General features: G+C 42.3%; 4 protein-coding genes and 9 non-coding genes across 13 annotated transcripts; all 13 read left to right on the top strand.

Moving 5' to 3' along the window:
- The first annotated feature begins 16056 nt into the window (after window positions 1-16056).
- trnaf-gaa lies at window positions 16057-16129 on the top strand. The gene has a single exon. It is a non-coding gene; the product is annotated as a tRNA-Phe (tRNA).
- Window positions 16130-18603: 2474 nt separating this feature from the next.
- trnai-aau lies at window positions 18604-18677 on the top strand. Its single transcript has one exon. It is a non-coding gene; the product is annotated as a tRNA-Ile (tRNA).
- A 1751-nt stretch (window positions 18678-20428) lies between these two features.
- LOC118216085 (extensin-like) lies at window positions 20429-22851 on the top strand. The gene is made up of 8 exons (XM_035397102.1): window positions 20429-20646; window positions 20726-20797; window positions 21165-21212; window positions 21777-21848; window positions 21937-22038; window positions 22185-22256; window positions 22355-22423; window positions 22527-22851. Exons 1-8 carry the CDS (start codon window positions 20514-20516, stop codon window positions 22823-22825), a joined length of 867 nt encoding a protein of 288 aa, XP_035252993.1. The 5' UTR covers window positions 20429-20513; the 3' UTR covers window positions 22826-22851.
- Window positions 22852-22859: 8 nt separating this feature from the next.
- Window positions 22860-26912, top strand: LOC118216082. The gene is made up of 4 exons (XM_035397100.1): window positions 22860-23679; window positions 23940-25032; window positions 25154-25310; window positions 25506-26912. Exons 1-4 carry the CDS (start codon window positions 22874-22876, stop codon window positions 26132-26134), a joined length of 2685 nt encoding a protein of 894 aa, XP_035252991.1. The 5' UTR covers window positions 22860-22873; the 3' UTR covers window positions 26135-26912.
- Window positions 26913-27459: 547 nt separating this feature from the next.
- On the top strand, window positions 27460-27532 carry trnaf-gaa. The gene has a single exon. It is a non-coding gene; the product is annotated as a tRNA-Phe (tRNA).
- Window positions 27533-30021: 2489 nt separating this feature from the next.
- On the top strand, window positions 30022-30095 carry trnai-aau. The gene has a single exon. It is a non-coding gene; the product is annotated as a tRNA-Ile (tRNA).
- Window positions 30096-32983: 2888 nt separating this feature from the next.
- On the top strand, window positions 32984-33056 carry trnaf-gaa. Its single transcript has one exon. It is a non-coding gene; the product is annotated as a tRNA-Phe (tRNA).
- A 2489-nt stretch (window positions 33057-35545) lies between these two features.
- Window positions 35546-35619, top strand: trnai-aau. Its single transcript has one exon. It is a non-coding gene; the product is annotated as a tRNA-Ile (tRNA).
- A 331-nt stretch (window positions 35620-35950) lies between these two features.
- On the top strand, window positions 35951-38088 carry LOC118216083. The gene is made up of 3 exons (XM_035397101.1): window positions 35951-36077; window positions 36851-37589; window positions 37669-38088. Exons 2-3 carry the CDS (start codon window positions 36860-36862, stop codon window positions 37812-37814), a joined length of 876 nt encoding a protein of 291 aa, XP_035252992.1. The 5' UTR covers window positions 35951-36077; window positions 36851-36859; the 3' UTR covers window positions 37815-38088.
- Window positions 38089-38117: 29 nt separating this feature from the next.
- Window positions 38118-43540, top strand: LOC118216081. The gene is made up of 10 exons (XM_035397099.1): window positions 38118-38159; window positions 38308-38323; window positions 38724-38795; window positions 38884-38985; window positions 39132-39203; window positions 39302-39370; window positions 39474-40632; window positions 40893-41985; window positions 42107-42263; window positions 42451-43540. The coding sequence occupies exons 7-10, from the start codon at window positions 39635-39637 to the stop codon at window positions 43503-43505; spliced, it is 3303 nt and encodes a 1100-aa protein (XP_035252990.1). The 5' UTR covers window positions 38118-38159; window positions 38308-38323; window positions 38724-38795; window positions 38884-38985; window positions 39132-39203; window positions 39302-39370; window positions 39474-39634; the 3' UTR covers window positions 43506-43540.
- A 2087-nt stretch (window positions 43541-45627) lies between these two features.
- On the top strand, window positions 45628-45700 carry trnaf-gaa. Its single transcript has one exon. It is a non-coding gene; the product is annotated as a tRNA-Phe (tRNA).
- A 2489-nt stretch (window positions 45701-48189) lies between these two features.
- On the top strand, window positions 48190-48263 carry trnai-aau. Its single transcript has one exon. It is a non-coding gene; the product is annotated as a tRNA-Ile (tRNA).
- Window positions 48264-52704: 4441 nt separating this feature from the next.
- On the top strand, window positions 52705-52777 carry trnaf-gaa. Its single transcript has one exon. It is a non-coding gene; the product is annotated as a tRNA-Phe (tRNA).
- The last annotated feature ends 18317 nt before the right edge of the window (window positions 52778-71094 follow it).

Consider the following 71094-nt stretch of genomic DNA (forward strand, 5'->3'; position numbering starts at 1 on the left):
TTGTCACCTGGCCAATATTAAAACTCTGGGTTTTAGGTCAGGCCTCACAGCATGCTTGTTATCCCGGCTAGCTAGCCAACTAACTATTGAATTGTATTCAAAACAGCGGTTACTACACAGGGAATCGTTCACAAAGATACGGATGAAAATGCGTCCCGTAGCCATGAGTTAAATACGGAACGCCTATTCTGCTGTCCAAATAAGGAAAGATTCCGGAATTTGCATGATGGTTGACATCCCTAAATGTAGGCAGTAACTAGAACCGTGATTCAATGTTGCCATCCAGCGAAATTGGACATTGAAAAGGGGAGGGGACGTAACAACAATTCAAAACCGAAAGAATAATGTTGCTGTTTTAACTACTTTAGAATGCTGGATTTTGTAGTGCATTGATTTTAGAACTGTTAAAATGCCGAGGTGTCCCTTTACTGAGACATAATGCCCACCCTTGGACCAATCAGAATCGAGTATTCAGCCAAGCCGTTGTATAAGTCTAGTTAGCCAACGTTAGCCCTGCTTGTAATAGTCAATTAAAATGCTTTTCCTTTTACATCCCCTTTTGTAATTAATAGTTGTAAGCCTTTGCATTTTCATTATTGATTAGTCTTATATGTATATGTGGAATTGGCTGCGATGCAGGGGGCACCAGCTAAGATCTTGCCTAGGGCACCAAATTGGTCAGGGTAGTCTATTACTTAAAATATTACTTTATTTAACAAAATACAAAAATTCATGTTTGGAAATCTACAATTTTCTCTTTTCTACTGACACACTAATGCAGAAAACTGAAAATAAACAGACAAAATATATACTATATATTATTTTTAAAAATCTAGGGTGCCTAAGACTTTTGCACAGTACTGTGTGTATGTATATATATGTATATATATATATATATATATATATATATGTAATATTTATTTAATCTGGGTACATTTAGTTCTCCATACGTCATTTTTGTCCAGAGGCACTTGTCAACAGTGCTTTGTGAATATGAATAAATCAGGCTTTAAGTGAATCACAAGCATCCACAGGCAAGTCACAAGTATTCACAAGCGAGTCACAAGCATCCACAAGCGAGTCAAAAACGTCCACAAGCGAGTCACAAGCAAGTCAAAAGCGTCCAAAAGTGAGTTACAAGCGTCCACAAGCGAGCCACAAGCAAGTCACAAGCGTCCACAAGGGAGTCACAAGCGTCCACAAGCAAGTCAAAAGCGAATCACAAGCGTCCACAAGTGAGTCACAAGCGAGATACAAGCATCCACAAGCGAGTCACAAGTGTTTCACAAGGAAGTCACAATCGTCCACAAGCGAGCCACAAGCATCCAAAAGCGAGCCACAAGCATCCACAAGCGAGTCACAAGCATCCACAAGCGAGCCACAAGCATCCACAAGTGAATCACAAGCATATCACAAGCGTCCACAAGCAAGTCACAAGCATCCACAAGTGAGTCACAAGCAAGTCACAAGCATCCACAAGTGAGTCACAAGCAAGTCACAAGCGTTTCACAAGCAAGTCACAAGCATCCACAAGTGAGTCACAAGCATATCACAAGCGTCCACAAGCAAGTCACAAGCATCCACAAGTGAGTCACAAGCAAGTCACAAGCGTTTCACAAGCAAGTCACAAGCGTCCACAAGTGGGTCACAAGCGTTTCACAAGCATCCACAAGTGAGTCACAAGCAAGTCACAAGCGTTTCACAAGCAAGTCACAAACGTCCACAGGCGAGTCACAAGCATCCACAAGCCAGCAGCTCTGTCTTTGGTGGAATCAGAGTGCTTTCAGACAGATGCCTGTTCAATCACCACTTGTTTATCAGACTGTATTCTGCAGTTTACCGTTGGGGCTTCCCTAATTTTCTCTTATGTATATCCTGCAGTAAATGTATTTCTAAAGATATAAACAGGTACAAATCATAAGGTTTGTGAAAAGAATTTTTGTCCCCAGCAAGGAAGTTCTTGCCACAACAGAGAAGGTCTGTGAGGACAAGAGGAGCTCCCTGGCAGGTGCAGAACAGCTATGCTACTTCTTTCATAATGTCACTAAATGACAGGTAGCATTGATGGTCAATGTTAGATGTAAAATTGGTTGACAATGTTAATAATGTTAATAACAAAATATTCTTTAATAGTAATTTGTATAAGAAAACATCCTTAAACAAAGCTTGTTGTTGGGCTCTGAGTCATCACTTAACAAAGCAGGGAAAAGGTTCTTCCCAGTAATCAGTAGCAATGCTGATGCCACAGAGAGCCAAAAAGCTGTGTATTTGGTGATCAGGATTTCTCGACCAGTTGATATTAAGAAGGCTTAGATTGTTGCTCCAAATTCAGCAAACTGCCTGTTGTTGCGAAGTGGTGTGAGTAAGAGGAGAGTACAGTTTAGTAACAAAACTGAAAAGAATGGCAGATGCATAAATTATATGGATCGGTTGGCTGTCCATGTTAAAGCCCAGGGAGCTCCATAGGCATTGAGATTAGCTCTAAGTTGTAAATAAAAGAAGAAGGTACCAGGAGTCTTTTAGATACTGTAACGCTTGGAGTATATTATCTTGTATAACATCCAATAAGACTTTAATACTTTTTTCTGACCAGTGGGGAAGGATAAGGGCTTACCCCCACATGTAATTGAGTAATTATTAAACAGCGGAATATGAAGATGATGTTTCCGATGAGAGTCAGAAATTTTCTCAGTGGAGTGCCAGACCATAATTAGCTGAGAAATAATGCAGCCAAGTTTAGACAAACAGCTTGAATGGGATATTAGAAGAGACGTTTTGTCTATTCTTGCAGTTCTAACTTAAAGATTGAGCCATGTGTTCAAGGCTCATTTGGACCAGAAATTGAGTTTAAAATTTGGTAATTTTTGACCACCTGTGTTTCTTGAGTGTTGGAGAATAGAAAACTTAATTTGAGGGGGGGGGGTTTATTATTCCAGATGAATTTAGTGAGCGCAGAGTGGATTTTATTCCAGTAGCCAGCTGGAGAAGAAGGAGGTATCATTGAACTAACTAAGTCATTCCCTGGCACAATGTTCATCTTGACTACAAAGAAGTGTGCCTGGATGGACTGAGGGATTGACAACCACCTTGTTAGGTCAGTTAATATTGTGTTTAGTGGACTACAATAGGTATTGGTGGTAATTTTTTGGACAGAAGAATAAATGTTCAAGCCAAGACAGTGGAATTGTTTGTCCATAGGAATATCGAAAGAACGGTTTAAAAAAATCACTGCATCATTCAGAGAAAGCAAAGCAGACATATGGGTTGCTTGCAAGCCTGGAGATTGGGAATACTAGTTTGGGAACACTAGTTTGCTGCTTTTTTCTTTGGGGGAACAAACAAGGCAAGTTTTACACATGGTTTGACGCCACACAAGTTCAGGGAGTGAATGTCACGTCAGTGTGGGTTTGTTTACTTCATTTCACACATCTTGTTTGATGCAAGGCGTGCAGAGCCCATATTGCAAGGTGGCGATTAATAGGATATCCAGGTTTCCCCAATGGTGTAGTGACAACAGTGCAACAAACAACTTCCAAAAAGTTTCTCGGGTCAGCACCACCGTTGCCCCCGGTGCCGGACCGTCAGCGGAGAGTAACTGATCAACCTGAGGCAATCAGGCTGATCAGTGATCAGCTCTGCCCTGCACTCTCTGAGTGGCACGAGTTTATGTGCTTTTATGTGTGCAGGCATACTCCATTTTAAACACCCATTTTATTGCACTTTTTACTGCATTTCCTTTTCTAAATGTTTTTTTATTTGAGTTTCTGTTGTGTATGACATCATGTTATTGCGTATGCTAGGTCCTGTCTGCTTTTTATACTGATTGATAATATGCCCAGTAACTAACTGCCCATTGGGGATAAATAAAGTTTATTGAATTGAATTGAATTTAATAGTTTGTTACTTAAAACATACAAAATAAGCAATTAAAGTAATGGAAACTGTTACAATGAAAATTAGTATATATTACAGTTAAACAAACACCCCTCTCCAGTTTGTCAGCCTCTTAAAATGACTAGATTGTAGAAAAGGCTCCTGCCAAAATTACTTTCTCCATAATTTATTTTCAGTCATATTTCATTGTTCTGAGAAGAAGTAATATCATTAATGATCACCATTTTGTTTGTGATGGATCTAAGTGGTGAATAAAATAAACGTTATTTGACAACACAGTTGCTTGAGTTGCTTTAGAGCAGTGGTAACCAACCCTGTCCCTGGAGATCTACCATCCTGTAGGTTTCCATTTCACCCCTAATTTGGCTCAACCTGACTCTGCTAATTAGCAGTTCGACAAAGATCTCAAGCTGATGAATGTGACCTCCTGTGTTAGGATTGGAGTGAAATCCTACAGGATGGTAGATCTCTAGCTGCTAAATGAGGTGTGCTTTGTTAGGGTTGGAGTGAAATCCTACAGGATGGTAGATCTCGAGCTGTTGAATGAGGTGTGCTTTGTCAGGGTTGGAGTGAAATCCTACAGGATGGCAGATCGTCAGGAACGGGGTTGGTTACCACTGCTTTGTCACATGACTCTTCTTTGAGACTCAAGTTTTGAAACTGGGTTAAAATTCCACTCCTGGGCACATGCGCCTCATTCACAAAACTTTTCTTAAATTATTCTTTCTTTTGTTTTAAAAATGTTCCTACGAAAAATCAATATGGGATTCATGACACATGGGCAGACCTTTTTGTGCATATCCCAGGTGTGTTAGATGATGAATGCTGACTGCTTGTAAATTTAATGTGCAATCCTGTTCATGTGATTTGCAAAAGTAAACAGCCCAGAACAAATACAAATAAGAAAAAAATGTTCCTGGAAATGTTCTTACACACAGTTAACGATGAAATGTGATTGAACACGTTTCTTGAATGAGGCCCATTGTGTTAAACATTCATATCACATTCTGATATCGATTCTAGACGGATTCAATCAGCACAAGCTCTAAATAATTTTGAAGGCATTTTCCAAGATGCTTATTCACATTTCTGAGTGTTTTGTTGATACTTAGAGAAGGTACTCTCAAACTAATATCTCTCAACATCTGGAGGAAAACTGGTGGTGAGACTAATATTATCAATTTCTTCAAAAAGGGGGGGGGGGGGTATTGCAATGGATGACTGCCGATTACCTTGCCCAGGCGGTTAGGGCAGCGGTTCTCAATTTCGGTCCTGTCCCTTTTCATTCCAAGCACAATTGCAATCCCAGAATTTTAACAAGCTGTTAATTTTTCTTAATTATGCTTTTAATGTTTTGAGGGATTATTTACCCTCTTAAGCCACATTATGTCAGAAATAGTGATGCATGCCATGAAAAATAAATATCCCATATCACATTATGCTATATTGAAAATAACTTAATAAAGAGAGCTGTATTTTTTTAACTGATCAAATTAGACTGAACTGAAGCAATAGGCTCCTAATTGGTGAAATTGTGGACACATGGCCACTAAAATGAACCATCTGGAAGATGATGAAAAATTCAAAGACAAAGCAAATGATAACGAGCCAAACCAGCATTGTGTTAAATTAATGATTGTGGGCTTGGAGTTGTGGTTGAATGAAAACCAGCACACAGGACTGAGTTTGAGAACAAGTGGTTAGGGGTTTGTTTCATCACTCTCCAGCTCTCCAGTGACCCCTGCCTGAGGTCTGCCTGTAGGGTTGACCCCTGCCTGAGGTCTGCTTATAGGGCTGCCAGCACTCATGCTTTTGGTGTGAGACAAACATTCAGGCTCTGCCTCAGGCTCTCACAACTCAAACACATCCCACGGCAAATAAAAAGACCGCAACTAAAGCAAAGCTGCTGATTAAACAAATTATGTATCCATTCACAGGTTCATAAACATTACAGAGGCTGTCGATTGGCTACCCCACCCCCCCCCCCCCCAGTGCTAAACATAAGGCTCCACATTACTTCAAACAAACAGGCTGGGGACTTCACCTGCTTTGTTGGAGAACAGTGGACGTATAACAAATGGGCTGAGGGGATCGCAGCATGAACACTACATAACTAATTGGACGTTCAAAATTAGGAAGGGAATTGGGCGAGCCAATTTATTTTAAAAAGGATCCTCTTAAAGGGCCAATGGCACTAATACAAAAAAACACAAGGACAAATGTAGGCCTGAAAAAATGTCTTAAGTTCACCCTCTGCACACAGCACCCACAGCACATTTCGACAAAAATCACACAATCCAGAAGTGAAAGTAAAGTATACAAACACAAATACACACAGGGCTGCTGGGTGGTTCATCCTTAGCAATAGGCCAGGCATGGGGGGGGGGGGTCTGTCAGCCATGTTGATAGTAGTGCTGTCACAATTCATTGATTAACTGAAATTACTTGACAACAAAAAAATCATCAATTCAAATGTTTTTGCATTGAAGCTTCCATTTCGGTCTCATTGCAATCTGCTGGAAGTTCACTCATCATGGTGATGCAGGCCAGGAGTTCTGATGTCGGCCCTGGGAAAAAAAGGCAAATCCTTTACAAGGTCTAGGAACATTTCCTGCTCAAAGTGGGAGAAAATATAGTTGCCTTCTGCTACTGTGAAGCTGAGTTTTCTTTCCACAACATCACAACATCAAGGCTAGAGCATCTAAAGGGGAAGCATCCATTCACAGAGGCAACAGACTCGGATATCGAGAGGCGAGTTTTCTGTTTACATTAGCCCACTAGCATTAGCTAACTACTGAAGTAGGCTAAGTGAAATGTTAAGAGAATATCTGCACTGATGTTACACACCCCAGGATTTGAGGTGGGAGTCAGAAGATGTGTTTGATTCCTGGACTGGACTGGAATTTTAAACGGAAAGAGAGAAAGAGACGTTGAGACTTTTGCTGTTGTTAAAGCTCTTCACCAGGAAATTACATTTTTTCTAATAATGAATAATTTAAAAGTAAACATACAGTATTCTTATAGAGCTCTCCTATTCAGATATGAAAAAAACACCTGGTGGCATTACATGAACACAGGCCTATGGGTATTACATAGGAAACAAATACAATAACTTTATAAAGTTCAAATATTAAAACTAAACACCTCAATATACTTTTACAATACACCATAATGATTACCCTTTTATACTGAATTCATATTACATGTGCTTTCTCTCTTGTGTTGCTAAGTTGGAGTGTTACAGTTTCTAGTCCTAAAACCCAGAAGTTTGTTCGCAGTTTTGAGCCATGGGTTCCCTTGATTTTCAATGCTTTTTTACCATAGGGATTTCGTTTTCTGCCCAAAATAAGGTCTGTGGTGAAAGTAAGCTTAAGAGAGTTTCACGTTTTGTTCTACGAGATAACTTATACCCATTAATATCAACCGTGGATTTCGAAGCTGTTATACACTTTAAAAAAGTGAGTTGCTAACAAGTACTTATATTGAAACTACACACACATACAGACACAAGAATTTATTGCTATACTTGTGAGGACTTTCCATTGACTACATTCATTCCATAACCTCTAACCCTAACCCCAACCACTACATGCCAACCCTTAACCCTAACCGTAACCTAATTTTGACCCTAACCCTAAGTCTTAACCCTAAAACAGCCTCTTGAACTTGTGGGGACCAGCGAAAGGTCCCCACCTTACGTAATTTTCCTCATCTTTCTATCCTTGTGGTCACATTTGGTTCTCACAAAGATAGTAATACATGTCCAGACACACACACACACACACACACACACAAACGATTCAGCCTTTGACAACTTACCGGTCATGTTACAAGAGCATAGACATCAAAACTATCCGTGTTTCCCTGGTACAGTAGATTGGTTGTTCCAGAACCCAATGCTAACATTTTATGTTATGTATGTTATAACCTTGAACTTGGATGACGCCAATTGCGTCCTAAAGCTCTCCTTTTAATATCTGAATACCTCTCATTTTTATAAAGTTTGTTTTCTTTTTATTGTTTTGCAACTCTCAAACTCTCAAATATGTTGTTTTGAGCGACAGTAAAACGAGAGTCGCATTTGGAACCCGTGGCAACATTTACCAAAATTTAGACTGTTTCATCACCCGCAGTTGTACCTGCTGAAAACGCACAAAGAGCAACACTAAGATGCTGCACTGGAGGTGTAATACTGCAAAAACATGCCAGGGTAGTATAATGGGTAAGGAGCTGCTTTTGTAACCTACAGGTCACAGGTTTGATTCCCTGGAAGGACACTGCCATTGTACCCTTGAGCAAGGTACTTAACCTGTCTTGCTTCAGTATATATCCAGCTGTACAAATGGATGCAATGTAAATGCTAAGTAAAATGCTGCGTAAGTCGCTCTGGATAAGAGTGTCTGCTAAATGCCTTTAACCCCTTAGCGCACAAGCCAAATCTTGCCAATCCTTGCCCGTTTAGGGGGTACCCTATTTAAAGCTTTATAACTCCAGATGTGAACACCACAGAGACTTGAAAAATGGCTTAAACGAAGCAAAACATTTGTACCATTTACAATACTAATGCAGATTAGTTTATATTCATAATTTTGGAAGAAATAAAGTGCCACAAATGCAATTGTTTTGACAAAGTTTGCAATGAAATACTGAGAGATTGCATATATACAAGAGGTTACACTATACATGTGCTAGATCAAAAACTTCTTGACCACAAGTTCATAAAATCTAAGGGTGGATATGTAGAACTACTATAGATTTATGAAGCAAAAACTAAGCAGTGTACCCAGCGTCTCCAAATCTATCCAAAATGTCTAAATTGCTAAAATGCATTGCTGTAAATCACAACATATTCACATATTTCACTGCAAATCAACTGTTTTGTCTCTAGAAACTCGCTGTTGCATCATTTTTAAGTGGGAATTACAAGCACATCAGTACAGTGGTCTAAAATATCTAGGGGTCCAGAAACATATTCAGAATCACTGCAAAAATGAATAAAATACTTTTTGTCCATTATAAAGCATATAAATGAGCCCCTTGTGAAGTTCTAAGATGGAACATTGCTATCAGGATAAAAAATAATGCAAAAATATTGTCACACAATGCGGTACAGTGCCTAAATGTGTAATAATTAACTCCTGTATGTATTTCTATACTCTGTACTCTCGTATATTTTCTTGTATGGGGATGGGACGACATTAAAACCATTTTCAACCGTCCACCACGTTTTGGCAATGCTCCAACTCTCACGTCATCACTGTTGCTTGCTTCACAAAAACTATTACACTACTAACTAACGCTTACATTACAGTGTGAAATATCCACATTATGTAATACCACTAACCTATTTAATGATGCTCAATTTAAAAAATAACGTAAATAACCGAAGTATTTTGAGCAGTAATAATTACATAGCAATGATGAAATCTTATCTGTTTCCAGTAGATAGAGGCAGAAACAGGAAATCAATGATAAAGTTCTATCCGATCCTGTCTTACACCAGAAAACGATGTCAGCTAGTTCTGTCAGCAAACATATGGCTTAGCTATGCTCAGAAGTCCTCAATAATAATAGTATTTTCCAAGAAATTCTGAAAAATAGTTGACGTTTCGTTAGCAGCGTCTTTGTTTTACTGCTACCACAGAGTGAATGCGTAATTGAATGCGATGATAAGAAAATGTCCGGTTACGCTGACCTATAAAACGCTATTCCAAAAGCAAAATTAGACATGTTATAGCCTACATCGTTAGAAAGCTTATACTCTCACCTACTATATAAATGAATTGTTAATCAAGCCAGACTGTACTAAAAAGGGCGACAACGCTGTAAACAACACGTGTGGTATTACGCACAGCTATTTTGGAAGATACCCAGGCAAGACAAATGCACGTATATTTCACGAAGGGATAGTCTAAAACAATGTATGACCACTCAGTCTCAAAAGGGACATCTTTACACGTAAAACCAACGGTAAGGTTGTATATTTATTTAATATTTAGTCCCAGATATTGACTGTAGAATGACATGGTATCATTTTTTATTTTTTTTATTTTCTCGTTTATTTCGTTATTCAGTGAGCAGCGTTTTCACTGCTGTATTGACATATCTTAGGGCTATTGTCGGGTTTATCTTGTTGCTATGACGGAATACGATTCTTTAGTGGTGAAAGAATGTTTTTATGAATGCCAAAATAGACAATATTGTCCATTATGTCATGGGTGGGGGGTGTAGTTGTAGATGTGACTGTAGGGAGGGGGATGTGTTAAATGAACGACCAGAGTGACAATGGTGGCACTGCAAAACTTCGTATTCGGCATAGTTGTAGTGTATCGTCTACTTATGTTTTTATATCGTACTTTGTTTGCAGTAGCACTGAATGTCTGAGTTCAGTAATCTGGGCATGCCGGTGTGCCGACCACTAGGGGGCTTGTGCAAAGGGGTTAAGACAGTATTAAAATAATTTAATACCTCTAGAAGCATTCAACAATGCGTCTGAGCAATAAAGAATAGACATTGTTTTTTATGTAGAGTACAGTTGTATTTAGTAATTGAAGTGCCCTGCGTCTGCATGAGAATGGAGCACAGTGTGCTGAGTGTGTGTTTGGTGCCACCTAGTGGAATCCATGCAGATAATCCCGGCTGTTCTGGAGGCAAAAGGGGTTCCTATCCAGTACGAATATATATATTTGTAATAAAATAGCTTGCTTGTGTGTGTGTGTGTCTGTGCGTATGAGTGCATGTGTGCACGTAAGTGTGTGTGTGTCTGTGTGTGCATGTGTGTGAGTGTGTTTTTGTGTAGGTGTGTGTGTGTGCATGTGAGAGTGTGTAGGCCTGTGTGTGTGTGCATGTGAGTGTGTGCGTGCGTGTGTGCACGTGAGTGTGTGTGTGTGTGTGCGCGTGTGTGTGTGTAGGTGTGTGTGCGCATGTGAGAGTGTGTGTGTAGGTGTGTGTGCGTCTAATTGTAAAACTTGGTGCTGACGTCTGAGCGAATACCATTAAAGAGATGGAAAAAAAGATCTGAATCCAAATAATATTGGCCAAATTCGGGAGCAGAAAACATTCAAAGTGAACGCATTATTTGAGTGTTGCCGAGTATGGAATTTGCATTAAGCACCATCTCTAGTATGTACTCTGTAAGATTTAACGCTGAACATTTTACTGTGTAGACACCAGTAAAGTATCTCACAGATTACTGCCAATTTGAAAATTTATATATTTTTTGCCAGTATTCAAAATAAAAATATTTAAAATAAAGCTGCTGAAATTCCATTAATATTCTATATCACTAACTTTTGTATATTGTTCCATATGCACAAGTTTGTTGGTCATGGCAGCGACTGTGAGGGGAAACTTCCTGATGGAAAAGAATATGTGCAGAGCAATGTCCCATGGAAGGGAACGTTTCACATACATATCTGCAGACAGATCTTTGTCTTATTTCTGCAACTTGTAGAGACAAAGGGAAATAAATAGGGGATTAGCAGCTTTATAAAGCCCCAAATACGCACAAAATACAATATCAAACATTTATAATCATATTAACAAGTGAGTTTAAGCATTTCACAAGTTTGTTTTAATTTGCATAGCAAAGTAATGTGCAATTTATCCAATTATGCAATTGGACAATTAGGACAATCATCCAAGAAATCTAAATGTACATTAGCCTACATGCAGGAGACCACAACCTTCCTTTCCAAAAATCTGTGTTACACTGCAGGCCAAGTGTTTACATCAGTTATGTTAGTGAATCATATTAGTCATGTCTCTCCACTGATTCTGTTTTATGAGACTGATTGATTAAATGAACTAACTTTGCAATATAGAATAGCGTGCCACTAACCCATAACACAAATTAACTTTCGTTAAACGGTAGAACTGTTAACCTCTATGTTTAGTCGTCGCAGAATTATAATTTCCTCTGATTATAATTGTATAATATTACTCCTCATGTTATGCAAATTATTGTTTTCAATTAGCTTAGTCACATATTCATTATCATAGCCAATAAATATATATATCCTTTATTTACTGTTGTCGTGTCTGTTATTTCACTAAGTTGGGCTCTACAGACGTACAGAAGTCTGTTTGGTTGTTGAACCCAGGTTTCAGAATAAATGTGATGAAACCTCACTACTGCTAATGCTGGGTCCTAAAATAGAAATTATCATTATATAATAATTATCATAAAAATATAATTATCATAGTATCATAAATATCACAATAATATAAAATATAATTTCAGAGGAAAATTGGGTTCTACTTTGAGTAATCTGTATCTGATGAAAACCACGTTTTCAAATACAAAAATTCCAAGTTACTCATACAAAGCACTGTCCATAAGTCATTCATCCAAACTGGCAAAATGTAGGCCTATCATTAAAAGTATTGATATCAAAATTACACCAAGTTACTGTACAAGAAACAATATTGGCTATCTTACCTCACACAAATTAAACAAGCTGTATTCCGAAGCAATGCTACCCGATGTTCCCTAAATTATTTCACTTGGCCCTGTGTGTACAAGCATACAGTACATTAATGGGGCAAAAATATGAGTGGATAGGTTTGTAAGATTCAAGATTGATTTAATAAGCCTCAATATGTCAAATTTGTATCTTACGTACTTATCCGCCCAGCCTTTCAGTAGCATGAATGATTGTATGTTTCTTGGTATAAATGTGTTTGTAAATGTGAATGTTACATGCTGCTAGGGAAATGTCCCCATGGGGATAATTAAGTGTTCTATATATGTGTGTATATATGTACAGTATTTATTTACAGTCAGTATTTATTTTAAGTTGCAAATATACAAGATCTTGGATCTTAAAATTAACTTGACAACCAAGTGTAAACATATCCTTTCTGGAGGAATATGCTCTCTGTAGATATTCACCAGCCATTTATACATTCATTTAAATGTCTTGCATGAGGCAATTTTTATTATTTGACACTTATGTGACACAAAGTTAGAATGGCCACATTCAGATTAAAGAACACAGGGCCAAGTTACTTTAAACTAGGAACCTTCGGGCAGCATTGCTTTAGAATACAATCTAACACACAAATGTTTCAGCTTTCACCTTCCCAGGGCCGTCGTTTAGGGGTGAAAGGTGATGACAATTCTAGGGGCCCACAGCCCTTGTGGGGGCCCACAAAAACCCCAGTTGGCTGTTATGTAGGCCCCCCTATCTATGACTAAATTATTATGCATAGGCCTAACTAATACTCATACAGGGTTAGTATGGTCATGAAAAACCTGGAAAAGTCATTGAAATTTAAAATTCAATTTCCAGGCCCTGGAAAAGTTATGGAAAATAATATTTTTTGAAAAGTTTTGGAAAAGTAATGGAAATATAGCAAAAGTTGCATCAAATATAATTACTAATTAATCCAATCATAAAAATAGTATGTATAGTAATAAAATGTAAATTGGCACGTAACCTTCGTGGTATTTTGGTGGTGTGAGAAGTTAATTCGGTCTGGCTCAGTCTGTTTACAGGCACACTTCTGCTAATGTAGCAGTTAGTAGGCCCTACTGTGCCGACAATATGCCAGGAAAGTGCAGCTTCAATAATATATCAGGGCTCAAAATTAACTTTTTTACTTGGTAGCACTGGTGCTCCCAACTTCAAAACATTAGGAGCACCCACCAAAATGTAAGGAGCACCAACAATATATGCAATAGATTTTTTATTGATAAAAAACGACAATATAACAGTACAGTTTACAAGTAACAGTTAAATTGTCACGCCTAAAATGTGTCGACTCTTCAAGGAATTGCGTGTTATGCATTCAAATGACAAAGCGCTTCTCGTCACATTAATACCGCTAATTAAATCAACCGCCAGTAAACTGCATCGGAGAAATTAGCTGTTTCAACTGGGTCGCTACACAAAACACTACGTTAATGTCTCAAAACAAAAGCCGTAATCGTTCGCTTCAACTTTTCAGCTTTCGATAACGCTAATAAATTGAACATAAACTTTTGTCTTCAGGTAACATTAGTTACCGCGTTAGCTCTCTGTGTCGCGTGACAGTGGAGTGCTGCGAAAGGGAGTGATTGAAGGCTAAAATTAACCAATTTAAAATCAGCATTAAAGGTAAGAATGTCAAGCTCACGATTGGTTAGAAGGGTCATCGTCAGCTCACAAGGCACATATTGAGTCTACTAACTAGCGAATGTACAGAGGAAGAGACGTTCGGCTGAAAAAAGAAAAAAAAAAAGGTAGCACCAGAACAATTATTTGCACTCGCACAAATGCTCCCAATTATATTTCGAGGTCGCACAGATTAAATTTCGGGAGCATATGCGACCAAAATGGTCGCAATTTCGAGCCCTGTTTGAGACATTGACAAAAATGTTAAACTATTCGAATTAAAATATGAGAGAATGTGTGTGTCTGTCTGGTGTTTATTTGTTTTAGAGAGGCACCATATGTTTCAGATGCAGACCTAATTTTACTTAGTGTTACAATAAATAATTTTAAATCGTCCCGCTGAGATAAAGTCATTTGTTTTGGTCATGGAAATTCAGTTAAAGGTTGTGGAGAAGTCATGGAAAAGTCATTGAAAATCATTGGTGAAAAAGTGTATGAACACTGCACATACTAATGAGTCAGAGTTAAAACAAAGCCACAAAATCATGCAATATTGATGAAAGAAGTTTCTATTTTCCGAGCTATAACCCCCTTCTTTTTAAAAAATGGTTTGATCTATGATTCGCTCCTCTTTTGAGAATTTGTGCATAACGTTATTGCTCCCGAACTGCAGCAGCAGCCAGCAGGTTATTAATAGAGAAGCGCAATGCCGAAACATAAATCGGGACGGTAAAAAAGAGTGGAGAAGAAGGAAAGAGAGGCCAGGAGCAGATCAGGAGCCCAGAATATAACAGATTTTTTTTCGAAGAAAAGAAAGTATTAAGCTAGCTGTAGTGCCCGTGGCTTTACCCTGAAAATGCCAGTAAACACCGACGTGTTCTCTTCCACAATGTGGCCTATTTAGAAAGGAATGTTACGATGAAATTCACATGGGTTTTGTATGGGTTGTAGACTCTTTTCCGTTAGTGCAGCTTGTGACATCTGTGAATTTGTTTGACAAGAATTTTTACATGTACGGTTGCGGCCAAAAGTTCACATGCACCAAGGCTTAAGATACTCAAACTCAGTTTTTCACGACTCCGCACATTTCATGTTACCATACGTATCTTTTGGCTAGTCAATTAGGGCATCTGCTTTGTTCACATCAGCGGTAATTTTACAACAGCCGATTAGAGACAGATTTATTTCCGTTTTAATTCATTCAGAATTCCAGATGGTCGCAGGTTTACATACACCAAGATGACTGTCTCCTTACACAGTCTGGAAGATTCCAGACATTGATGTAATGACTTTTTAGAAGCTTCTGATTGTCCAACTGTCATAATTAGGACTTCATTGGGAGTTTATTGGCACCTGTGGCTGCACTGAAGGGCCTACCTTTAGAGCCACTGCCTTGTTGCCCATGATACCATGGGAAAATCCAAGCAACTCAGCCAAGACCTCAGAAAAGAAATTCTGGACCTCCAAAAGTCAGGGTCCTCCTTGGGAGCAATTTCCAAACAACTGAAGGTACCACGAGCATCTGTACAAACAATTGTCTGCAAATATAAAAATCTTGGGACCACAAAGACACTGCATCGTTCAGGAAGTAGGGAACAATTATCTACCTAGTGTTGAACGAACTTTGGTCTGAAAGGTTCAACTGAATCCCAAGACAACAACAAAGGAGCTGGTGAAGGAGTTGGAGGCATAAGGTACCAAAGTATCTACATCCACCATTTAGAGAATCCTACATCGCCATGGCCCGAAAGGCTGTCGCGCAAGGAAGAAGCCCCTAGTCCAAGACCGGCATAAAAAAGACATTTTTTGAATTGGTTTGTTTGTAAGGGACAAGCACCGAAAACATTGACAATTGCAAATGTACTGTCCGACGTACTGTGCACGTGTTACCAGGCAAAGTATTTTTAAAAGAAACTGTTGCAGTCTTACTCAAGTACTTCATACTTTAGCATGCTTTGTGCAGAGATTTTGCTGCTTTTGCTCCCAACGGAGCCCTGGCGGAAGATTTCTGTACATCCTACCAGGCCCAGGCCCGGCAAATCCGAGGAATGCTGCAAACTTCGTGGCCGAAATAGCTCAGCTGGGAGAGCGTTAGACTGAAGATCTAAAGGTCGCTGGTTCAATCCCGGGTTTTGGCAATGGGAGGTGTTTCATCTTTCGTTGCGTAGAGCTGAGCCCCTCTGCTTGAGTTTACCTCCTGCTTAAGCTGATACCGATTCCACAGAGTGGAATTCAGTTCTAAGATTTGTAGTTTTTCCATTTAGGATTGTCGGGTCTTCGTGCGACCAAGTTCCTGAGATGTGGACCTGCACTAAACGCCATGTGTGGCAGTGTGGGAACATCGATGTCAATCATCGTTTGTACTTCATTGTTGCTGATTACTTACTGGGCAGGGGCAATGTGAGAACAGCCTGTCTAGAAGGCTCTATTGACTTTTTGCCGAGGCGTGATTCAATTGCAGGTGAGAAAACGGCCTGAGATAAACTGGTTTCCCTTCTCATTTGGGGTCCGTCCCAATACTCAAAAAATGCACACTCCTTTCCTCCACTGCCACCTCGTCTTCGTGCCCCAGAGGCCGATCATTGTGTCCTCCCTATTTCCAATGTCCCAATATCGGATGAGACTAGCGAAACGGCTTCAGACTCTGCTTCTCATCACCTCCCGGCAAAGGATACATTGTTAGTATTTTATATTGGAATGCCAATAAAAAATCATCATCATATCACATGTATGCATCTATCAAAGTTAGTGTGAAGTATATCGTACTTGATTTATACTCAGCTCAGATCAGTCTAACAGGGATTCACAGTCAGTCCAGTGAACCTAATTTTATTAGTCTATGTATACTATGCAACTACAGTTCTAGGCCATACAACATGTCAGTGCTCCACAGAACATCACAATAATAGCTAACATATTAATATGCAATAACATAATATTATCATGGGTTAATGTTACTTCCCTTACAGAAACGTTTATAATAGTGTGCCTTAAGCAGACTTTTTCTGGACTAAATCCCTGCTACTGGATCCCAGGTATTTCCAGTGCATCTTCACCTTAATTACAATACAGAAGTAAAATTAGATCACATTTTAAAGATATGGCATACAAAGTTTAGTGGTAGTTCATTAATGGCACACTTAAAGTGTAGCCCCAGGACATATTTTAATTATAATTAAAATGGACCAATTTCATTTTATAAAGTACTTAAACTATACTTTGAAAATGATCTTGATGTACATTATTATACTTAACAAAAACTTTATGTACTACTACGTTTTTGTCAGGGAATCGTCTTGAGGTAAATTTCCATCAGCAAGCTATAGCTAAATAATCAAATATGGTAAAAAGGAAACGTACCATCTTTATTACTGTCAGACAATAGCTAGCTTTCTGTCTTAAACCGTTAACGATTTAAATAATTTAATGCAGTTGTCTTACCTTTATAAATCATGCAAAATCCCACAGTGTTCTTCAGTATCGCAGTGAATGACAGAGGCTGTTGTCTTGATCTCTTCACAAGAGACTGTCTAGACAATATGAACCTTTATTTGACTAGGAAGTCACGTTGAGATTAAAACCTTAAGTGAGAAATAGCCAAGACAGGGCCAAAGCTATATGAAACGGCGTACGAAACAAAAACAACGACAACAGTAGCGCACAGAATAAACCAACCAACATGATAGAATACATGAACTAAAACAGTGTTAAATAAGTTCAGGGTTTAAAACAAGAACACGTCACAGACCAAATATTAATTATCCGTCTTTTAAAATCTGGTAACGAGATGAGATAATCAAGTTTGAGCTTAGCCTGCAGCTCGTTCCAGGACCATGGGCCTTGATAGAACAAGATAGAACATCGCGTTCTCCTGTCATCCACATCTAATTGGTGCCATGCATTCAAAGTAAAAAGTTGTGCTGCCACATTTGATTGGCGAGAAATGGACGGGCATGACGAGTCCTGGTCGGTAAGAAATGGAGCTGCAGAGAAGGGAAGATTTGATAGGTAAGAAATTGATGGTAATGACGATTCCCGACTGGTAAGAAATGGACCGAAGAGAGGGGGAGATTTGATTAGTAAGAAATGGACGGGCTGAACGAGACCCGACCGGTAAGAAATGGACCGGAGAGACGGGGAGATTTGATTGGTAAGAAATGGACGGGCTGAACGAGACCCGACTGGTAAGAAATGGACCGCAGAGACGGGGAGATTTGATTGGTATGGAATGAACGGGGCAGAGCATGCGATTGGAAAGAAATGGAAGCGAAAATGGAAGAGCGACCCCGCCACTGGTTTTCGGGAGCTAGACTCTCCTGCTCTCGGTATTGCCAATTCCCCTTTGGACCAGCTGAGCCGAAGCCGTATCCAGAATCTGCGGTATTGTCTGTCTTCAACAGTGTTCCCCCGGTTTCACCGAATTCCAAAAAAGAGCAGGGGCAACGATGAATGGGTCGGCCTTCTGGGCTCTGAGTCAATGATTCGAGTTAGGAATTTGGCGGGACGTGTCATCTTGTTCCGATGCATCTTTGAATTCCTAGCGTAACTTCCACAATCTCTTGGTGTGAAAGCAATTACCCTATGGTTGCCGGCGATAGCTGACGGGATGATGGGCCGGTTAGCTCAGTTGGTTAGAGCGTGGTGCTAATAACGCCAAGGTCGCTGGTTCGACCCCCGCACGGGCCAAGGCTCTCTGGCCTTCCCTTTATTACGTTTTGTCAGTGTGGACAACAAAAACGTATTCTCCCCGTCAGGGAATTGAACCCCGGTCTCCCGCGCGGGAGCCGTGGATAGTTAAGCTTAACTTCCCTTAACTTTTACCGTTCATTCTCAACGGTAGTTCTTAACACTACGGATGTAATATGTTTTCGGCCACACGTTGATTTCGCGGCGCTGTTCCGTCCCAGATGTGCAGGAACGACATGTTTGTCTCTGCCCTTAACTTTCCCCATTCATTCTCAACGGTAGTTCTTAACGTTGCGGGTGTAATATAGTTTTGGCCACACAATGATGTGTTGGCGCTGTTCTGTCCTGAATGAATGAATCATCATCGCCTCTACAGTACTTAACCGCGAAGCTACCTGTACGACCGACATCGCTTCCCGCGAATCATTTCACTCACCTGTCTCAGCACTTACGTTTCGGTAAGTCCTATCTCTGTAATTGTACATGTAATACAGACATACACGCAACTGTATACATTTAGTTTGTTAGTTCGTTTTATATTAAAAAAAAGATGTTTAGATTGATGCAAATCTGACCTGAGAGACGTTTTGACATAAACGGTCTGGGTTAATAACAATTTACCTCAGGTTTTACCGGGTTAGCCTGGCTACGTCCTAAACGGTCTTCGGGAAAACTTTTACTTTTTAACCAAATGTAGCCGGGTTTTGACCTGATCGCCTAGACGACAATTCACTAACTTTTCACCACAAAATGGGGTGGTCAGTAGATTATGTTTTCCTATTTGAATGATGGTTTTCACATCCAGATTGTGAATATGTTTGTAAATTATAGAATTTTAAGTGGGAATAATTGCAGGTAAACGCGATTATGTGTCTGTATGTAATGTCACATGTTTTAAAATAACAAAACATATTATTCTAGGCATATTGTCTATTTTTCGTTTGCACTGTTTTGGACTGGGAGGAACAACATTTCGTTTTTTAAGTAAGCAAAAATGACAAATACAGAAATCTTGAATCTTAAATCTTAATGTCCAATATCTCGGTTAGTATTGGTATAATCCTGCGATCATATTTGGATTTACAATATGCTTAATTCTCCCCTCGCTGTAGTATTGTTGTTTTCACCATCATTAGTAGTTTTGCCCGTTTTGTATCTGCCTTTGTTACACTTGAAGGGCCAGACACACAAACACACATTTCTTTCATCCTAACTAATGCTGCTTTGATGTACACAGGTGATCACCATGCAGAGGCCTGTAAATTTTTTCCCAGGAAAGAAGGAGGTGTGCTTCAGAAGAGGCCCCTCCGGCCATTTACGGCAGGACCCGTCTGATGAGGCTGCAAAGATCAAACGCAACCCTTCTCTGCAGGACAAGTCCCGACCTTTGAAGGAAGAAGATGTGAAAGATAATGCCTACACTGTGGTCTTTCAGAGGGGAGGGGATGTGTCTGATAAGCTGGAGGTGTTGGGAGAGTATGTGCTACAGTTTGGGAAGTACAAAGGTAAATCCTTCAGATGGCTTCTGGAAAATGATGTTGGATATACCATATATCTTCTGAACAAGGTTGAAGAGGAGGAGAAGGCAGGAATCTTCAGCCCCGAGGGCCACAGCAAGGACAGTCTGCTGTCCTTCATTGGTTATGCCAGGAGTTTTAAAGACATTGAAGACCTCAGACAGTATCCGTCTTCCAGACGGCCTGCGCCCTCAGTGTCGTCAGAGGGCGACAACCTTGTCGAGCCCGGGCCAAAAACACCTGGCAGCAGATCTGGGATAGTAGGGCTGATGGCTATGCAGCTTTCATCTTAGGCAAGCAGTGCGTTAAAAACAGTCAAATGTACAAACTGCAGCAATACCTCCTGAAGCAGCATTCCCTGCAGGGTACTAAACCAGCCCCGTCAACAGCGCCACCTGCTGTGTTGCCCCGCACCACGCCGATTACCTCCGAACCCAGCTCCAGTTCCTCAGGTTAGCTCAAACAAATATGCTTATTTCTATATTTAAATGTATTTTAACAAACTACTGACGCTACTGATTCTTTTCACAGTGATGGAGGAGGACGAGGAGCTTGAGAGAGCAATGCTGAGTCTGTCGCCATCAAAGTTTCAGGCCCAGCCGAGTGAGTGTACAACTGACTTACACAACTTACTTACACAGCAAGTAGGAAACATACGCATAGAGATGATGACATGAGAACAGCACGATTTCAAAAAAAATGAGAGACAGGATACACCTTATGTTTGTTTTATGTTTACTGTGTATTGTCATTTTTAATCTTCCCTCCACAATTACTACTGCTAGTCAATATTGCTGAAAAATATAAGCTTATTATTACTTTTTTAGTGGAAGCTATTTTTTTTTGGCTGGGCACCATACGGTGCATGACGCTTAAAATAAAAACTAACAATAAATCAATCAACCATGGAGGCCATCTCTAAAAATGTACAGCCTTGTTAATGTAATACTAATGACAGTTATACTTTCAGGTTCACCAGTTGAAGTTGTCAGAGCCCAAGCTGTGTCTGTGCCAAGAGGTTTGCTCCATCAGTTTGAGAATTCTGTGATGAACAGAGTTCAACACCTGTTAATGAGTTCCAATGCACAAATTTCTTATTTTGGCTATGTTCTGGCCTGTTCTGACGTGTGTGTTCTTTTTTCTACTAACCAAACACTAACGTACAGTATATCAGCGATGAGGGTAAGTGTTCAAATGAATTTTACATTTTTTTGCATGCTTGTTGCAGTGGTGCTTCTAGGGGGCATTTAAATTGCAATATGGACAGAATGAAAAGGCTTGGCTTGGAGCCAGTGCCACTATCTTTAATTCAAAATTTTATTTTGGCCCACCAGTAAATCACGCAACATGCTTTGAATTCACAGTTTGCTTTTAAAAATGCAAGTCTGTTGACTTGCTTTACCTGCTTTCAAAACTTTTGTTGTTCTGAAAAATTTGGACAAACCCAATTCAAAATTGTAATTAGTCTGACAATCAAATACAGGTAAAGGAAGTATTAACAAGGCTACTGTACATTATGCAGACAGTGTTGTCTGGGCAAGGCTTATTGGAATAGAGTAACTCTTTGTATTTGCATTTACAGTGAGGAGTAGGCCAGAGCCTACTGCTACACTCTCCAGGCCGGCCGACGACTCCCATGGGACTGCTTCTGCCTGTAAGTATGCATGTAGAAATAGAAGCCTGTCTATTTAATAAAGGTATCACTTCAGGTTATATGTTGATGTTAATGTTTTATTTTTTAGCTCCTTCGGCGGCAGGGAAGGTCCCACTGCCAATTCCTCCTGAGCTGCTGGCATTGGTTCCATCCTCTCTGCCAACACCTGGGACAGAACAACAGGAACAGGGTATGATGTTTCATGTAATGAACAGCACACTAAGACACCTGTCTGTCTGGCTAATTATTGTGTCCATATTATTATTTACAACTTGTAATTCCTGAGAAGATAGACTGCTGATTATTGACATTTCTTTTTTTCTATCCTCTTTTAAGGTCACAGCAAGCCAGCAGTACGACGCTCACCTCCATCACCAAAGAGACAAACCGTCACATCTCCCAGTATTGGTAAGCATTCAACAAAGAACATAAGTATAGCAATCAATATTTGATGTTAGCATCTGCTTGTTAATTACAGACTCCTGTGTTTGTACCATTTCCCTAAGGTTCCGTATCACAGGGTGTGTGGTCCTCTGCCCCTGTCAGAGATGAGCAGGAAACTGCATTGGCTGAAGGTATTACTCGCTATAATGTGTCTTTAATGCCTAACTAATTTCATTTTATCTGCTGTGGCCCAAATTGCTTAAAAATGGTTTTCATTTTTTGTGTGTTTTGTAGCTCTGGCACACCCTACCACGGCTCAGCAGCACCCAAGACCCCTCACCCACCCTGCACCCTCTCCTCCAGCTCTCTCTGCCCAGCCTGCCCACCCAGCATCGGCCTACAGCTATGATCAGGATGTTCGCCAATGGAACTGCTCTCTCCAGCAGCGTATTTGGATGAAGACTGAACTGGAAGCTTTGGGGCTCTGGCCAGGGTCCCGACCAGTGCGCCACCTGATGAACATGGTGTCCCTGTGGCGTCATCCACCTCAGCCGGAGTTAATTGAGACCAGCTCTAAGCTTCCGTCTCCTTAGCACTTTCAGCTCCACCCCTTCTTCATCTGGAAGCCAGAGCATGCCATCATGGAGAGAGTCAGGAACAACTACATCCTGCCCTGTCTGTATGGGTGTGCCTCTCCACAGGTTTTGTCTGCAGGTGTCGGAAGGCCTTGTGTGATTGTTGGCACCAGTGGCCAGTACTACATCTTCGCCTCCCGACTTACCTGCAAAGTCTGTAGGCGCTACTGGTTTGCAGACAAACCACAGTGGTTGGAAACACTTCCCAGGAGGTTCACCAACATCCTGACGGCCTTCCTCACACACAAGAAGGCCATTTGCAAGACCGTCATGGATGAGCTGAGAAGAACCGGCAAGTCCCCAAATGACATGGCCAACCAGGTGACAGAGTTGCTGCACTTAAAATATGAGCGTGCCAACCTGGCCTACCTCCTGGCAGTGCAGAACATTAGGGATGCGGAAGCAGGGCTTTATGGGCAGGCTACCATCACTGGCTATCGGCAACAAGCGGACTCTCCTGCACCCTTTGGCCAGTATGAGGACCAAGATGGCTGGTATGGAGTCTCTGTGTCTTCGCACTACCTGACGGACTACCTCCTACAGGAGTTCCAGCGGCAGGAGGCGGCATTTACCCAGCTCCTCCAGGGAACATTTGGACAGGTCTTCCGGTCAGACCACACACGCCGAATGGCTAGGAAGGTTACCATCTCATCTGGCACTATGTCATCATATGCCATAATGAACTGGATGATCCTATCCTGGGTGATGCTGCAGTCAGAGTGTGACAAGTCGCTCGAGCCCATGTACGAGGGCCTGGCCAACCGCTACAGTGCTGCTGGGGTGGAGAAGGCAAAGTACCAGTGGGTGGACAGGTATGAATAACATTTAGTCACGTGTACTGTCTGTTCCATTAAACTTACTTTATACACAATATAATAAAAATTAATCCATTAATTAGTTATACTTGAAGGTATAATTACAATTTTAAAAATGTGAGAATCATTTAACTATGAAACATCAGTATAATTTTACTTTGGTAGGCTGATTATTTAAATGTGTGTTGAAAACATATCCATACATTTCTACATCAAACACTTACAATTGCCTTGTCTCTCTTTTTGTGCCTATGTAGAGACTGCTGTGCTCCATTTCGAGTCCCGGACCTGCAGCCCTTTGAGCACCTTCAGTGGGTTTCCTGGCAGACCACCGATGCCATCGTGGTACAGGCCACCTCTGGTAGCCTGATCAGCACCTGCGCATCTCGAAGCAAGTTCAACCAGGACATTGCTATCAGGCTGGACTTGTTTCACTGCATGCGCAGGTTCACCAGGGAGTGTGTGTCTGAGCATCATCCACTCTATAGCACATTCTGCAAGTTCCTGTCTGCGGCATTCACTATTGTGGACCAGGGAGACCTGCAGAAGCTGAAAGTGGCCTACAGATTCTGTGGGATTGTGCCTGCTGAACCCACCAAACAGCACATAAGGGAGCACTGCAGGATGAAGGTGCCGTGTCCGAGGGAGCTCGTGCAGAGAGTGGAGGATGTCCTTCGCCATTTCCATCTGGCCAAGGACCCTAACGACACCCTGCTGTACAAGCCCTCCATGCTGAAGATGTGGAGGATCCAGCGAGTCCACATTTTGAGAGGCTGCCTCAGCGACGCAGAGGTAGAGGATGGGGTCCTGTACAGGTACGGGGGCACTGTGCAGCTCAACCACGTGAAGAGGGCAGGAGCCACTGTGCCAGTCTGGATCCCCATCAGGGGCACATCTCAACAAGAGGGCTTCCACTTTCACCAGGCCCTTTGGGTGACTGGGAACCAGGTCTCCAACGAGCTGTTCCAGGCTCAGGGGTTAGCTGGAGTGGCGCGATGGAATTTCCAGAGGCTGGTGGACTTGAAGCTGCCTGAAGTGGTGCTACCGGCAATGTTTGACCCTGTTTTGGTATGTGAACTCAACCAGGCTTCTGAGAAGGTGATGGGGCAGTTTAAATACCCAGCACTGCACATCACTGACAGGGACACAGGAGAGAGGTTTGGACTGCAGTACCTGGAGCCAGGCTGCCGTCCAGTTCCTTTGGACTGGCAGAAACATAAAACCCAAAAGACAGTCCTCCCTCCTCCTGTGGAGACACAGCTGCCTTCCACCCAGGCATTGTCTGCGCCACCTGTGGTACTTCACTTCCCACCCACAGTTGAAGATAAGAGGGACACAGACACCGCACAGGTAGTCTACTTTTCTTTTTGTCATGTCATTGTGTTAGTCTAATAACATTGTTCAGCACTTGCTTACAGCTTACTGTTGCTGACTTTAATAATTTCTTGTCATTTTGTCTATTTTACATCAGAGCTTTGAGAGTGGTGAGCCGTCCATTGAACTGGACCCATCCCTGACAGCACGGACCCTGCCCTCACCACAGTCCTCGCAACAGACAGCCTTTTGCCACCCAAAACTGTCCACAAAACAGGAAGAGGAGAGCAACATTCTCTCTTTAATGGACACAGGTAAATCAAATGCTACTGCATCCAAACGAAAATATGTATTCATATGCTGAGAAAGCCGAACCTTCTCAAAAGCCTAATAATGAATATGCGTTCTTCACTGTATTGCTCTCTCTTTTGTATAAGTTGATCTTTTATTATTGTGTGAGCGATCCTGACTTGTTTATCACAAAGAAAAATCTTTTAATCTCCTTTTAGGTCTGCAAAGCACTTCTCCCCTGCCACAAGCTGCCTCTCCCAGAGCTGCGCGCACAGGTCCAGTAAAGACAGGAGGGCTGGTCTTTGTCTTGGACCACAACAGGTGGCCATCACCCATGACAGCAGTCATTGATGGACTCCTGGCGAAGCACAAGGGAGAGAAGGATTTCCTGCAGCAGGTGGACAGAGACTATGCTGCTCTGGTGCAGAGTACCTGCTCTGACCCCAACAGTCTCCTGCACCCCACCACAAGGCAGCATATTTCACGGTATGTGAAGTGCTTGGCTAAGAAGACAAATGCCAGTACTTCCTTAAACACCAGCCCCGAGAAGCTGCAGGAGACCCAGCAGCTGTGGCAGCATCTGACTGCAGGGAGTCAGACTGTTCCAGTCGTCACCCTGCCTTCAGCCCTTATAAACCCAGTCACATCTCATGGTAGCGACACCCAGGGAGCCCCTGTGACCAAGGCCACAGTGGAAAAGCTGGTGCAAGAGATCTTGCAGAAACAGCAGGCAGCGATGCAACCTCAAAAAAAAAAACGAGGAACTGCCTTGCCTGTGGCCAGCCGAAATCAGGGTACCTGGGTGATGGCTCCTCCATCCATCACTTCTATCAGAGCGGAGAGGTGAAGTTCTTCTACTGCTCCACAAGGATGTACCAGACGTATGCGCGTGACAGGCGGGGATACTGACCACTATACTAACGAGGACAAAGCTGGTTAGTGCGCCCCCTGTCGCCCGTGGCTTTACCCTGAAAATGCCAGTAAACACCGACGTGTTCTCTTCCACAATGTGTCCTAATTAGAAGGGAACATACGATGAAATTCACACGGGTTTCGTATGGGTTGTAGACTCTTTTCCGTTAGTGCAGCTTGTGACATCTGTGAATTTGTTTGACAAGAATTTTTACATGTACGGTTGCGGCCAAAAGTTCACATGCACCAAGGCTTAAGATACTCAAACTCAGTTTTTCACGACTCCGCACATTTCATGTTACCATACGTATCTTTTGGCTAGTCAATTAGGGCATCTGCTTTGTTCACATCAGCGGTAATTTTACAACAGCCGATTAGAGACAGATTTATTTCCGTTTTAATTCATTCAGAATTCCAGATGGTCGCAGGTTTACATACACCAAGATGACTGTCTCCTTACACAGTCTGGAAGATTCCAGACATTGATGTAATGACTTTTTAGAAGCTTCTGATTGTCCAACTGTCATAATTAGGACTTCATTGGGAGTTTATTGGCACCTGTGGCTGCACTGAAGGGCCTACCTTTAGAGCCACTGCCTTGTTGCCCATGATACCATGGGAAAATCCAAGCAACTCAGCCAAGACCTCAGAAAAGAAATTCTGGACCTCCAAAAGTCAGGGTCCTCCTTGGGAGCAATTTCCAAACAACTGAAGGTACCACGAGCATCTGTACAAACAATATATAAAAATCTTGGGACCACAAAGACACTGCATCGTTCAGGAAGTAGGGAACAATTATCTACCTGGGCTGAACGAACTTTGGTCCGAAAGGTTCAACTGAATCCCAAGACAACAACAAAGGAGCTGGTGAAGGAGTTGGAGGCATAAGGTACCAAAGTATCTACATCCACCATTTCGAGAATCCTACATCGCCATGGCCCGAAAGGCTGTCGCGCAAGGAAGAAGCCCCTAGTCCAAGACCGGCATAAAAAAGACATTTTTTGAATTGGTTTGTCTGTAAGGGACAAGCACCGAAAACATTGACAATTGCAAATGTACTGTCCGACGTACTGTGCACGTGTTACCAGGCAAAGTATTTTTAAAAGAAACTGTTGCAGTCTTACTCAAGTACTTCATACTTTAGCATGCTTTGTGCAGAGATTTTGCTGCTTTAGCTCCCAGCGGAGCCCTGGCGGAAGATATCTGTACGTCCTACCAGGCCCAGGCCCGGCAAATCCGAGGAATGCTGCAAACTTCGTGGCCGAAATAGCTCAGCTGGGAGAGCGTTAGACTGAAGATCTAAGGGTCCCTGGTTCAATCCCGGGTTTCGGCAATGGGAGGTGTTTCATCTTTCGTCGCGTAGAGCTGAGCCCCTCTGCTTGAGTTTACCTCCTGCTTAAGCTGATACCGGTTCCACAGAGTGGAATCCAGTTCTAAGATTTGTAGTTTTTCCATTTAGGACTGTCGGGTCTTCGTGCGACCAAGCTCCTGAGATGTGGACCTGCACTAAACGCCATGTGTGGCAGTGTGGGAACATCGCTGTCAATCATCGTTTGTACTCCATTGTTGCTGATTACTTACTGGGCAGGGGCAATGTGAGAACAGCCTGTCTAGAAGGCTCTATTGACTTTTTGCCGAGGCGTGATTCAATTGCAGGTGAGAAAACGGCCTGAGATCAACTGGTTTCCCTTCTCATTTGGGGTCCGTCCCAATACTCAAAAAATGCACACTCCTTTCCTCCACTGCCACCTCGTCTTCGTGCCCCAGAGGCCGATCATTGTGTCCTCCCTATTTCCAATGTCCCAATATCGGATGAGACTAGCGAAACGGCTTCAGACTCTGCTTCTCATCACCTCCCGGCAAAGGATACATCGTTAGTATTTTATATTGGAATGCCAATAAAAATCATCATCATATCACATGTATGCATCTATCAAAGTTAGCGTGAAGTATATCGTACTTGATTTATACTCAGCTCAGATCAGTCTAACAGGGATTCACAGTCAGTCCAGTGAACCTAATTTTATTTGTCTATGTATACTATGCAACTACAGTTCTAGCTAGGCCATACAACATGTCAGTGCTCCACAGAACATCACAATAATAGCTAACATATTAATATGTAATAACATAATATTATCATGGGTTAACGTTACTTCCCTTAGAGAAACGTTTATAATAGTGTGCCTTAAGCAGACTTTTTCTGGACGAAATCCCTGCTACTGGATCCCAGGTATTTCCAGTGCATCTTCACCTTACTTACAATACAGAAGTAAAATTAGATCACATTTTAAAGATATGGCATACAAAGTTTAGTGGTAGTTCAGTAATGGCACACTTAAAGTGTAGCCCCAGGACACACTTTAATTATAATTAAAATGGACCAATTTCATTTTATAAAGTACTTAAACTATACTTTGAAAATGATCTTGATGTACATTATTATACTTAACAAAAACTTTATGTACTACTACGTTTTTGTCAGGGAATCGTCTTGAGGTAAATTTCCATCAGCAAGCTATCGCTAAATAATCAAATATGGTAAAAAGGAAACGTACCATCTTCATTACTGTCAGACAATAGCTAGCTTTTTGTCTTAAACCGTTAACGATTTAAATAATTTAATGCAGTTGTCTTACCTTTATAAATCATGCAAAATCCCACAGTGTTCTTCAGTATCGCAGTGAATGACAGAGGCTGTTGTCTTGATCTCTTCACAATGCAGACTGTCTAGACAATATGAACCTTTATTTGACTAGGAAGTCACGTTGAGATTAAAACCTTAAGTGAGAAATAGCCAAGACAGGGCCAAAGCTATATGAAACGGCGTACAAAACAAAAACAACGACAACAGTAGCGCACAGAATAAACCAACCAACATGACAGAATACATGAACTAAAACAGTGTTAAACAAGTTCAGGGTTTAAAACAAGCACAGGTCACAGACCAAATATCAATTATCCGTCTTTTAAAATCTGGTAACGAGATGAGATAATCAAGTTTGAGCTTAGCCTGCAGCTCGTTCCAGGACCATGGGCCTTGATAGAACAAGATAGAACATCGCGTTCTCCTGTCATCCACATCTAATCGGTGCCATGCATTCAAAAGTAAACAGTTGTGCTGCCACATTTGATTGGCGAGAAATGGACGGGCATGACGAGTCCTGGTCGGTAAGAAATGGAGCTGCAGAGAAGGGAAGATTTGATAGGTAAGAAATTGATGGGAATGACGAGTCCCGACTGGTAAGAAATGGACCGAAGAGAGGGGGAGATTTGATTAGTAAGAAATGGACGGGCTGAACGAGACCCGACCGGTAAGAAATGGACCGGAGAGACGGGGAGATTTGATTGGTAAGAAATGGACGGGCTGAACGAGACCCGATTGGTAAGAAATGGACCGCAGAGACGGGGAGATTTGATTGGTAAGGAATGAACGGGGCAGAGCACGCCATTGGAAAGAAATGGAAGCGAAAATGGAAGAGCGACCCCGCCACTGGTTTTCGGGAGCTAGACTCTCCTGCTCTCGGTATTGCCAATTCCCCATTGGACCAGCTGAGCCGAAGCCGTATCCAGAATCCGCGGTACTGTCTGTCTTCAACAGTGTTCCCCCGGTTCCACCGAATTCCAAAAAAGAGCAGGGGGCAACGATGAATCGGTCGGCCTTCTGGGCTCTGAGTCAATGATTCGAGTTAGGAATTTGGCGGGACGTGTCATCTTGTTCCGATGCGTCTTTGAATTCCTAGCGTAACTTCCACAATCTCTTGGTGTGAAAGCAATTACCCTATGGTTGCCGGCGATAGCTGACGGGATGACCTGTTCACGGGCCGGTTAGCTCAGTTGGTTAGAGCGTGGTGCTAATAACGCCAAGGTCGCGGGTTCGACCCCCGCACGGGCCAAGGCTCTCTGGCCTTCCCTTTACTACGTTACGTTTTTGTCAGTGTGGACAACAAAAACGTATTCTCCCCGTCGGGGAATTGAACCCCGGTCTCCCGTACTGTCATTCAGCCATCTTAACAAACGCTTTCACATCTATATGTTTCTATACTTACCATTATTATTATTATTATTATTATTATTTTATTATCATCAGTTTAACTATTCAATATAGAACAGGACACAGTACAAATATTGCTGCCTCCACCTTCAGACAATACAGAATTTGTGTAATGCAATTCATATTAACTACTCCTCCCACCCTATCCCCTGGATTGACAGCACACAAAAAGATAGATCAGTGGAAAATCATTATAATAACAATAATAATTTTCATGTTGAGAATTTGATAATACTGGGTGATATAGCTACGCAAGGTTGTGTCTCAAAACGGCAAAACATAAGGTCAAGGGCATGAGAAAACCTACCATTATACAGCATCATGATGTACAGTTCCCATGAAAATATAAAACCCTCCCCAAATTTTACTGTCCAGTTCTCTGTTTTCGAGTTAATGTTATTTCATTATAGGGAGAATTCTTTGGTCATCAACTGTATAGGTCCACCTTGGCCTACCAGGCCTTTGTGATTACTGAGCTCACCAATGCTCTCGTTCTTAATGATGTTCCAAGCGGTTGACTTTGGTAAGCTTAAGGTTTGGCCTATGTCTCTGACAGTTTTTTCATATATCCCAGCCTCATAATGGCTTCCTTCCATTGGCATATTATAATGTACCGAAGAAGAAATTGAACAACCTGACTAATCAGAAACACACGTGAAACCATTTGTCCTGAACATTATGGCACCCTAAAAATATGTACGTACATCCCCAATTCTAAAAAAGTCGAGACGGTAAATGAAATGCAAATAAAACAGAAAGCAGTCATTTTTAAACTTTGACTTGAAAAATATTGCCCAAATTTAATAAGCGTTATTAAAATAAATGGTGATGTGACACAGTGGTAAAACACTCGACTGTTCCAACTTTTTTGGAGCGTGTTGCAGTCAACAGATTTGAAATGAGTGTATATTTTCAAAAAAACAATTAAATTCACAAGGTAAAATGTCAAATAATGTGCTGTTGTAGTGTTTTGAATATAGTACAATGGTAAATAAAATGTACAATATTTAACATTATCACACCTTTTTGTTTTTATTAGCATTTTCCATACTGTCTCGGCTTTTTTGGAATTGGGTTGTATGTATGTATAGAGAGTGCTGTCATTTCTACAGGGGTGAAATCAAAATGTATTAAAATAACCTTTCATAAGAGCTGAGAGCTGATAGCTGCACTTCAACCACATGTGAATTGTTTGATTACAAATCTAAAATGATGAAGTACAGAAACCAAGTAAAGAAAATACGGCTTTGTCCCTAAGTTATGGAGCTCACTGTATATAAAAATATAATTTCTGATTCAGAAGTGGCCCATGAAGTACTTGGCAAAAGCAGACCAATGCCAGGCTTCTCTTAACACCCAAGCTCCGAGGAGCTTCAGGAGACCCAGCAGCCGACTGCTGGGAGTCCGACTGCATGTGTGCACCTTGTTGTCACCTTGGTGACAGGCGGGGATACTGACCACTATACTAACGAGGACAAAGCTGGTTAGTGCGCCCCCTGTCGCCCGTGGCTTTACCCTGAAAATGCCAGTAAACACCGACGTGTTCTCTTCCACAATGTGTCCTAATTAGAAGGGAACATAACGATGAAATTCACACGGGTTTCGTATGGGTTGTAGACTCTTTTCCGTTAGTGCAGCTTGTGACATCTGTGAATTTGTTTGACAAGAATTTTTACATGTACGGTTGCGGCCAAAAGTTCACATGCACCAAGGCTTAAGATACTCAAACTCAGTTTTTCACGACTCCGCACATTTCATGTTACCATACGTATCTTTTGGCTAGTCAATTAGGGCATCTGCTTTGTTCACATCAGCGGTAATTTTACAACAGCCGATTAGAGACAGATTTATTTCCGTTTTAATTCATTCAGAATTCCAGATGGTCGCAGGTTTACATACACCAAGATGACTGTCTCCTTACACAGTCTGGAAGATTCCAGACATTGATGTAATGACTTTTTAGAAGCTTCTGATTGTCCAACTGTCATAATTAGGACTTCATTGGGAGTTTATTGGCACCTGTGGCTGCACTGAAGGGCCTACCTTTAGAGCCACTGCCTTGTTGCCCATGATACCATGGGAAAATCCAAGCAACTCAGCCAAGACCTCAGAAAAGAAATTCTGGACCTCCAAAAGTCAGGGTCCTCCTTGGGAGCAATTTCCAAACAACTGAAGGTACCACGAGCATCTGTACAAACAATTGTCTGCAAATATAAAAATCTTGGGACCACAAAGACACTGCATCGTTCAGGAAGTAGGGAACAATTATCTACCTGGGCTGAACGAACTTTGGTCCGAAAGGTTCAACTGAATCCCAAGACAACAACAAAGGAGCTGGTGAAGGAGTTGGAGGCATAAGGTACCAAAGTATCTACATCCACCATTTCGAGAATCCTACATCGCCATGGCCCGAAAGGCTGTCGCGCAAGGAAGAAGCCCCTAGTCCAAGACCGGCATAAAAAAGACATTTTTTGAATTGGTTTGTCTGTAAGGGACAAGCACCGAAAACATTGACAATTGCAAATGTACTGTCCGACGTACTGTGCACGTGTTACCAGGCAAAGTATTTTTAAAAGAAACTGTTGCAGTCTTACTCAAGTACTTCATACTTTAGCATGCTTTGTGCAGAGATTTTGCTGCTTTAGCTCCCAGCGGAGCCCTGGCGGAAGATATCTGTACGTCCTACCAGGCCCAGGCCCGGCAAATCCGAGGAATGCTGCAAACTTCGTGGCCGAAATAGCTCAGCTGGGAGAGCGTTAGACTGAAGATCTAAAGGTCCCTGGTTCAATCCCGGGTTTCGGCAATGGGAGGTGTTTCATCTTTCGTCGCGTAGAGCTGAGCCCCTCTGCTTGAGTTTACCTCCTGCTTAAGCTGATACCGGTTCCACAGAGTGGAATCCAGTTCTAAGATTTGTAGTTTTTCCATTTAGGACTGTCGGGTCTTCGTGCGACCAAGCTCCTGAGATGTGGACCTGCACTAAACGCCATGTGTGGCAGTGTGGGAACATCGCTGTCAATCATCGTTTGTACTCCATTGTTGCTGATTACTTACTGGGCAGGGGCAATGTGAGAACAGCCTGTCTAGAAGGCTCTATTGACTTTTTGCCGAGGCGTGATTCAATTGCAGGTGAGAAAACGGCCTGAGATCAACTGGTTTCCCTTCTCATTTGGGGTCCGTCCCAATACTCAAAAAATGCACACTCCTTTCCTCCACTGCCACCTCGTCTTCGTGCCCCAGAGGCCGATCATTGTGTCCTCCCTATTTCCAATGTCCCAATATCGGATGAGACTAGCGAAACGGCTTCAGACTCTGCTTCTCATCACCTCCCGGCAAAGGATACATCGTTAGTATTTTATATTGGAATGCCAATAAAAAATCATCATCATATCACATGTATGCATCTATCAAAGTTAGCGTGAAGTATATCGTACTTGATTTATACTCAGCTCAGATCAGTCTAACAGGGATTCACAGTCAGTCCAGTGAACCTAATTTTATTCGTCTATGTATACTATGCAACTACAGTTCTAGCTAGGCCATACAACATGTCAGTGCTCCACAGAACATCACAATAATAGCTAACATATTAATATGTAATAACATAATATTATCATGGGTTAACGTTACTTCCCTTAGAGAAACGTTTATAATAGTGTGCCTTAAGCAGACTTTTTCTGGACGAAATCCCTGCTACTGGATCCCAGGTATTTCCAGTGCATCTTCACCTTACTTACAATACAGAAGTAAAATTAGATCACATTTTAAAGATATGGCATACAAAGTTTAGTGGTAGTTCAGTAATGGCACACTTAAAGTGTAGCCCCAGGACACACTTTAATTATAATTAAAATGGACCAATTTCATTTTATAAAGTACTTAAACTATACTTTGAAAATGATCTTGATGTACATTATTATACTTAACAAAAACTTTATGTACTACTACGTTTTTGTCAGGGAATCGTCTTGAGGTAAATTTCCATCAGCAAGCTATCGCTAAATAATCAAATATGGTAAAAAGGAAACGTACCATCTTCATTACTGTCAGACAATAGCTAGCTTTTTGTCTTAAACCGTTAACGATTTAAATAATTTAATGCAGTTGTCTTACCTTTATAAATCATGCAAAATCCCACAGTGTTCTTCAGTATCGCAGTGAATGACAGAGGCTGTTGTCTTGATCTCTTCACAATGCAGACTGTCTAGACAATATGAACCTTTATTTGACTAGGAAGTCACGTTGAGATTAAAACCTTAAGTGAGAAATAGCCAAGACAGGGCCAAAGCTATATGAAACGGCGTACAAAACAAAAACAACGACAACAGTAGCGCACAGAATAAACCAACCAACATGACAGAATACATGAACTAAAACAGTGTTAAACAAGTTCAGGGTTTAAAACAAGCACAGGTCACAGACCAAATATCAATTATCCGTCTTTTAAAATCTGGTAACGAGATGAGATAATCAAGTTTGAGCTTAGCCTGCAGCTCGTTCCAGGACCATGGGCCTTGATAGAACAAGATAGAACATCGCGTTCTCCTGTCATCCACATCTAATCGGTGCCATGCATTCAAAAGTAAACAGTTGTGCTGCCACATTTGATTGGCGAGAAATGGACGGGCATGACGAGTCCTGGTCGGTAAGAAATGGAGCTGCAGAGAAGGGAAGATTTGATAGGTAAGAAATTGATGGGAATGACGAGTCCCGACTGGTAAGAAATGGACCGAAGAGAGGGGGAGATTTGATTAGTAAGAAATGGACGGGCTGAACGAGACCCGACCGGTAAGAAATGGACCGGAGAGACGGGGAGATTTGATTGGTAAGAAATGGACGGGCTGAACGAGACCCGATTGGTAAGAAATGGACCGCAGAGACGGGGAGATTTGATTGGTAAGGAATGAACGGGGCAGAGCACGCCATTGGAAAGAAATGGAAGCGAAAATGGAAGAGCGACCCCGCCACTGGTTTTCGGGAGCTAGACTCTCCTGCTCTCGGTATTGCCAATTCCCCATTGGACCAGCTGAGCCGAAGCCGTATCCAGAATCCGCGGTACTGTCTGTCTTCAACAGTGTTCCCCCGGTTCCACCGAATTCCAAAAAAGAGCAGGGGCAACGATGAATCGGTCGGCCTTCTGGGCTCTGAGTCAATGATTCGAGTTAGGAATTTGGCGGGACGTGTCATCTTGTTCCGATGCGTCTTTGAATTCCTAGCGTAACTTCCACAATCTCTTGGTGTGAAAGCAATTACCCTATGGTTGCCGGCGATAGCTGACGGGATGACCTGTTCACGGGCCGGTTAGCTCAGTTGGTTAGAGCGTGGTGCTAATAACGCCAAGGTCGCGGGTTCGACCCCCGCACGGGCCAAGGCTCTCTGGCCTTCCCTTTACTACGTTTTTGTCAGTGTGGACAACAAAAACGTATTCTCCCCGTCGGGGAATTGAACCCCGGTCTCCCGCGAGGGAGCCGTGGATAGTTAACCTTAACTTCCCTTAACTTTTCCCATTCATTCTCAACGGTAGTTCTTAACACTACGGATGTAATATACTTTCGGCCGCACGTATTTTTTCGCGGCGCTGTTCCGTCCCGGATGCAGGAAGACCGTTTTCGTCTCTGCCCTTAACTTTCCCCATTCATTCTCAACGGTAGTTCTTAACGTTGCGGGTGTAATACAGTTCAGGCCACACGACGATGTCGTGGCGCTGTTCCGTCCTGAATGAATGAATCATCATCGCCTCTACAGTACTTAACCGCGAAGCTACCTGTACGACCGACATTGCCTCCCGCGAATCATTTCACTCACCTGTCTCAGCACTTACGTTTCGGTAAGTCCTATCTCTGTAATTGTAATACAGACATACACGCAACTGTATACATTTAGTTTGTTAGTTCGTTTTATATTAAAAAAAAGATGTTTAGATTGATGCAGATCTAACCTGAGAGACGTTTTGACATAAACGGTCTGGGTTAAAAACAATTTACCTCAGGTTTTACCGGGTTAGCCTGGCTACGTCCTAAACGGTCTTCGGGAAAACTTTTACTTTTTAACCAAATTTAGCCGGGTTTTGACCTGATCGCCTAGACGACGATTCACTAACTTTTCACCACAAAATGGGGTGGTCAGTAGATTATGTTTTCCTATTTGAATGATGGTTTTTCACGTCCAGATTGTGAATATGTTTGTAAATGATAGAATTTTAAGTGGGAATAATTGCAGGTAAACGGGATTATGTGTCTGTATGTAATGTCACATGTTTTAAAATAACAAAACATATTATTCTAGGCATATTGTCTATTTTTCGTTTGCACTGTTTTGGACTGGGAGGAACAACATTTCGTTTTTATGTAAGCAAAAATGACAAATACAGAAATCTTGAATCTTAAATCTTAATGTCCAATATCTCGGTTAGTATTGGTATAATCCTGCGATCATATTTGGATTTACAATATGCTTAATTCTCCCCTCGCTGTAGTATTGTTGTTTTCACCATCATTAGTAGTTTTGCCCGTTGTGTATCTGCCTTTGTTACACTTGAAGGGCCAGACACACAAACACACATTTCTTTCATCCTAACTAATGCTGCTTTGATGTACACAGGTGATCACCATGCAGAGGCCTGTAAATTTTTTCCCAGGAAAGAAGGAGGTGTGCTTCAGAAGAGGCCCCTCCGGCCATTTACGGCAGGACCCGTCTGATGAGGCTGCAAAGATCAAACGCAACCCCTCTCTGCAGGACAAGTCCCGACCTTTGAAGGAAGGAGATGTGAAAGATAATGCCTACACTGTGGTCTTTCAGAGGGGAGGGGATGTGTCTGATAAGCAGGAGGTGTTGGGAGAGTATGTGCTACAGTTTGGGAAGTACAAAGGTAAATCCTTCAGATGGCTTCTGGAAAATGATGTTGGATATACCATATATCTTCTGAACAAGGTTGAAGAGGAGGAGAAGGCAGGAACCTTCAGCCCCGAGGGCCACAGCAAGGACAGTCTGCTGTCCTTCATTGGTTATGCCAGGAGTTTTAAAGACATTGAAGACCTCAGACAGTATCTGTCTTCCAGACGGCCTGCGCCCTCAGTGTCGTCAGAGGGCGACAACCTTGTCGGGTTTGGAGCCCGGGCCAAAAACACCTGGCAGCAGATCTGGGATAGTAGGGCTGATGGCTATGCGGCTTTCATCTTAGGCAAGCAGTGCGTTAAAAACAGTCAAATGTACAAACTGCAGCAATACCTCCTGAAGCAGCATTCCCTGCAGGGTACTAAACCAGCCCCGTCAACAGCGCCACCTGCTGTGTTGCCCCGCACCACGCCGATTACCTCCGAACCCAGCTCCAGTTCCTCAGGTTAGCTCAAACAAATATGCTTATTTCTATATTTAAATGTCTTTTAACAAACTACTGACGCTACTGATTCTTTTCACAGTGATGGAGGAGGACGAGGAGCTTGAGAGAGCAATGCTGAGTCTGTCGCCATCAAAGTTTCAGGCCCAGCCGAGTGAGTGTACAGCTGACTTACACAACTTACTTACACAGCAAGTAGGAAACATACGCATAGAGATGATGACATGAGAACAGCACGATTTCAAAAAAAATGAGAGACAGGATACACCTTATGTTTGTTTGTTGTTTGTTTACTGTGTATTGTCATTTTTAATCTTCCCTCCACAATTACTACTGCTAGTCAATATTGCTGAAAAATATAAGCTTATTATTACTTTTTTAGTGGAAGCTATTTTTTTTTGGCTGGGCACCATACGGTGCATGACACTTAAAATAAAAACTAACAATAAATCAATCAACCATGGAGGCCATCTCTAAAAATGTACAGCCTTGTTAATGTAATACTAATGACAGTTATACTTTCAGGTTCACCAGCTGAAGTTGTCAGAGCCCAAGCTGTGTCTGTGCCGAGAGGTTTGCTCCATCAGTTTGAGAATTCTGCGATGAACAGAGTTCAACACCTGTTAATGAGTTCCAATGCACAAATTTCTTATTTTGGCCGTGTTCTGGCCTGTTCTGACGTGTGTGTTCTTTTTTCTACTAACCAAACACTAACGTACAGTATATCAGCGATGAGGGTAAGTGTTCAAATGAATTTTACATTTTTTTGCATGCTTGTTGCAGTGGTGCTTCTAGGGGGCATTTAAATTGCAATAAGGACAGAATGAAAAGGCTTGGCTTGGAGCCAGTGCCACTATCTTTAATTCAAAATTTTATTTTGGCCCACCAGTAAATCACGCAACATGCTATGAATTCACAGTTTGCTTTTAAAAATGCAAGTCTGTTGACTTGCTTTACCTGCTTTCAAAACTTTTGTTGTTCTGAAAAATTTGGACAAACCCAATTCAAAATTGTAATTAGTCTGACAATCAAATACAGGTAAAGGAAGTATTAACAAGGCTACTGTACATTATGCAGACAGTGTTGTCTGGGCAAGGCTTATTGGAATAGAGTAACTCTTTGTATTTGCATTTACAGTGAGGAGTAGGCCAGAGCCTACTGCTACACTCTCCAGGCCGGCCGACGACTCCCATGGGACTGCTTCTGCCTGTAAGTATGCATGTAGAAATACAAGCCTGTCTATTTAATAAAGGTATCACTTCAGGTTATATGTTGATGTTAATGTTTTATTTTTTAGCTCCTTCGGCGGCAGGGAAGGTCCCACTGCCAATTCCTCCTGAGCTGCTGGCGTTGGTTCCATCCTCTCTGCCAACACCTGGGACAGAACAACAGGAACAGGGTATGATGTTTCATGTAATGAACAGCACACTAAGACACCTGTCTGTCTGGCTAATTATTGTGTCCATATTATTATTTACAACTTGTAATTTCTGAGAAGATAGACTGCTGATTATTGACATTTCTTTTTTTCTATCCTCTTTTAAGGTCACAGCAAGCCAGCAGTACGACGCTCACCTCCATCACCAAAGAGACAAACCGTCACATCTCCCAGTATTGGTAAGCATTCAACAAAGAACATAAGTATAGCAATCAATATTTGATGTTAGCATCTGCTTGTTAATTACAGACTCCTGTGTTTGTACCATTTCCCTAAGGTTCCGTATCACAGGGTGTGTGGTCCTCTGCCCCTGTCAGAGATGAGCAGGAAACTGCATTGGCTGAAGGTATTACTCGCTATAATGTGTCTTTAATGCCTAACTAATTTCATTTTATCTGCTGTGGCCCAGATTGCTTAAAAATGGTTTTCATTTTTTGTGTGTTTTGTAGCTCTGGCACACCCTACCACGGCTCAGCAGCACCCAAGACCCCTCACCCACCCTGCACCCTCTCCTCCAGCTCTCTCTGCCCAGCCTGCCCACCCAGCATCGGCCTACAGCTATGATCAGGATGTTCGCCAATGGAACTGCTCTCTCCAGCAGCGTATTTGGATGAAGACTGAACTGGAAGCTTTGGGGCTCTGGCCAGGGTCCCGACCAGTGCGCCACCTGATGAACATGGTGTCCCTGTGGCGTCATCCACCTCAGCCGGAGTTAATTGAGACCAGCTCTAAGCTTCCGTCTCCTAAGCACTTTCAGCTCCACCCCTTCTTCATCTGGAAGCCAGAGCATGCGATCATGGAGAGAGTCAGGAACAACTACATCCTGCCCTGTCTGTATGGGTGTGCCTCCCCACAGGTTTTGTCTGCAGGTGTCGGAAGGCCTCGTGTGATTGTTGGCACCAGTGGCCAGTACTACATCTTCGCCTCCCGACTTACCTGCAAAGTCTGTAGGCGCTACTGGTTTGCAGACAAACCACAGTGGTTGGAAACACTTCCCAGGAGGTTCACCAACATCCTCCCGGCCTTCCTCACACACAAGAAGGCCATCTGCAAGACCGTCATGGATGAGCTGAGAAGAACCGGCAAGTCCCCAAACGATATGGCCAACCAGGTGACAGAGTTGCTGCACTTAAAATATGAGCGTGCCAACCTGGCCTACCTCCTGGCAGTGCAGAACATTAGGGATGCGGAAGCAGGGCTCTATGGGCAGGCTACCATCACTGGCTATCTGCAACAAGCGGACTCTCCTGCACCCTTTGGCCAGTATGAGGACCAAGATGGCTGGTATGGAGTCTCTGTGTCTTCGCACTACCTGACGGACTGCCTCCTACAGGAGTTCCAGCGGCAGGAGGCGGCATTTACCCAGCTGCTCCAGGGAACATTTGGACAGGTCTTCCGGTCAGACCACACACGCCGAATGGCTAGGAAGGTTACCATCTCATCTGGCACTATGTCATCATATGCCATAATGAATGAGAACTGGATGATCCTGTCCTGGGTGATGCTGCAGTCAGAGTGTGACAAGTCGCTCGAGCCCATGTACGAGGGCCTGGCCAACCGCTACAGCGCTGCTGGGGTGGAGAAGGCAAAGTACCAGTGGGTGGACAGGTATGAATAACATTTAGTCACGTGTACTGTCTGTTCCACTAAACTTACTTTATACACAATATAATAAAAATGAATCCATTAATTAGTTATACTTGAAGGTATAATTACAATTAAAAAAATGTGAGAATCATTTAACTATGAAACATCAGTATAATTTTACTTTGGTAGGCTGATTATTTAAATGTGTGTTGAAAACATATCCATACATTTCTACATCAAACACTTACAATTGCCTTGTCTCTCTTTTTGTGCCTATGTAGAGACTGCTGTGCTCCATTTCGAGTCGCGGACCCGCAGCCCTTTGAGCACCTTCAGTGGGTTTCCTGGCAGACCACCGATGCCATCGTGGTACAGGCCACCTCTGGTAGCCTGATCAGCACCTGCGCATCTCGGAGCAAGTTCAACCAGGACATTGCTATCAGGCTGGACTTGTTTCACTGCATGCGCAGGTTCACCAGGGAGTGTGTGTCTGAGCATCATCCGCTCTATAGCACATTCTGCAAGTTCCTGTCTGCGGCATTCACTGTTGTGGACCAGGGAGACTTGCAGAAGCTGAAAGTGGCCTACAGATTCTGTGGGATTGTGCCTGCTGAACCCACCAAGCAGCACATAAGGGAGCACTGCAGGATGAAGGTGCCGTGTCCGAGGGAGCTCGTGCAGAGAGTGGAGGGTGTCCTTCGCCATTTCCATCTGGCCAAGGACCCTAACGACACCCTGCTGTACAAGCCCTCCATGCTGAAGATGTGGAGGATCCAGCGAGTCCACATTTTGAGAGGCTGCCTCAGCGACGCAGAGGTAGAGGATGGGGTCCTGTACAGGTACGGGGGCACTGTGCAGCTCAACCACGTGAAGGGGGAAGGAGCCACTGTGCCAGTCTGGATCCCCATCAGGGGCACATCTCAACAGGAGGGCTTCCACTTTCACCAGGCCCGTTGGGTGACTGGGAACCAGGTCTCCAACGAGCTGTTCCAGGCTCAGGGGTTAGCTGGAGTGGCGCGATGGAATTTCCAGAGGCTGGTGGACTTGGAGCTGCCTGAAGTGGTGCTACCGGCAATGTTTGACCCTGTTTTGGTATGTGAACTCAACCAGGCTTCTGAGAAGGTGATGGGGCAGTTTAAATACCCAGCACTGCACATCACTGGCAGGGACACAGGAGAGAGGTTTGGACTGCAGTACCTGGAGCCAGGCTGCCGTCCAGTTCCTTTGGACTGGCAGAAGCATAAAACCCAAAAGACAGTCCTCCCTCCTCCTGTGGAGACACAGCTGCCTTCCACCCAGGCATTGTCTGCGCCACCTGTGGTACTTCACTTCCCACCCACAGTTGAAGATAAGAGGGACACAGACACCGCACAGGTAGTCTACTTTTCTTTTTGTCATGTCATTGTGTTAGTCTAATAACATTGTTCGGCACTTGCTTACAGCTTACTGTTGCTGACTTTAATAATTTCTTGTCATTTTGTCTATTTTACATCAGAGCTTTGAGAGCGGTGAGCCGTCCGTTGAACTGGACCCATCCCTGACAGCACGGACCCTGCCCTCACCACAGTCCTCGCAACAGACAGCCTTTTGCCACCCAAAACTGTCCACAAAACAGGAAGAGGAGAGCAACATTCTCTCTTTAATGGACACAGGTAAATCAAATGCTACTGCATCCAAACGAAAATATGTATTCATATGCTGAGAAAGCCGAACCTTCTCAAAAGCCTAATAATGAATATGCGTTCTTCACTGTATTGCTCTCTCTTGTTGATCTTTTATTATTGTGTGAGCGATCCTGACTTGTTTATCACAAAGAAAAATCTTTTAATCTCCTTTTAGGTCTGCAAAGCACTTCTCCCCTGCCACAAGCTGCCTCTCCCAGAGCTGCGCGCACAGGTCCAGTAAAGACAGGAGGGCTGGTCTATGTCTTGGACCACAACAGGTGGCCATCACCCATGACAGCAGTCATTGATGGACTCCTGGCGAAGCACAGGGGAGAGAAGGATTTCCTGCAGCAGGTGGACAGAGACTATGCTGCTCTGGTGCAGAGTACCTGCTCTGACCCCAACAGTCTCCTGCACCCCACCACAAGGCAGCATATTTCACGGTATGTGAAGTACTTGGCCAAGAAGACAAATGCCAGTACCTCCTTGAACACCAGCCCCGAGAAGCTGCAGGAGACCCAGCAGCTGTGGCAGCATCTGACTGCAGGGAGTCAGACTGTCCCAGTCGTCACCCTGCCTTCAGCCCTTATAAACCCAGTCACATCTCATGGTAGCGACACCCAGGGAGCCCCTGTGACCAAGGCCACAGTGGAAAAGCTGGTGCAAGAGATCTTGCAGCAACAGCAGGCAGCGATGCAACCTCAAAAAAAAAAAACGAGGAACTGCCTTGCCTGTGGCCAGCCGAAATCACGGTACCTGGGTGATGGCTCCTCCATCCATCACTTCTATCAGAGCGGAGAGGTGAAGTTCTTCTACTGCTCCACCAGGATGTACCAGACGTATGCAGGAGAAGGACTCACCAACCCCAGGATGCCCTTTCTGGATTTTACTAAGACCCCTTTTTTCCAGAGGGAGCTGGAGGCCTCAAGACAGAGGGGAACAGAGCGGAAGCGTGTGCTGGAGGAGAGGGAAAAGAGGAAATCTGTGGAAGCACTGCCTTCAGGCCGCCTCTGCAGGTTCTGCCACCAGCCTATCAAGCAGGGCCCCAATAGCCCTCATGTACATACGTGCTTCCCTGGGGTGGCAGGGAAGTACATATACTGCCCTGCTAAGGTACTGTCTTTGTACCAAGGGCAGGGGATGGCCCAAGAGATGAGCTGGAGGGAGTTCCAGAATAGTAAATTTTATGAGGCAGAAAAAAATAGATGGGTAGTTAAAAAGGGGAAGTAATATTAATGTTCTTCTCTTCAGGCTTTCCCCCCTGTTGACCCAGCACTATTCCCCTTTCAACCCTGTAAATAATGTATATATTTATTAATTTATACTATTGTTCTTGTGTTTATATGTGTGTTTGTGAATGAGTGTGTGTGCGTGTGTGGATAGTAAGCAAGTTGCAAATATCGTTCTTGTTCAGAAATAAAGTTTTTAAAATAAATAAAAAATTTGTATCCAACATCCAACCAGCTGTCTGCCTGATTTTATTCCTTGCTACTGATTATTAATTAGAATTTAAATGTTGTAATGATGAGATGAGCTATTCTTTATTATCCTCAAGAGGGAAATTGATTTGTCAAGCAGCAGTAAACAGTAAAAGACAATACAAGACACAAAAAGACTGTAAAATACATTAAAAAGTAACATTAAAAAGGCGTTGAAAACAATATATTTAAAAACACATCAAGACAGAGCACCATATACCATATTGTTGAGATTGCACAGCGTGGGGTGCAGAAAAAAGACAGGTGAATCTAACACCTCTGTAATTCTTACAAAGCACAATTAAATAGCTTGATGGCCAGAAGGATTTCCATATTTCCATATTCCTTTCCATATTAAAATTGAGCTGAAGATGAAATATATTAATATAAAACCTAAAAAAAGAATAAACATTATTTGAGACACCTGTGAAAAAATGAACCATTATGAACATTACATTCCTCTGCCCACAAGTGGATTCTAACAATTATTACTAGATTGCACTTGAGCACAGGCGGCCGGTGGTGGATTCGAATCCTCTTTTCCGTGGGACGGCGTTACACCTATACACGGCTGGCCCCCGCGTGACAGGCGGGGATACTGACCACTATACTAACGAGGACAAAGCTGGTTAGTGCGCCCCCTGTCGCCCGTGGCTTTACCCTGAAAATGCCAGTAAACACCGACGTGTTCTCTTCCACAATGTGTCCTAATTAGAAGGGAACATACGATGAAATTCACACGGGTTTCGTATGGGTTGTAGACTCTTTTCCGTTAGTGCAGCTTGTGACATCTGTGAATTTGTTTGACAAGAATTTTTACATGTACGGTTGCGGCCAAAAGTTCACATGCACCAAGGCTTAAGATACTCAAACTCAGTTTTTCACGACTCCGCACATTTCATGTTACCATACGTATCTTTTGGCTAGTCAATTAGGGCATCTGCTTTGTTCACATCAGCGGTAATTTTACAACAGCCGATTAGAGACAGATTTATTTCCGTTTTAATTCATTCAGAATTCCAGATGGTCGCAGGTTTACATACACCAAGATGACTGTCTCCTTACACAGTCTGGAAGATTCCAGACATTGATGTAATGACTTTTTAGAAGCTTCTGATTGTCCAACTGTCATAATTAGGACTTCATTGGGAGTTTATTGGCACCTGTGGCTGCACTGAAGGGCCTACCTTTAGAGCCACTGCCTTGTTGCCCATGATACCATGGGAAAATCCAAGCAACTCAGCCAAGACCTCAGAAAAGAAATTCTGGACCTCCAAAAGGCAGGGTCCTCCTTGGGAGCAATTTCCAAACAACTGAAGGTACCACGAGCATCTGTACAAACAATTGTCTGCAAATATAAAAATCTTGGGACCACAAAGACACTGCATCGTTCAGGAAGTAGGGAACAATTATCTACCTGGGCTGAACGAACTTTGGTCCGAAAGGTTCAACTGAATCCCAAGACAACAACAAAGGAGCTGGTGAAGGAGTTGGAGGCATAAGGTACCAAAGTATCTACATCCACCATTTCGAGAATCCTACATCGCCATGGCCCGAAAGGCTGTCGCGCAAGGAAGAAGCCCCTAGTCCAAGACCGGCATAAAAAAGACATTTTTTGAATTGGTTTGTCTGTAAGGGACAAGCACCGAAAACATTGACAATTGCAAATGTACTGTCCGACGTACTGTGCACGTGTTACCAGGCAAAGTATTTTTAAAAGAAACTGTTGCAGTCTTACTCAAGTACTTCATACTTTAGCATGCTTTGTGCAGAGATTTTGCTGCTTTAGCTCCCAGCGGAGCCCTGGCGGAAGATATCTGTACGTCCTACCAGGCCCAGGCCCGGCAAATCCGAGGAATGCTGCAAACTTCGTGGCCGAAATAGCTCAGCTGGGAGAGCGTTAGACTGAAGATCTAAAGGTCCCTGGTTCAATCCCGGGTTTCGGCAATGGGAGGTGTTTCATCTTTCGTCGCGTAGAGCTGAGCCCTTCTGGTTGAGTTTACCTCCTGCTTAAGCTGATACCGGTTCCACAGAGTGGAATCCAGTTCTAAGACTTGTAGTTTTTCCATTTAGGACTGTCGGGTCTTTGTGCGACCAAGCTCCTGAGATGTGGACCTGCACTAAACGCCATGTGTGGCAGTGTGGGAACATCGCTGTCAATCATCGTTTGTACTCCATTGTTGCTGATTACTTACTGGGCAGGGGCAATGTGAGAACAGCCTGTCTAGAAGGCTCTATTGACTTTTTGCCGAGGCGTGATTCAATTGCAGGTGAGAAAACGGCCTGAGATCAACTGGTTTCCCTTCTCATTTGGGGTCCGTCCCAATACTCAAAAAATGCACACTCCTTTCCTCCACTGCCACCTCGTCTTCGTGCCCCAGAGGCCGATCATTGTGTCCTCCCTATTTCCAATGTCCCAATATCGGATGAGACTAGCGAAACGGCTTCAGACTCTGCTTCTCATCACCTCCCGGCAAAGGATACATCGTTAGTATTTTATATTGGAATGCCAATAAAAAATCATCATCATATCACATGTATGCATCTATCAAAGTTAGCGTGAAGTATATCGTACTTGATTTATACTCAGCTCAGATCAGCCTAACAGGGATTCACAGTCAGTCCAGTGAACCTAATTTTATTCGTCTATGTATACTATGCAACTACAGTTCTAGCTAGGCCATACAACATGTCAGTGCTCCACAGAACATCACAATAATAGCTAACATATTAATATGTAATAACATAATATTATCATGGGTTAACGTTACTTCCCTTAGAGAAACGTTTATAATAGTGTGCCTTAAGCAGACTTTTTCTGGACTAAATCCCTGCTACTGGATCCCAGGTATTTCCAGTGCATCTTCACCTTACTTACAATACAGAAGTAAAATTAGATCACATTTTAAAGATATGGCATACAAAGTTTAGTGGTAGTTCAGTAATGGCACACTTAAAGTGTAGCCCCAGGACACACTTTAATTATAATTAAAATGGACCAATTTCATTTTATAAAGTACTTAAACTATACTTTGAAAATGATCTTGATGTACATTATTATACTTAACAAAAACTTTATGTACTACTACGTTTTTGTCAGGGAATCGTCTTGAGGTAAATTTCCATCAGCAAGCTATGGCTAAATAATCAAATATGGTAAAAAGGAAACGTACCATCTTCATTACTGTCAGACAATAGCTAGCTTTTTGTCTTAAACCGTTAACGATTTAAATAATTTAATGCAGTTGTCTTACCTTTATAAATCATGCAAAATCCCACAGTGTTCTTCAGTATCGCAGTGAATGACAGAGGCTGTTGTCTTGATCTCTTCACAATGCAGACTGTCTAGACAATATGAACCTTTATTTGACTAGGAAGTCACGTGGAGATTAAAACCTTAAGTGAGAAATAGCCAAGACAGGGCCAAAGCTATATGAAACGGCGTACAAAACAAAAACAACGACAACAGTAGCGCACAGAATAAACCAACCAACATGACAGAATACATGAACTAAAACAGTGTTAAACAAGTTCAGGGTTTAAAACAAGCACAGGTCACAGACCAAATATCAATTATCCGTCTTTTAAAATCTGGTAACGAGATGAGATAATCAAGTTTGAGCTTAGCCTGCAGCTCGTTCCAGGACCATGGGCCTTGATAGAACAAGATAGAACATCGCGTTCTCCTGTCATCCACATCTAATCGGTGCCATGCATTCAAAAGTAAACAGTTGTGCTGCCACATTTGATTGGCGAGAAATGGACGGGCATGACGAGTCCTGGTCGGTAAGAAATGGAGCTGCAGAGAAGGGAAGATTTGATAGGTAAGAAATTGATGGGAATGACGAGTCCCGACTGGTAAGAAATGGACCGAAGAGAGGGGGAGATTTGATTAGTAAGAAATGGACGGGCTGAACGAGACCCGACCGGTAAGAAATGGACCGGAGAGACGGGGAGATTTGATTGGTAAGAAATGGACGGGCTGAACGAGACCCGATTGGTAAGAAATGGACCGCAGAGACGGGGAGATTTGATTGGTAAGGAATGAACGGGGCAGAGCACGCCATTGGAAAGAAATGGAAGCGAAAATGGAAGAGCGACCCCGCCACTGGTTTTCGGGAGCTAGACTCTCCTGCTCTCGGTATTGCCAATTCCCCATTGGACCAGCTGAGCCGAAGCCGTATCCAGAATCCGCGGTACTGTCTGTCTTCAACAGTGTTCCCCCGGTTCCACCGAATTCCAAAAAAGAGCAGGGGCAACGATGAATCGGTCGGCCTTCTGGGCTCTGAGTCAATGATTCGAGTTAGGAATTTGGCGGGACGTGTCATCTTGTTCCGATGCGTCTTTGAATTCCTAGCGTAACTTCCACAATCTCTTGGTGTGAAAGCAATTACCCTATGGTTGCCGGCGATAGCTGACGGGATGACCTGTTCACGGGCCGGTTAGCTCAGTTGGTTAGAGCGTGGTGCTAATAACGCCAAGGTCGCGGGTTCGACCCCCGCACGGGCCAAGGCTCTCTGGCCTTCCCTTTACTACGTTTTTGTCAGTGTGGACAACAAAAACGTATTCTCCCCGTCGGGGAATTGAACCCCGGTCTCCCGCTGCGGGAGCCGTGGATAGTTATGCTTAACTTCCCTTAACTTTTACCGTTCGTTCTCAACGGTAGTTCTTAACACTACGGATGTAATATATTTTTGGCCGCACGTATTTTTTCGCGGCGCTGTTCCGTCCCGGATGCAGGAAGACCATTTTCGTCTCTGCCTTTACCTTTCCCCATTCATTCTCAACGGTTGTTCTTAACGTTGCCGTCCTGAATGAATGAATGACAGCGTATAGACAAATAAATTCGAATATTAAATAAGGCGTTTTGCGGTTATTTTGTGGTACCTACGCTTCGGTAAGTCTTAATAAATTTATTACAAACAGGTTCCTGTTTTATATTGATGTCATCGAGGTATTCTGTCATTATTTCAGCTAAAAGACCAGTAGTTTCATTTTTCCTATTTGACTTCATTATTGGGTTTCACGTCCCGTTTGCTGGCTTGTCCGTGCATAATAACACTTTTAAGTGAGAATATCGCAGGTAAATGGGACATGTGTACATGTGCACGTTTGTGTCTCAGTACACCAGCTATTATTTCCATGGCCCTGCAATCATATTAGGGTTTAGTTTACAATATGTTTCATTTCCCCCTCACTATATTATTGCTGGTATCATCATCATTATTGGTATTGCCCCCTTTACATGTGCCTTGTGTAACACGTCACGGTCTAGACATACATTTTTTAAATTATTACTTATTACACTATTGCTGTCAAGGCAATAAGTAATGCCATCTCTAATTGTTCATTGTCAGTACTGTCATTCAGCCATCTTAACAAACGCTTTCCTATCTATATGTTTATATACTTACCATTATTATTATTATTATTATTATTATTATTATTATTATTATTATTATTATCAGTCAGTTTTAACTATTCAATATAGAACAGGACACAGTACAAATATTGCTGCCTCCACCTTCAGACAGTACAGAATTTGTGTAATGCAATTCATATTAACTACCCCTCCCACCCTATCCCCTGGATTGACAGCACACAAAAAAAGGGAGATCATTGGAAAATCATTATAATAACAATAATAATTTCATGTTGAGAATTTGATAATACTGGGTGATAGAGCTACACAAGGTTGTGCATCAAAATGGCAAAACATAAGGTCAAGGGCATAAAGAACCTACCATTTATTCAGCATCATGATGTACAGTTCCCATGAAAATATAAACCCTCCCCAAATTTTACTGTCCAGGTCTCTGTTTTAGAGTTAATGTTATTTCATTATAGCGAGAATTCTTTGGTCATCAACTGTATAGGTCCACCTTTGCCTACCAGGCCCTTTGTGATTACTGAGCTCACCAGTGCTCTCGTTCTTAATGATGTTGCAAGCGGTTGACTTTGGTAAGCTTAAGGTTTGGCCAATGTCTCTGACTGTTTTTTCATATATCCCAGCCTCATAATGGCTTCCGTCCATTGGCATACCTTATAATTGTACTGAAGAAGCACCTACCATTTATTCAGCATCATGATGTACAGTTCCCATGAAAATATAAACCCTCCCCAAATTTTACTGTCCAGGTCTCTGTTTTAGAGTTAATGTTATTTCATTATAGCGAGAATTCTTTGGTCATCAACTGTATAGGTCCACCTTGGCCTACCAGGCCCTTTGTGATTACTGAGCTCACCAGTGCTCTCGTTCTTAATGATGTTGCAAGCGGTTGACTTTGGTAAGCTTAAGGTTTGGCCAATGTCTCTGACTGTTTTTTCATATATCCCAGCCTCATAATGGCTTCCTTCCATTGGCATACCTTATAATTGTACTGAAGAAGCAATTGAACACACCTGACTAATCAGAAACGCATGTGAATCCATTTGTCCTGAACATTATGGCACCCTGAAAATATGTACGTACATCCCCAATTCTAAAAAAGTTGAGACGGTAAATGAAATGCAAATAAAACAGAAAGCAGTAATTTTTAAACTTTGACTTGAAAAATATTGCCCAAATTTAATAAGCGTTATTAAAAGAAATGGTGATGTTACAAAGTGGTAAACACTCGACTGTCCCAGCTTTTTTGGAGCGTGTTGCAGTCAACAGATTTGAAATGAGTGTATATTTTCAAAAAACAATTAAATTCACAAGGTAAAACATCAAATAATGTGCTGTTGTAGTGTTTTAAATATAGTACAGGGTAAATAAAATGTACAATATTTAACATTATCACTCCCTTTTGTTTTTATTAGCATTTTCCACACTGTCTCGGCTTTTTTGGAATTGGGGTTGTATGTATGTATAGAGAGCGCTGTTATTTCTACAGGGTGAAATCAAAATGTATTAAAATAATCTTTCATAAGAGCTGAGAGCTGATAGCTGCACTTTAACCACATGTAAATTGTTTGATTACAAATCTAAAATTATGAAGTACAGAACCAAGTAAAGAAAATACGGCTTTGTCCCTAACGTTATGGAGCTCACTGTATATAAAAATATAATTTCTGCTTCAGAAGTGGCCCATGAAGTACTTGGCAAAAGCAGACCAATGCCAGTACTTCTCTTAACACCCAAGCTCCAGGAGCTCGAGCTTCAGGAAACCCAGCAGCCGTGGCAGCATGTGACTGCAGGGAGTCCGACTGCATGTGTGCCAGTTGTCACCTTGCGGCCTCGGTAAATCCGCCTGCTCCAGTCCCAGCCCCAATCCCGTTTCATGCTCGTGCATATCAACCCTGCTAATACTGTTACGAACGAAAATACAAATATAGCTTTACATTTATACTTGGCTGTTTATGTGTTTATTAAGAATTGTAATATGTAATGTTGTAATCCTATTTGTACTGTTGCAATAATTGATCCGATGTAAATACTTTGATAACTTTATATGTATTGATTCGGCAGAAAAGATTTCCTGATCCTCTCCATAATAAAATGGAGGTGGAGAACAAATATCACGTTAATATCAAACCTAAAAAAAGAAGAAGCGTTAACTGAGACACTTCTGTGAAGAACGAATCAATTACGAACGATTGTTTATTTGCCCGCGGGTGGATTCGAACCCTCGTTTCCGTGGGACGGCGTTACACCTATACACGGCTGGCCCCCGCGTGACAGGCGGGGATACTGACCACTATACTAACGAGGACAAAGCTGGTTAGTGCGCCCCCTGTCGCCCGTGGCTTTACCCTGAAAATGCCAGTAAACACCGACGTGTTCTCTTCCACAATGTGTCCTAATTAGAAGGGAACATACGATGAAATTCACACGGGTTTCGTATGGGTTGTAGACTCTTTTCCGTTAGTGCAGCTTGTGACATCTGTGAATTTGTTTGACAAGAATTTTTACATGTACGGTTGCGGCCAAAAGTTCACATGCACCGAGGCTTAAGATACTCAAACTCAGTTTTTCACGACTCCGCACATTTCATGTTACCATACGTATCTTTTGGCTAGTCAATTAGGGCATCTGCTTTGTTCACATCAGCGGTAATTTTACAACAGCCGATTAGAGACAGATTTATTTCCGTTTTAATTCATTCAGAATTCCAGATGGTCGCAGGTTTACATACACCAAGATGACTGTCTCCTTACACAGTCTGGAAGATTCCAGACATTGATGTAATGACTTTTTAGAAGCTTCTGATTGTCCAACTGTCATAATTAGGACTTCATTGGGAGTTTATTGGCACCTGTGGCTGCACTGAAGGGCCTACCTTTAGAGCCACTGCCTTGTTGCCCATGATACCATGGGAAAATCCAAGCAACTCAGCCAAGACCTCAGAAAAGAAATTCTGGACCTCCAAAAGTCAGGGTCCTCCTTGGGAGCAATTTCCAAACAACTGAAGGTACCATGAGCATCTGTACAAACAATTGTCTGCAAATATAAAAATCTTGGGACCACAAAGACACTGCATCGTTCAGGAAGTAGGGAACAATTATCTACCTGGGCTGAACGAACTTTGGTCCGAAAGGTTCAACTGAATCCCAAGACAACAACAAAGGAGCTGGTGAAGGAGTTGGAGGCATAAGGTACCAAAGTATCTACATCCACCATTTCGAGAATCCTACATCGCCATGGCCCGAAAGGCTGTCGCGCAAGGAAGAAGCCCCTAGTCCAAGACCGGCATAAAAAAGACATTTTTTGAATTGGTTTGTCTGTAAGGGACAAGCACCGAAAACATTGACAATTGCAAATGTACTGTCCGACGTACTGTGCACGTGTTACCAGGCAAAGTATTTTTAAAAGAAACTGTTGCAGTCTTACTCAAGTACTTCATACTTTAGCATGCTTTGTGCAGAGATTTTGCTGCTTTAGCTCCCAGCGGAGCCCTGGCGGAAGATATCTGTACGTCCTACCAGGCCCAGGCCCGGCAAATCCGAGGAATGCTGCAAACTTCGTGGCCGAAATAGCTCAGCTGGGAGAGCGTTAGACTGAAGATCTAAAGGTCCCTGGTTCAATCCCGGGTTTCGGCAATGGGAGGTGTTTCATCTTTCGTCGCGTAGAGCTGAGCCCCTCTGCTTGAGTTTACCTCCTGCTTAAGCTGATACCGGTTCCACAGAGTGGAATCCAGTTCTAAGATTTGTAGTTTTTCCATTTAGGACTGTCGGGTCTTTGTGCGACCAAGCTCCTGAGATGTGGACCTGCACTAAACGCCATGTGTGGCAGTGTGGGAACATCGCTGTCAATCATCGTTTGTACTCCATTGTTGCTGATTACTTACTGGGCAGGGGCAATGTGAGAACAGCCTGTCTAGAAGGCTCTATTGACTTTTTGCCGAGGCGTGATTCAATTGCAGGTGAGAAAACGGCCTGAGATCAACTGGTTTCCCTTCTCATTTGGGGTCCGTCCCAATACTCAAAAAATGCACACTCCTTTCCTCCACTGCCACCTCGTCTTCGTGCCCCAGAGGCCGATCATTGTGTCCTCCCTATTTCCAATGTCCCAATATCGGATGAGACTAGCGAAACGGCTTCAGACTCTGCTTCTCATCACCTCCCGGCAAAGGATACATCGTTAGTATTTTATATTGGAATGCCAATAAAAAATCATCATCATATCACATGTATGCATCTATCAAAGTTAGCGTGAAGTATATCGTACTTGATTTATACTCAGCTCAGATCAGTCTAACAGGGATTCACAGTCAGTCCAGTGAACCTAATTTTATTCGTCTATGTATACTATGCAACTACAGTTCTAGCTAGGCCATACAACATGTCAGTGCTCCACAGAACATCACAATAATAGCTAACATATTAATATGTAATAACATAATATTATCATGGGTTAACGGTTACTTCCCTTAGAGAAACGTTTATAATAGTGTGCCTTAAGCAGACTTTTTCTGGACGAAATCCCTGCTACTGGATCCCAGGTATTTCCAGTGCATCTTCACCTTACTTACAATACAGAAGTAAATTAGATCACATTTTAATATTGTTATTGAACATTTCTAGGGATCACAATGCCCACACAGCCCTGGCATACATTACATTACATTACAGGCATTTAGCAGACGCTCTTATCCAGAGCAACTTACACAACTTTTACATAGCATTTTTTTTTTACATTGTATCCATTTATACAGCTGGATATATACTGAAGCGATTCCAGTTAAGTACCTTGCTCAAGGGTACAACGGCAGTGTCCTTACCCTGGAATCGAACCTGCGACCTTTCGGTTACAAGCCCAGTTCCTTACCCACTGTGCTACACTACACGTCCGGATAAATACATGATTTGGAAAGGACAGTATATGCATGTCACTTTCAGTTTTAACATTTTCATTTAGCATAGGCCTTTATCCACAGCACCTTGTACTGCAGGATAAAGTATACATTTTGTATCAGTATGTGTGGTCCCTAGGAATAAAACCCGTGACCATTGGCATTACTAGCACCTTGTTCTACCAGTTAGGCTATAGGAACACATTTCCACTATAATTATCTATGATATATATATATATATATATATATATGATATTATCTATGAGATATATGATTATTACAATCAATAACGGTGGACTCTTCTACAGTTAATTAAAATGGAGATTAGACTAAATTCAACCTTTTTTTAATTTATTTTATTTGACCTTTATTTAACCAGGTAAAATCAGTTGAGAACCAATTCTCATTTACAATGATGACCTGGCCAAGAGGCGTCAGCAACAGTAAATATGTAAATAAACACAGTCAACACAAAACGACACATGCAGTATAGATACAATACAGTACGATATACAGTATGACACGACAGTACACAAGAAACGGCAAAAGACGGCATAGGTAAATAAAATAAATCAAAAGTCGATAAATAAAATCAATAAACCAATAAATAAACACTATGTGCAAGAGAAGGTGAGTTACTGGATATTCTTTGTACAGTTGTAACGGGAGAGAGAGAGAAGAGAGGGCTGGTCAGCAGGTGCAGCAGTCAACTATGACCTGTTGCAGATTTTGTTTGAACGTTGAGAGATGTGAGAGCTGTGAGTTTGAGTGTGTTTTGTAGTGTGTTCCAATTGTTTGCAGCAGCAAAATGAAAGGAATTACGGCCAAAGACAGTACAGACTTTTGGAATGATGAGCATTATGAAATCACTGGATATGAAACGGTAATTGCTGTCGGAAATGTGCAGGAGGTTTGAGAGGTAGCAGGGTGTCTTTCCCAGGAGTGTTTTATAAACTAAGTGCAGCCAATGTTGTAGCCGCCTGGTATGAAGGGAGGGCCAATCCACCAGTTTGTAGAGATCACATTGGTGAGTGGTGAAGGGTGCACATGAGGCAAAACGGATTGCTGAGTGGTGGAGTGTGTCGAGCTTGCTAAGGATGCCCTTTGATGCCATTTTATAATTATTGCCATAGTCAAACAGAGGAAGGATGGTCATTTTCACAAGAGTGTATTTGGCGGAGTGCGTGAAAGAAGCCTTGTTTCCATACAGAAAACCAAGTCTAGCTTTGACTTTAGCCAGAAGGTTATTGATGTGAGTGTTAAATGAGAGAGATGAGTCCAACCAGAGGCCAAGGTATTTATAGGAGCTGACAAACTCCAGTTCCAAGCCATCAGCACTGAAAATCTTGGGGCTGGAGATGTTAAGATTTTTCCGGTCAAACAGCATACATTTGGTCTTTTTGGAGTTGAGGAGCAGGTGGAGGTTGTGGAAAGACTGCTGGATAGAGGTGAGGCTTTGTTGAAGAGTGGACACAGCAGCATGTAGTGAGGGGCCAGCTGAATATATGATAGTATCATCAGCATACAGATGTATCCGGGAGCTACCAACGGCCTTGGCTACCTCGTTAATGTAGATGGAGAACAAGGTTGGGCCAAGATGGAGCCTTGAGGCACACCTTTAGTGATGAAAGTGGTTCCGACGTGATGTTTTCGGTCTTCACCCTCTGGACACGATCAGCAAGGTAGCTGGCAAACCAGTTGCAGCATCTGCTGGACAGGCCAATGCTACTAAGTCTGAGTCAAAAGCCTTGGCTAGGTCTATAAAAGCAGCTACACAGACTTGCTTGTTGTCCATGGCGGTAACGATGTCGTCAAGGACCTTCAGGGTAGCGGTGATACATTCGTGGCCTGTCCTAAACCCAGACTGCAGGTCAGACAGAATGTGATTAGAGTCAATGAAGTGAATTAGTTGTTTATGAACTAGTTTCTCTATGACTTTGGCCAGGCAGGGCAAGATGGAAATTAGCCTGTAGCAGTTCGGGTCAGAGCCAGAGCCTCCTTTGAAGAGGGGGAAATCATGGCAGATTTACAGTCAAGGGGGAATACAGACAGTTGAAATGACAGGTTAAACAGGCTTGTAATGGGGGCAGCAATAATATGAGTGGCCGCTTTTAAAAACACAGGGTCAAGCCCATCGGATCCAGCTGACTTGTTTGGATTAACTTAATGAGTTCATCCAGGACTTCGAAATCATAACAGGTTGAAGGGAGAAGCTGTTAATGCTGGATGATGAAGTAGGAGTATGAGTTGAGGCAGTGTTAGGAGCAGCTGCATCAAAGACATGCAATGATTTCACGAAGTGGTGGTTGAAGAGCGTGGCCATGCGTGCTTTATCATTAACAACAATTTCACCAAATTTCATAGAGGTGGGTAGATGAGGAGAAGCAAGTTTGTTTTCCATGGACTTGACTGTTTTCCAGAACTTCTTGGCGTCAGATCCGCAAGCTGAGAATTTCTCTTTGAAGTGACTGATTTTAGCTTTCCTGATCGCCTGTGTGGTTTTGTTTCTGCATTGTCTGAAGGCCAGCCAGTCGGCAGGAGACTGAGAAGACCTAGCTCTCTGCCATAAGGCATTTTTTAGTTGGATCAGAGCAGTCAAGTCGTGAGTAAACCAGGGGCTGTAACAATTCTTGGTCCGGAATCTTTTCAGTGGGGCGTGTTTATCAATGATAAGGCTAAAGGTATTCTTGAAATAAGACCAGGCATCATCCACAGAGGGATAAGGTTGATTCTATCCCAGTTCACAGCTGCAACATCATGTAGGAAGGCTTGATTGTCAAGTTTTTCAGTGAGCGCTTGGTCGCAATCACTGGTGGGCGTTTGACAGAGAGGCCAGAGCGAACGCATGCAATGGCACAGTGGTCACTCAAGTCTTGACTGAAGACTCCAGTTTGATAGTTTGATGGAGTGTTAGTGAGAATAATATCAGTCAGTGTGGCAGCTGAGGGTGATTTCAAATTATGTCTGGTTGGCTCAGTAATAAGTTGAAAGAGGTTTAAAGCATCAAATTGCTATATGACTAAATCTGGGGGTTGATCATATCCCAGTTTAGATCACCCAGAAGGACAAACTCATAGGAAATGTGAGGGCCAGAAGTTCACCAAGAGCTGTTAGTGTACATGCTGGAGCAAGGGTGGTCTATAGCAAACAGCAACAGAGAGAGTGAAATTTTTGACAGTTTAAGTTTCAACAGTAACAGTTCAAATTGCTTGGGGACTGACTTAGACAGTGTTACAGAACATTGCAAATGGTCTTTTACAAAGATAGTCACACCACCTCCCTTAGTGGATCTATCCTGATGAAAGACATGTAGCCCGATATTTGAATTTCAAGATTAGAGACACTTTTCTTAAGCCACGATTCAGAGACAGCCAAACATCAGGGTTTGCAGTACGCACCCAAGATTTTAAATAATCAAGTTTTGGCAACAAACTACGGATATTGACATGTAAAAAGCCTGTTCACAAAAATCATTAAACGACAGACTAGAGGCAGTGGGGCCTTGAATAGCAGGCCCTGGGTTTGGGTGAACATTGCCAGAGACAAACAACATGAGAATGATTAACCCACGTCTGAAAACAGTGCCAAAACATCGCATTTGTTCTTCTTCTTCTTCTTCTTGTCAGTTTTCGGCAGTGTAAACGCAACTAGGCGTATTACTGCCCTCCAAGGATAGAAATTTAACAATTGCAGCTCATACTCTCATATACAGCCCTGACTCATGCAGGAACTGTAAAACTGTATTGGTGATCAGCTGGTGGTTCTCACTTTGGCCAAAAAAAGATTTAATGGAGAATGCAACTACTCCTAGGTCTGACCATCTCTTATAGAAAGTTTCCCTCTCTGCTTTATACTTGCCACACTCCAGGAGAGCATGCTTGACTGTTTCTGGGTTTCCACACTCAAATAGTCCTGTTGGATGTTTTCCTACAATATGCAAGTAATGATTTAACCCACAGTGTTCAAGCCTCAGTCTGCTAATTTTAACTGAATCTCTTCAGGTTCCAGACCAACAACTGGGTTTTTTAATCTGAGGATGAAATAAAAATTGTGTCTTCCTTTAGTCTCCTTTTCCCATAATCCCTGCCATTCTCTTTCAACACCCTCCTTGATTTTTCCTCTAAGTTCCATCCTTCCCAGGGATATATTTACATCTATGTCTCCTTTCTTAAGACTTGCCTTTGCTATAGCGTCAGCTATTTAATTTCCCTCAACTCCAGTATGCCCAGGAACCCAGCAGAACTTGACTTCGCAACCAGATTTCCCAATTCTGAACAAAACAGATAAAATCTCATTAATAAGGTCAGGCCGAGCTTTTGATTTAAGTCCTCTTTTAGCCATCAGAGCAGCTGCTGAGTCAGAACAAATGAGGACTTTCTTTGGTCTTATGTCCTCTGTCCACCACAAAGCCCAAAGAATTGCCAGTAGTTCTGTTGTGAAGACAGAACTTCCATCAGTGACACGCCGCTCAATCCTAAAACCAAACTGAGCCAAATACAGTCCAAATCCTGCTTTCCCACTCTCTGGGTCCCTAGAACCATCTGTAAAAACTTTCAAATAAGATTCCATCTCTCTGTTGAGGTAATGTTCTATTTTTGAAACTATCACACTACTGTCCTTTTCTTGTAAAAAAATGAGGTCAATGTCCAGCTCTTGCATTACCCAAAAAGGTACAGGTAACCAGCCCGTATGATTTGCTATGCTTTCCTGCTCCATTCTCAATTTACTGGCCCACTGATTTACACTGTCAAAAAATGGTTTCCTTTTAATCTTGCCACCCGGATCCCATGACCCTTGTAAAAGACACCTGGCTGGGAGTGTTTGATTAGCGCCACTTAGTTTTACCCAGTACTGCAGCCCCAACTTAATACGCCTTAAGTATAAGGGCATTTCTCCCATTTCAATAAGCAGTGCAGGAATTGGGGAAGTTTTAAAAGCCCCACAGCAGAGTCTCAATGCCTTGCTCTGTAGAATGTCTAATTTCCCGAGCACCGACTTGGCAGCTGAGCCATAAACAAAACACCCATAGTCAAGTACAGATCTTATCATTGCGCCTGGTATATTAAATGCATAGTCTCTCTCTCTGCCCCCAAGTCACATCCAGCCAGACTTCTCATGACATTTAACACTTTTTCCCCTTTTGCTAGTGCTCTTGCTGTATGAACAGCCCAAGTCATTTGCTCTTCAAACCAAATTCCCAGAAATTTGAAGTCTTTCACTCTCTCCAGTGAAGATCCATACATGTGCAGTCCTAGGTTAGGTAACTTTCTTCTAAAATCAAATATCATAAATTTAGACTTTGCAGCTGAGATTTTAAAGCCCCATTTGTCTGCCCATTCTTCTACAGAAACTAGAGCCTTTTGGACTTGTTTTAAAATAAACTCTGCATTTCTTCCTCTCCAAATGGCACCATCATCTGCAAATAAAGACTGTCCAAACCATCTTCCAATGTTACTAAATATATATTTATCATTATATTAAATAGGACTGGGCTAATTACACTTCCTTGCGGGGTACCATTTCCCATTTCAACGATTTTTGAGCTTTTCCCACCCACTTGTACTTGTATTGTTCTTTTCATGAGAAAATCTTTGATCCAATTGAACGTTCTACCTCTAACTCCTAAATCATATATTTTAATCATTAGTCCCTCCTTCCACAAGGAATCATAGGCTTTCTCAATTTCCAAAAATACACTTACCACAATTTCTTTACTGTCAAATGCCTTTTTAATATCTTGGTCTAAAACTGTGACTGACTCCATTGTTGAACTACCATTTCTGAAGCCGTTTTGGAAATTGGCAAAAAGTCCCTTACTTTCTAAAAAATAAACAAGCCTATTGGTAATCATCCTTTCCACGATTTTACAAAGCACTGATGTTAATGCTATAGGCTGATATGAACTGGGGTCAGATGCATCTTTACCTGGTTTCAAGATAGGGACTACGACTGCATGTTTCCATTCCTTAGGTAGACAACCCTCTGCCCACACCGAGTTAAACAAAGCTAGAATTTCTTCAAGAACTAACTCATCCAAATGTTTGAATAATTCATAAGACAGCCCATCTCTCCCAGGAGTAGTGTTTGACCAGAATAAATGGCATCCCTCACTTCTTTCATCGCATTTGTTTATCTTTCACTGAGGGTTTGGTCAAAATTAATGAGGAGTCATGGAACTGATGCAATAACATGTAAGAGTACAAATGAATAAGATTCAATACACACCTAGTAGGAAGTCCAAAAATCTTTGTAATCCAGAAGGAAGAAATGTCCCTGGATGATAAACTGAAGTCCAAAGTACCACCACCATTGGAAATGATGGCAGACTCTTGCGTGTACCTGCTGAAAAGCAGGTTGTTTGAGCCGATATGTGCCAAAAAATAAAAAAGATTGTAAGCCGAAAAGGCAAAGAAGGTTTTACTGGATAAACATGTCCAATCCAATAACAGAGGCCAGGCTGTGGCTAGCAGAGAAGGCCCAGGCTGAAGCTAGCAGGAGGCCAGGCTGTAGCTGATAGAAGAGGCCCAGGCTGGAGCTGGTAGAGGAGGCCCAGGCTGTAGCTGGTAGAAGAGGCCCAGGCTGTAGCTGGTAGGGGAGGCCAGGCTGTAGCTGGTAGAGGAGGCGCAGGCTGTAGCTGGTAGAAGAGGCCTGGGCTGTAGCTGGTAGAAGAGGCCCAGGCTGTAGCTGGTAGAAGAGGCCCAGGCTGTAGCTAGCAGAGAGGCCCAGGCTGTAGCTAGTAAAGGCCCAGGCTGTAGCTAGCAGAGGAGGCCAGGCTGTAGCTAGTAGAAGACCCAGGATGCAGCTAGCAGAGAAGACCCAGGCTGTAGCTAGCAGAGGAGGCCAAACCGTAGCTGGTGGAAGGCCCAGGATGTAGCTGGTAAAAGAGGGCCAGGCTATAGCTGGTAGAGGAGACCTAACAGCAGTAAAATTATCTCCCTTTCGGGTAGTTCTAAGAAGCCAAAAGAGCCAAAAGAGTCACCTCTTGATTAGATGTAAAAAAAGTCACTTTCCTTGGCTGGATTATCAATATAAAACACAGATAAAACAAAATAAAGTTAAGAGCTCACATGCAGGCACACAAACAAAGGACTGGGCTGGCGCCATCTTGGATGTTGCTTTAAGATTTTGTTCCACGCCATAGTGAAGGGGTATGAGGACATAACCACCAGTTTCTTGCAGGAGGCAGGCCACCTTGCGGAACAGATCGGTTTCACGCGGTAGTCCTGTTTTCATCCTGCCCTGCCCATTGACTATGTACACTATATTTAGAAGTTTGGAGCTGCACGGTTGTTGAAATAATGTTGAAGTGTGGTGCTGGTGCATAATTTCACACGCAAAAGTGCCATCAGCAATTTTTTCTTGAATGAAAGCAAATCTGTCATCTCTCAAGAGAAAACTGTCTTTTTCTTTCACAGAAACAAACACTTTAGGCTGTGTGTCAGGTTGTTTTGCTCTCGTTCACTTCTGCATGTTCAATTTCCAACAAACGCCTGGTGACCTGTTCTAGGGGACTTTTCCCGCTCCTCACACGTTTCTTGATTTGATGCAGATAGTTTTCAAAAGGAAAACAGGAAATTTCATTTAATGAACAGTTGAAGTGGCTGACATCTTCATGAAACTGGATAAGTCCATGTACATTGTACACAGGAAAACACTTGCCATGCAGATCAGCACAGCACATGACAAAGGGTTTCATTAGTTCATGAGCAAATTGGAGGTAAGCATTCCGAGTCCTCTCATCTGACTCCAGCATAATGACATGGCTACTGTCAAGGACAGGAAATGTTTGTATCTTTCAGGGGACAACACATTTTTTTAGTACCACAGGTCCCGGGTATAACAAAAACTGCCGTAGTTCGGTGGCCTTCCACCTGTCAAGTTCATGTAAACCCTGGGGTTGCCAAGCAAATTCACTCGGCATCTTCCCTCTCAGTGCATTTCATTTTTGTTATATTTCTTCCTTTTGCCTTACAGATCAACGACAAAGTTTTGGGCCACAAGTCAAGAATATTAACAGGCGTCTAACTACTCCCAAGCTGACCATATGCATGTAATCTAACACAAATGAGCTTCCACAAGGAATTCTTGCAGCAAGCGTATCTGTGTTCCCAAGGTCCTAAGTTCTACTGCAACTGATGAAACGTTGTGAACAATTTTTCATACTTTTTTGGAAAATATTATTATTGTTCAGGACTTCTGAGCATAGCTAAGCCATTTGCCTTTTAATTAAACATTGGAGAAAACCAGCTGCTGTCCTGATATACTTTGACAGTCATTGGTGTTATGTGATGTTGTGGCAGTGGCTGTCACTCCTCCAATGGACCACAGACTGTATGAAAATATCCAGAACTCTCATAGAAGTTACATTTATATGTTCTGCGTCACAAGTTATTAATTTGTGATGGCAATTGTTGTTCATTAAGTGACATTTTTTAAATAACTGCAGTAACAGCAATCATCATGTTAGCATTTCACAACAGATGAAGAGTTGCAGTCTTTAGTAGCAGTGTCTATAAGCATTGGAGAAAGCGTCAGACATGCAGCAGGTTGTCTCATATTCAAGGGGCTTTGTAGACATTGTAGGTCTAGTTGCTGCTCAAAAGGAACACAGCCAACATGATCACCTTATAGACTTTTTATGCTTCACAAATAATTCCATTGGGCATGATGCCAATTTTTATGTTAGGTTTATTGCTATCTTTTCAGAAGAATCTTCAGGTTTCTATAATGAAAATTCATCTCTTAGTGTTCCACTCCACCTTAATGAAATCAACATAATTTGCAATCAAACAGGCTCTTCAACCAATTCAACAGTAACTGCACCACAGGAGATGTTCTGCAGATTGCCCTCCATGTTGAACACATCAACAGACACAGGTGAGCTTCAGGACTCTGGTCCTTATAGGGGGTATACGTCTGGGACAGCACTTCCAGGGTTTCCGCCAGTGTATTGCAAGCCCGGCGGCCCGCCGGGCCTAAGTTGACCCTCCGCCGGGCCTAAGCATCGGGGAATTAAAAAAATAAATAAAAATTTTAAATATTTTTAATGTTTTTTAAACTACAGTACAGTGGGGTGGCTCGGTTGGAAAGCTCCCCAGCGACATCTGTTGGTTAAAACGTGAACTCACTATAGGAAAACAGCAGGTCTGTGATCAGTGTTCTTTACCCTCAATGTGCGTAGTGACGTTCAACACTTCCAACGCTTCCAACTATCACAAGCTAACGTTACCTAGCAAGCCACCATTTCTTATTTAGTAGGCTAACTAACCTTGTTACAAACATTCTTTTTATATTAACTTAAGCAGTGTGTAGGTAACGTTCAACTAATAGCACAATGTAATGTTCGATACATTGTAACATTACATGACTTATTAATCGCCATCGAAATAACGACTTCACTTGTTTATTAATAACGTTAGCTTGATGACATTGATGTGCACGACAATGTGGTCATTTAGCTAACTTAGCTAGCTAGCCAAACAGTCAGTAACACAGATATAGATATTTTTTTGTTGTTTAAATGTGCCCAGCATTCCAAGGCTGTGCATTGTTGTAAGATTCAGTAGCGAATCAGTAGGCAGTGTTGTGCATATCCCGCTCTTACAGCTCTTTTCCAGCCCAAACCACTGCAAAGAGAGCAAACTTTTTTTTTTTACATCTACGACGGCAATCGCAACCACAACATTTATTTTGCCTTTTTGTATAGCTATTTAAATAAAATTGCATTTATTATTATTATTTATTGGTAAAAACATTTACTTCATATCCAGGGAGATAGCCAACTACTTGCACGTTACATGACATGTGTAGCCATTTAGTAATATGATCGCATTTCAGGCTAGAAAATAACCCGTTAATCCAGAGAAACTGCCGAGTTGTCTTAGAATCTTTATCGCAACAGTATCAAGGCTGGCAGCCCGGATCAAATTTGTTGTGAAAGCTGCCCAAAACAAACACCTAAGAGAGGTTGCCTGCGTGCGTATCTCCCCCAAGGTGTTACATCATTGTTTTGCAGCTGTCGTAAAAACATGCTGGCTTCGATCACAGGAATCGATAAGCTCGGAGGCATACGATTCCAACGAATAGGACAACTTGGAACCGGTTCTCGATTCCCATCCCTATTAAAATGTGCCCAGCATCCAAGGCTTGTTGTAAGATTCAGTAGCCAATCAGGACTTGAATGCAAGTTTTTTGTGGAGTGCAAAAACTTTGATATTATTTATTTTGATTTAATTTATTTTGTTATTGTTGAAAACACAGCATTCAAAGACTGTACATTGTTGTCAGATTCTTTGTAAGACTCTGTTATGCTGTAAATAGTTGATTGATGTGTTGTTGATTTTTTAAAATTTGTGTTGAATAAATGGCTTATTTATAACAACATTCACATTACGTAGTCATATTTTCAAATCTCCAGTCAGCTTTTAGCACTGACTTAATGTAGGGCCCTATGGAATCTGTGTTATAGCTTTTTAAAATTCTCAATTCCGCGATTCCGTCCGTGATTCTGTTATCACAGAAACTATAGGGCCCTACCTTAATGCTGCCATCAGTCTGTCTATAGGGCCCTACCTTAATGCTGCCATCAGTCTGTCGCTGGCCCGCACTGGGCCCCCATCAAAAAAGACACTTGGCCGCCAGCCCGGCCAGGCCGCCGGGCTCTGTCAAAGGATACTTGCCACCGGGCCTGACAACTTTTCTGGAGGAAACCCTGACTTCTGACTGCAGATCAAGTGGTTCAACTGTGCCCATTTTCAGATCAAGATAATACAACAGCTTTTAAACTTTGGAGAAAAGTAGCAGTAGTTTTGTTGCAGTTTCAGATACAGACTCATCTAAAATATTGGTTCCACAAGCTATCACTGCTCCAAAGGTCCACAGTCAATCTTACCAACAACATTAAGATTTACATAAACTCAATAAATCCAGGTACCCACTGCCAATTGGCCCAGTGGAGCTGTCACGCCTATTTTGATCCGGGCTGCAAAAATGATCCGGGTGAGGTAATTAAATTCTAAAACCAGTGTGACGTACTTAAACTTTCGTTGCAGCGTCCGTTGCTATACTGATGCTGCCAGCCTTGCTACATTCTTTGGCGATAAAGATTCTAAGCCAACTCAGCAATTTCTCTGGTTTAATGGGTTATTTTCCAGCCTGAAATGCGATTGCAAGTAAATGGCTACACATGTCATCTAACTTGCAAGCAGTTGGCTATCTCCCTGGATATTAATTAAATGTTTTAACAGAAAATAATAATAATAATAATAATTAATAAAAGCTTGACAGATGAATTCCAAAAACATTTCGATTGAAAATAAGGAGCTGTAGCTAATGCTAGCTAATGCTAATTTGTTAATAACAATGACCGATACTAATTCCAAAAAAGTCCAAAAACACAGCACAGAAACACTTACCAAATCGTGGTCACTAATAAATTGCACTTTTCTAGCCAGGGTGCCTGTCTGTGCTGTGGCACATAGCTCAGGATTGTTTTGCAAGCTTGTTGTCAAAACTCAAACTAGACAGAGCAAGGCTAGGATTTAGCCTAGTCGCATATTTCACGCAGACTTGCTGACACCAGCCAGCATCGGAGCGAGAAAAACGGTAGTGTTTGTTTGTGAGGGTGTACCGCCTTGGTCTGCATCAAATGGCTACTTTCAGCCAATCAGGTAAGTGAGCTCTCGATCAATCAAGAAGTCAGCTCAGGAATACACATATGTGACTGAAAAGGCCTGTTGTCTCCTTTACAAGAGTGAAGGGATGGAAAATAAATCATCAAAAGTACTGTTGTGTATTGGATGATTCTAAAAGATGGTATGTGCCGGCCACCGTAGTTAGTCAAGAATTGCATTGTTCTAAAAGGTGATATATACCAGCCACCATAGTCAGGAAGTGCAGTTAATATGGCATTGTGGCTTGACACAAACGTAAACTTGTAAGCTATCTAGTTCCCAGAGTAAACGGTTCCTGAACTTTACTCCTGCAGTGGTCTCCTTCTTTCAATGGCACCCGACATAACACTGTTGACAAAGCGGATTGCTGGATACTTCTCAACGAATTATCGCGAACCAAAAGGCGCAGTGCACGTTCCCTTCAAAGGACAGTTCTGTGAGTTCGGCTGAATCAACCCCGCTTCCTGCTTAGCTCCGGTTTAAAACGGCAAAGTGTTTTTTTTGCTACCATGGCTACTTTCGGGCGCATTGAAGAGTTTTCAGAGGAGAAAGGAAATTGCTGGCAGGAGTATTCCGAAAGATTAGAATGTTTTTTTTTGGCGAATGACATCGAGGAAGATAACAAGAAAAGAGCAGTCTTATGGGTTATAAGGACATTGTTGCTAGTAGGGGTGTAACAATTAATCGATTCGGATTGATGCATCGATACAGAAAGCAACGATTCAATTCAATTGATTCAACATGCATTAATCAATTTGTATCGTTCAGACTAGCGGCGACTGGTGGGGCGCAAAACTTTCCTTTAAACTAATCATTGATCTCAAACTGTTTTATTAATTTTCAGTGATTAACAAGCATGCAAACGATCTGACTAATCAATTGGAAAGTGACACACAGCTTCTTCGCGTGGTGTTAGGGAGATTAAATGACAAATGCGATTTAGAAAAATCTGTTTTAATCACTAAGCAGTGGCGGAAACTTCCCCTGATTTTCCTTGAGTATCAATACAATTAATCCACAAAATAGGCTACTCAATACACAATTATATGGCCAGCTCTTCCCAAATAGGCAGTTTAGCGAGTAGCCAAGGCCTTATATAGGCTACTACCATTTATTTTCATTTGCAGTACGAAATTGTGCACATTTTTAATCAACATCATTTGCAGATACATGCACTTCTTTCTCCACACTCGTATTCATGGCAAATATCTGCAATGCATAGATTGTAAACAATCTTGAAGTACAGGTTTCGTTTTTGCTGGTTATTCTGAAAGCTAACACGGTAGATAACAGACAGTTGTATCTGCTTTGTGTAGACTACTTGGTGATTAAAACAGATTTTTAATGAATAAATTGAATTTATGATTTAATCCCCCTAACACGGTATGAAGACACTGTGCGTTAGGCTACTTGCTGTTGGCACGCTTGATAATAAAGGAAAATGAATGAAAACAGGTTGAGATCAATGATTAGTTTAAAGGAAAGTTTTGTGCCCCACCAATTTTTAGCTCACCAGTGCTGCGGAAAAACACAGACAGTTCTGTCAACGTCTCTGATTAGTTCAGTTTAAACTGTAATTTTCATTGGTTGACGTCATCAGCCACACGCGCATAAGTGCTCTGCACAAACCAAGCTCAGCGGCACAAACTGCAGGTGGTGAGACAGATCGCAGCATGGCTACCGGTAGTTCGCAGTCACAAAAAGAGACGAGTGAGGAATCGGATATCCAAACCCCGTCGGATGTAAGTCTGCAGTATGGAATCATTTCGGACTCAGTAAAAAAGAAGGCAAAATAAACAAAACGCATGCTATTTACAAAAAATGTAAAGCCAAAATAAAATACACTGGTAACACCACAAACTTAGCCGTTCACCTGAAAAGAAAACATGGTGTAGATAACGTTACCTTATCCACTACGCCTTCCAAGGCATCAAATGAATCGCCTTCTTTAGAAAACTACTTATCACAGAAGTTAAGCCATAACTCCAAGACAGCAATGAATGTAACATCCGCCATTTCGTATTTCATATGTAAAGGCATGAGGCCTTATAGTGTGGTCGAAAACAAAGGCTTTTGCGAGTTACTGAACACATTAGAGCCTAAATCTCAAGCCGAGAGCATTTTAGTGAGAAATGCATACCCACACTCTACAATCAAATAAAAGCAGAAGTCCAAGAAGAACTGAAGAAAGCAGAGCGAGTTGCCATTACAACGGATGGATGGACTTCATGTTCAACAGAAGGTTATGTAACAATCACTTCACATCCACATAGACGCAGACTGGTGCATGAAAAATTATGTTCTGCAGACGCGTGTACTGAATGAAGCACATACTGGTAAAACATTGGGGCCGTCCTGAGAGAGGCATGCATCGAATGGAACATAAACAACAAAAACCCAGCACTCGTAACCGATAACACTAGCAACATAACAGCGGCTGGAGTCGAAACCCATTTGTCTCCACACATCAAGTGCTTTGCACACACAATTAATTTGGCTACGCAGAAAGGGCTGAAATGTGCTGGTGCCGCACGACTTCTGGGCAGAGTCAGAAAAGTTGTGGCATTCTTTCACCGAAGTACCACCACAACAGCAGTTATGCGCAAGAAGCAGAGATTGCTTGAAATTCCGCAACACAAACTAAAGCCAGATGTAGCCACGCGTTGGAACAGTTCATTGGACATGTTGGACAGCAGGCTGGAGCAGCAGGCTGCTGTGTGCGCAACACTCCTGGACAAACAACTAAGGAAAGGGGCCAGTGACGTGCACACACTGAGCGAGACCGACATCACCGCTGCTGAGGACATAGTAAAGGCATTTGGGCCTGTGAAAGTCGCCACTACTGTCATGTGTGAAGAGAAGCAGCCTACCTTGTCTGTCCTTGCACCACTTAAAGATAAACTGCTGGATCACTTCAAGAGCGCACAGGATGACTCTTCGCTTATGACAGAGATGAAGCAAACAATGGCCAGAGATCTCAGGGACAGGTACATGGATGTACAGGAAGTCTTGAATATAGCTCAGTACTAGACGCAAGATTCAAGAAAGTCCCTTACATGAGTAAAGAGGAGAGAGAGAGACAACTTTTGAGTGTCTCACATCAGAGGCTGTGACACTGTGGGATCAAAAGGTAAGTTGATTTGTTGTTTGTGTAGTATCCTCATCATGCCATAGTCAAATTGTTCAGCTTGGCTAACTGCTTTGTTTTTCTTTGTGCATCATCTCCAGAATGAGACAGAGCCAGTTGTCTCAGAAAACACAGGACCTACATCTGACGAACCAGACACAGAACCTGTGTCCCACTCACAAGCTACAGAGTCAGGTGTGTTCATTTTTCCTTGTTGCCAGCCCTTTAGGGTATATTGCTACTTTTATTTAGGCCTTGTTGGCAAACCATTGGCATTGCATGGAAGTGATATTTTGATCTTTGTTTTTTTCCAAGTAATATATACAGGGGAGGACAAAATAACAAACAACTGGATTCCATAAAACATAAAAACACATGTTTAAGTAAAACCTCCACCCTCTATTCCTAACCTGACTATCTACGCTGTTTTGTGATTCTCATGTGACTCACTCTCAATTTGACCATTAATCATATTATCATGAAAAAATTAAAATCATCAAATGAGTAAAATGCTGTTATTATGTGATTATGCAGTTTTTGTTTCTAACAATAGCTACATTTGATTTTTATTATTTCATGATAATATGATTAATGGTCAATTATGATTCATTTTAATGGATATTAACAAATAGGCTACCTAAAAGTTGAACCTGACCTGAGTCACAAAACAGCATAGATTATCAGGTTATAGACAGGGTGGGGTTTTACTTAAACATGTGACAGCAGTTTTATGTTTTATGGAATCCTGGTTTATCCGTTATTTTGTTCATCCCCTGTATTTCTACCTTTTATGTATTGTTCCAGAATATGTATCAGCTTCTAAGAAGACAAAGGCTCTGGCTGACCTCTTTGGTGACACCTTCTGCACAGTGGATCCTGCAGTGACGTCCTCCAGACAGAGCACAAGCTGAAGTTGTGAAATATAAAGAGACTGACTCCCTGGCCCTGGATGGTCATGTGTTAGATTGGTGGAAAACTCACCAGGCTGAGTTTCCCCTGCTGGAAAATCTTGCCAAAACGTACCTCTGCATACCTGGTACTAGTGTACCTTCTGAGCGCGTATTCAGCAGTGCAGGTGACATTGTAAATTCTCAAAGTATTCTGTCTCCAGAACATGTGGACCAACTAGTGTTCTTGAAGAAAAACCTCTCAAAGAGACACTAAAAGGCAGGGTAATTGTTTTGCACTAAAAATGTATTGTATAATATTGTTTTTTGTTGTTTTTGTTGTTCATCAAGAATGAAAAAAATATGACATCTCAAGAGCTTAATAATAAAATTGCACTATAAACCAATTTTGATTGTATGTGTTGTAACTTGATTGAAATGGTATATGTTTATAATAGCTGAAGTCCAATTTATCGTATCATATCTTATATTACAGTATTGCACCGTATCGCGCCAACACACATATCGCCAAATATCGAATCGTTGCCTTAAGTATCGATATGGTATCGTATCGTGGTGAAGCCTAAGGTTTACACCCCTAGTTGCTAGTCTGCGAAAGCATTACAATCCTCCGCCATCTCCCATTGTGCAATGTTTTCATTTTCACAACTGCAAACAGAAACCAGACCAATCCATTGCTAGTCACCTTGCAGAGTTATGGAAGCTCTCTGTATATTGTGAGTTTGGCGATCAGCTTGAAAATATGCTCCATGATCGCATAGTTTGCGGTGTCCTCAATGTTAACCTGCAGCGTCACCTACTGGTTGAATCTAATCTAACTTTTCAAATGGCTGAAGAAACGGCCCTTGCAGCTGAGACCGCATCTGCAAGCGCGCGTATGCTTCGCCCAGACGGAACGCCTGAACCAAGTGATGTTCACCAGACAGTGCAACAGCAAAGACGGGGGAAAAAAGCTGATGGGGAGGAAGGGCGTAAGCCCTGTTTTCACTGTGGCGGAACGCATAGCTCTTCTACTTGTAAATTTAGCACAGCGGTCTGCCATTACTGCAAAAAGAGGGGGCACGTTGCCCGAGTCTGCATGTCAAAGTCACATGCAAACGCATCGTTTTCAGCTACAAATGCTGTGGCGGCGCAACCCCAACAGGGTGATGACACGCATGGTGACACTGAAGGAGCATATGATCAACAGTGTTGTGGGAGCTGAGTGTCACAACGCTACAGTTACAATTAATAAAAAGCAACTCAAGATGGAAGTGGACTCAGGTGCTGCCTGTTCCCTGATCAGTGAGGACACTTCACAGCCTCTGGCCTACAGATGCCCTTCAGCTAATGAGTGAGGGTCGAGTCCTAAGACAGT

Source organism: Anguilla anguilla, chromosome 17 (assembly GCF_013347855.1).
Source record: "Anguilla anguilla isolate fAngAng1 chromosome 17, fAngAng1.pri, whole genome shotgun sequence".
In the NCBI taxonomy this organism is placed as follows: Eukaryota; Metazoa; Chordata; class Actinopteri; order Anguilliformes; family Anguillidae; genus Anguilla; species Anguilla anguilla.

Coding starts and splice junctions, on each gene's coding strand:
- LOC118216081 (XM_035397099.1), top strand. CDS start 39,635: ATGAAGACTGAACTGGAAGCTTTGGGGCTCTGGCCAGGGTCCCGACCA. Junction 41,986..42,106: donor GGGACACAGACACCGCACAG/GTAGTCTACTTT, acceptor ATTTTACATCAG/AGCTTTGAGAGCGGTGAGCC. Junction 42,264..42,450: donor TCTCTCTTTAATGGACACAG/GTAAATCAAATG, acceptor ATCTCCTTTTAG/GTCTGCAAAGCACTTCTCCC.
- LOC118216083 (XM_035397101.1), top strand. CDS start 36,860: ATGCAGAGGCCTGTAAATTTTTTCCCAGGAAAGAAGGAGGTGTGCTTC. Junction 37,590..37,668: donor ACCCAGCTCCAGTTCCTCAG/GTTAGCTCAAAC, acceptor TTCTTTTCACAG/TGATGGAGGAGGACGAGGAG.
- LOC118216085 (XM_035397102.1), top strand. CDS start 20,514: ATGTACAAACTGCAGCAATACCTCCTGAAGCAGCATTCCCTGCAGGGT. Junction 20,647..20,725: donor ACCCAGCTCCAGTTCCTCAG/GTTAGCTCAAAC, acceptor TTCTTTTCACAG/TGATGGAGGAGGACGAGGAG. Junction 21,849..21,936: donor CCATGGGACTGCTTCTGCCT/GTAAGTATGCAT, acceptor TTTATTTTTTAG/CTCCTTCGGCGGCAGGGAAG.
- LOC118216082 (XM_035397100.1), top strand. CDS start 22,874: ATGGAGAGAGTCAGGAACAACTACATCCTGCCCTGTCTGTATGGGTGT. Junction 23,680..23,939: donor AAGTACCAGTGGGTGGACAG/GTATGAATAACA, acceptor GTGCCTATGTAG/AGACTGCTGTGCTCCATTTC. Junction 25,311..25,505: donor TCTCTCTTTAATGGACACAG/GTAAATCAAATG, acceptor ATCTCCTTTTAG/GTCTGCAAAGCACTTCTCCC.